General features: G+C 46.0%; 1 long non-coding RNA gene across 1 annotated transcript; it reads right to left on the bottom strand.

Annotated features, from left to right (window-relative positions):
* Window positions 1-20,877: 20,877 nt before the first annotated feature.
* On the bottom strand, window positions 20,878-42,484 carry LOC144827134 (uncharacterized). The gene is made up of 3 exons (XR_013610039.1): window positions 42,407-42,484; window positions 33,662-33,734; window positions 20,878-20,935 (listed from the first exon to the last, which is right to left on the bottom strand). It is a non-coding gene; the product is annotated as an uncharacterized LOC144827134 (long non-coding RNA).
* Between the last annotated feature and the right edge of the window lie 29,605 nt (window positions 42,485-72,089).

Genomic DNA, 72,089 nt, shown 5'->3' with positions numbered 1-72,089 from the left:
AACATTTTTTGATTTGTAGTTTGTGAAGCTTTCATGCTTCCAGAAAACTCCTTTGTGATTAAACAAATCTCCTTCTATTGTTGAATTGCAACATAGGCAAGTTCCGCATTTGTGGTGGCCTTTTAACGGGGGCAAATTTACATAGTCGCGTAATGTTGTGATCCGTTCTTTGGGGAGCGCAGCTCGTATCACTTGGTTTGCAATGCTTTTGTCTCTTTTAAAGGCAAAGAGAGGGGCATCATTCAATTTTTTGTCCAAATCGAACTAGATGCCAGTTGTTTTTATCTGCTTTTTAAGCCAATTTGACGAGGGACAGTAGGTGGAGACACACACGTTCCGGTTCATGGGCTTCTTTTGTTTGGATTCTAAAAGTGCCTCTCGGGGAGTCCACCAGGCTCTTTTGATTGCTCTTTTCAGCATTTTTTTGGGGTAGCCTCTGGCTAGCAGGTTGTCTTGTAACTTGCTGGCATGAAAGAAAAATTCATCTTTGAATGAGCAGTTGAGTCTGATTCTTAAAAATTGTCCTACCGGTAAATTGTCTTTTAGGCTGCGCGGATGGTTGCTGGTGTAGTGGAGCGATTTGTTTCTATCCGTTTTCTTTTTGTATAGTGTTATCTTTAAACTTCCTCCTGAGGGGTATATTTCAACATCCAAAAATGCCAATTTGGCTTTTGAGAAATTGATGCTGAATTTTATATCTTCTGTTTTATTATTCAGCCATTCATGGAAACCAAGTAGCTGGACTTCAGAGCCTTTCCAAATCAGGAAAACGTCATCAATATATCGGATCCAGCATCCGATATATTGATGAAAAGGGTTATTTTGATAAACAAATTTTTCTTCATATTGGGACATGAACAGCACAGCTAGTTCCGGGGCGAATGGACACCCCATTGCTACTCCCTTTATCTGGTAGTAGAAATCATCTTTGAACTTGAAGTAAGTTCTTTTTAAAGCCATGCCGGCTAATTCCAAAATGAAACTCGTGGGTATTTTCATTGGTCTTGATCGTTTATCTAGGTAAAATTCTAATACTGCCAGTCCTTCCTCCTGGGGGATCTGGGTGTAGAGATGTTATGTCCATACTGACCATAAGGTCGTTCTGTTCATCGTATTCCAACAGTTCTAGTTTATTAATGAAATCGGTTGTGTCTTTTATGTATGATTTCACTTCGGTCATCCAGGGTTTTAAGAAAAAGTCCACAAATTTCAAGATTGGCTCAAATAGGGATTCACACCCTGAGACGATTGGTCGTCCAGGTGGGTTGTGCTCGTCTTTGTGGACCTTTGGCAAGACGTAAAAAATTGGCATTCTTGGGTGTTTATTTTGTAAATAAGCATATTCCTGCTTTCCGAGAAAACCATTTTCAAAACCAATTTGTAAGATTTGAAAAAGTTCACCTTGTAATTCCCAGGTGGGGTCTTTTGAGATTTTCTTATAACATTGTACATCTGAAAGCTGGCGGGTTACTTCTGTGATGTATTCCGTAGTGCCCCAAATCACTATTGATCCGCCTTTGTCGGCTTGTTTTATGACTATTGAATTGTCATTTTTTAAATTCAAAAGGGCCTCTTTTTGCGGTTTTGTTATGTTATACTTGATGAAGCCTTGTCTTTTCTTCTCTTGTGCAGTTATTGCCGATAGAATTGTCTTTTCAAAGGTGACTACCTCCTTTGGTATTTTGCTAGTTGGTGGACAAAAATTGGACGGTCTTTTAAGACCGGTGGTTTCCATGCTTTCTAATGGTTGTTGGCCCGAGAAGAAGGTGGTTAGTCTGATCTTGCGACAAAAATCGATGAATTCTGTTTTCAATAGTACAAAATTGGTTAATCTTGTAGGCACAAAAGAAAGTCCTTTCTCTAGTGCACTCAATTCTATAGTTGTTAGAATTTTTGATGATAGATTGTGTATTGATGTTTCTTTTAGTTTCTGTATGTCCGTGTTCGGGTTGATATCTCCCATGGTGGATCGTTGAATCTTGCCTTCCCGCGTGTTTTTTTTGGCCTCTTCCTAAAAAAGGCTGTTGTTGGGCTTGGGGATTTGACTGAAAGTTTTGTTGAAAATTGCCTCTTGTATTAAATCCAGTCCTGTTATTACTACTGTCCGTTTCACTGCCACTTGATGATGGTTGGCTCGGAAGCCGGACTGTGAAGGGTCGAGGGAACCGTTAAGACTCAAGGAAGGCGGTGAGCTGCTTGTTGACGGTCTTCTCTATGACTTTGGCGGGGAATGGGAGGAGCGAGATGGGGCGGTAGTTCTTAAGTTCGGTGGGGTCTGCTGAAGGTTTCTTCAGAAGGGCGCTGAGTTCGGCATGCTTCCAGCTCTCCTGGAAGGTCGCGGTGTTGAAGGAGCAGTTGATGATGTCCCAGAGTTGGGGTGCGATGGCGGAGTCGGCCTTGTTGAAGATGTGATGGGGTATTGGTTGGTAGGCGATCCGGAGTGGATGGAGTTCATCATGCGGATGGGGTCTTCGGTGCTGATCGGGGTCCAGGCGCAGAGGGTGGCGGTGGGGGGGGGGGGGTTCGGTTCAGTAGTAGCTGCAGTGGTCTGGTCGCCGAAGCTGTTGTGTATGTCTGCGATCTTGCTGTGAAAGAACGAGGCAAGAGAGTCGCAGAGGTCTTGAGAGGGAGTGATGTCGTTGCCGGCGCTGGGATTGGTGAGCTCTTTGACGATGCTGAAGAGTTCCTTGCTGTTGTGGGCGTTGTTGTCTAGTCGATCCTTAAATGCTGACTTCTTGGTGGTGCGGATCAGCTGGTGGTGTTTGCGGGTGGCGTTCTTGAGGGCGGTCATGTTGTCTGTGGTTGGGTTTCTTCGCCAGGCTCTCTCGAGGGTGAGGCAGTTCTTTTTGGAGTTCTTGAGGTCGTCGTTGAACCAGGAGGCTTTTTTGCTTCCTGGCTTGTTGGGATAGTTTTTCAGGGGTGCTAGGTCATCAGCACAGTGGGTGATCCACTGTGCGAGATTGACGGCTGCTTCATTTGGGTCCGTTGATCTGGCGGGAGCGTTTTGATTCAGTGAAGTGGTGAGCTGGTCGGCGGTAATTTTGTTCCAGTTTCTGCGGGGGACCTGTTGCGGAAAGTGGCGAGTTGTGTTTTTCTGAAGCTGAAGTGGACGCATCTGTGGTCTGTCCAGTGGAGTCCGGTGGAGTGGCTGAAGGAGATGTGCTTGCTGGAGGAGAAGATTGGGTCGAGCGTGTGTCCGGCATAGTGGGTGGGGGTGTTCACCAGTTGTTTGAGTCCGAGATTGGCGAGGTTGTCCAGCAGGGTGGTGGTGTTGTTGTCGTAATTCTCTAGGTGGAAGTTTAGGTCCCCTAGGAGAATGTAGTCAACGGAGGGGAGGGTGTGTGGGCTGACAAAGTCAGTGATGTCTTCGCTGAATTGTGTGCGGGGTCCTAGGGGTCTGTAAATGAGGGTGCCTCTCAGTGTGGTCTTCGGGTCGGTGTGTATCTGGAAGTGAAGGTGTTCGGTGGCTGTGAGGGTGTCGTCGGAACTGGTCGAGATGCGGATGGTGTTCTTCTGGACGATTGCGATGCCTCCTCCTGTTTGGTTGATGCGGTCCCTTCGGATGATCTTGTATCCGTCCGGGATGGCTATGGCGATGTCGGGCACTGATGAGGTGTTCATCCAGGTTTCCGTGAGAAAGCGACGTCCGGAGTTATGGTGTCGAGTAGGTTCCATAGTTCAATGGCGTGTCTGTGGACCGAACGGGTGTTGAGCAGGATGCACTTCAGGTGGTTGTTGTTGGAGCTCTGTTTGGCGTGTGCAGTTGTAGTGTGGGTCCTGATGCAGCAGAACTTGCAGGCTTGGCAGGTGAAGGGTCCATGGGTGCGTCCTTGAGCGGCTCGGTGGCAATCGGGGAGTCGGCCGGTGTTGAGTGCAGTGAGGGTTGCGGCGTCGTATGTTTTGCGGGAGGGATGGCCTCTATGGGTGCCAAGGGGTCTAGTGCTGGGTGCAGTCCAGGCGCGGACGGGCGCAGACGGGCTTACATTTGGCGCGACTTCGGCGCACATAGGGTGCGCCCGCTGCGCGTGAACGCTGCGAGTTTGCCACTCTGTCATAAGTGGAGAGTGGAGGGGGGAGAGCGAGGGAGGAGCAGCTAAGAGGCGGGAGCGGGGTGGCGAGGTCCGGGGATGCGGGAGGGAACGGGGGTGGGGCCGCGGGGGAGAAGCGGCAGGGAGCGGGGAGGGTTAAGAAGCACAACAAATGGCACCAAAACAATGCAGGCGAGATCGGGGGCACAATCTGGCACAAATACTGGGTAATAAACAATATTGATACGATACCAGGCACAATTGCAGGCGAGATCGGGGGCACAAGTAATGCACACCAAGGAGCGAGTGGAGCGACCGGTTCTGACCAGGTCAGGACGGTCACAGCTCTTCACCTCGCGGGCCATTCTTTCAGCATGAATGGTCAAGAATGGGGGCTTTGAGCTAAGAGCTTGAAGCTCACTTACCCTCCTTGCCGAGGTAATTGCCACCAGAAAAATAGTCTTAAAAGACAAAAGTCTCAAGGGACGTGTGTAAAGGTTCAAAAGGCGAACCCATCAAGAACGTAAGAACAAGGTTCAAGTCCTATTGAGGTACAATAAAAGGTGTAGGAGGAAATTTACTGGTAAGGCCCTTAATGAAACGTAATACAATAGGAGATTTAAACAAAGAGGGCTAGTCTGGCAAACAAAGGAAAGCCGATAAGGCCGACAAATAACCTTTGATAGTTGCCACCGCAAAACCCTGCTGGGCCAAGGAAAGTGCAAATTGAAGTATATTGGACAAACGAGCCCTTTAAGGGTCAACGGACTTCTCCCCGCACCAAGCAACAAATTTAGACCACCCATAAGAATAGATGGACTTGGTGGAATCACGCCTGGCTGATAAGATTACATTCACCACATCGTGCGGGGGAGAAAAAGAACTCAGGTTGCCCCGTTCAATCTCCAGGCATGAAGGTGTAAGGTCTGGAGATGGGGGTGTAGAACCTGCCCCTCCATCTGGGAGAGGAGGTCTGCCCTGTGAGGGAGACGGAGCGGCGAGCACGAGGAGAGGTGGAAAAGATCTGTGTACCACACCCTTCTTGGCCAATCCGGGGCGATCAATATAACTTGGGCCCGGTCTTGGCGAATCTTCCTCAGAACCCGAGGAATCAAGGGTATGGGAGGAAACGCGTAAAGGAGTTGCGAGTCCCAACTCAACTGAAACGCATCTCCCAGAGCTCCTTGCATTGGAAACTGGAGACTGCAGAATGACGGGCAGTGAGCATTCTCTTGAGTGGCAAACAGGTCCACCTGAGGAGTTCCCCACGTCCGGAAGACGTGACGAACCACCTCCGGGTGAAGCCTCCACTCGTGGTCGGCCGAGAACTGCCAACTGAGACTGTCTGCACGTACGTTCAGAACCCCGGCCAGATTTGCCATTAGACAAATCTGATGGTCCTGAACCCAGGACCAGAGACGCAGAGCCTCTCTGCAGAGACACCGCGACCCCACTCCTCCCTGCTTGTCGACATACCACATCGCGGTGGTGTTGTCCGTCAGGCCATGAACCGACCGACCGCGAAGGGAAGGGAGGAAGGCCTCGAGTGCCAAACGTATGGCCCGCAATGCCAGAAGGTTGATGTGAAGCAACCTTTCCTCTGGAGACCAAAGACCCTTGACCTCCAGGTCCCCCAGATGAGCACCCCACCCTAGAGTGGATGCATCCATTATCACTGTGGCCACCGATGGAGGCAGCTGAAAAGGCTTTCCTTGAGACAGATTGCCTTCCACGCCCCACCAAGACAGATCCGCCGCAGTTTCTCTGGAGATCCTCACTGACTCCCTGAGATCTCCGTTGTGCTGATACCACTGCCCGCGGAGGCACCACTGGAGTGCCCTTATGTGCCAGCGTGCATGGTTGACCAACAGAATGCAAGAAGCCATCAGACCGAGCAGACGAAGGACCTTCAGGACTGGAACAACCGCTCCATTGTGAAATAAAGGTATCATTTCCTGTATGTCGGAATCCTTGGAGGAGGAGGGAATGCACGACACACAGTAGTGTCCAGTACCGCACCTAAGAACAGGTTGCGCTGGGAGGGCACCAGGTGAGACTTAGGTACATTTATCGAAAAACCCAACCTGTGCAACAATTGAGTCGTCTCTTGCAAATGATGGAGCACCTTCTCCGGCGACTCTGCTTTGAGCAGCCAGTCGTCCAGATAGGGGAACACTGGAATCCCCGACCTTCTGAGATGCGCTGCCACCACAGCCATCACCTTGGTGAAGACTCGAGGCACAGTAGTAAGTCCAAACAGAAGCACTGCAAACTGGTAGTGTTGCAAACCCACCGTAAAACGGAGATACTTCCTGTGCGACTTCAGGATCGGAATTTGAAAATACGCATCCTGCAAGTCATTCGACACCATGCAGTCTTCTTCCATCAGCGCCTGAAGAACCTGCGCAAGAGTGAGCATCTTGAACTTCTGCTTGAGATAGAGGTTCAAAACCCTGAGGTCCAGGATTGGACAAAGTCTGCCATCCTTCTTGGGGATCAGGAAATACCGGGAGTAGCATCCCTGACCCCTTTCCTGCTCCGGAACCACCTCTATCGCACCCTTTTTGAAAAGTGTCAGGACTTCTTCCTGCAAGAGAAGCAGGCGGTCCTACGAACAAAAACCTTGGCAAGGAGGGTAATTGGGGGGAAATTCCCGAAAGGGAAGAGCATACCCATTCTCCACGAGATTGAGAACCCAAAGATCCGATGTAACCTATTCATCTTCTCGTAGAAAATAAGTAAGCCGACCCCCTACAGGACCCGGATGAACCAGAATTGTGGATCTAGGGCTGCTTTGCGGTTGTAGGTGGGGGGTGGGTATTAGAGGAAGTTGAGGAGGAGGAAGCTTGACGACCACGGGCACGACCCCTTTGTCTACCTCTATAGGACTTGTACAAAGGATTCTGCTGTTGCTGCTGCTGTTGGTTCTGCTTATAGGTACGAAAAGTAGACCTTCCAAAAACCCTGAATTTCCTGGTGGAAGACCTCTAGTCTGTAAGCCCAAAGACCTTGCAGTCGCCCTGCTATCTTTGAACCTTTCTAAGGCCGCGTCAGCCTTCTTCCCAAAAGGCCAGTGCCATCAAAAGGCAAACCCAACAGAGCAGCCTGGACATCAGTCGAAAATTCGGACGATTTTAACCAAGCGGCCCTTCTAGTGGCGACTGAAGATCCCATTATTCTAGCCACAGAGTCTGCCGTGTCCATGCCACTCTGATTCACCTGGCGAGCCGCAGCCTGCGTGTCAGACACTACCTCATTGAAGTTCTTCCTATCCTCCTCCGGAAGCTTAGATGATAACTGCTTAACCGTGTCCATCAAAGCATGTACATATCTGCCCAGCAAACAAGTAGCATTTGTCGATTTCAGGGCCATGCTACTTGACGAAAATACCTTCTTAGCATTCTGATCCAACCTTTTTGAGTCATTATCCCCTGGAACCTGAGGAAAAGCACCTGCCGACCTCTTAACAAGCCGCCTGAACAACCAGACTTTCTGGCGAAGGATGGGAAGTTAAGAACTCAGGGTCACCAGGTGCCACCCTATAGCGTCTCGCCACTTTTCTAGACACCGCAGGGGCAATCAGAGGCTTTTTCCAGACTTCCAATATCGATTCAGTAAGAGCCTCAGTGAACGGGAGAGTCGGCTCAACAACAGAAGGTGAATGTAGAACCTCAGTAAGGATGTTAGATTTAAACTCTACAGAAGGCAAAGTTAAGTTCTGCAGCCTTTTTAATAACAACATGGTATGGAGCCACATCCTTAGAGGGTGCATCAGAAACTGCAGGCAACCCCCATTCAGGCGAAAATTCCAAACCACTTGCACTATGCAGCTCCTCAAAATAATCTTCCTGATCCTGAAGTTCACCTTCCTCTACTTCAGGATCCTCCTATTCCTTCTCTTCCATGAGACGCGGAGCTTTACGCCTCGACCACTCCAACCGAACCGAAGTCGTCGGATCCGGTAACGACACCGACTGAGTCGGGGCCGGCATCAAGTGAGGAGCTGGAACAGCCTGAGAATGGGAAGCTGGAACCGGCGTCGAATCTCGAATCCGATCCCGAGGTCGCTCCGACCCTTGCAGCACCGAACCAAGCCAAGGTGGATATGGCGTCGGCAAAAACGTCAGAAAAGGCGCCGGAGCGTAAGCTGGAGGAACACCCAAGTTGTACCACAATGGACCCATGGGACCAGCCGGTGCACCAGTGGGGTACATTGCTCTTGCATACACGCCATACATAGCATTACGGAAATACGAGGGGTCCTGTCCAGGACCAGGTAACTGAGGGTACGAACCCACTGGCTGCTCCAAAGGAGGCTGCACTGGAATCGTTTCTTCTTGACCCTCCTGTTCCTCTGGATGATGCACTGGAGTCGCCGAAGCCAGAGGATCCTCAACGTCTTCTTCCTCATGCGCAGAAGACTGACACGGATCCAGAGACGGATCCGGTCCCGGAAATGGCCCTCGGGACTGAAAAGGCGAGGCTTCACCTTCAGGCTCACGAGATGGTGACGGAGACAAAAAGTCCTTAAGATGCTTACGAGATGAAGACCTCTTCTTCGAATCAGACTCCCTGCCGAATGGTGCCTCGAGCTATGCTTCTTCCTCTTATGTTTTTTCTTCGAGGAACTCGAAGCATGTCCCGAAGCAGACTTCGCCGCCGACTCCGATCGGGACCTCGACCTTGTCTTCGACCTCGACCGACCGTCTGGATCTTGACCTCGAAGACCTCTTGGCATCCTTTCCTTTTACCTTGGCCAGAAGGAGTTTAGCCTCTCTTTCACGCAGAGCCTTCGGGTTCATTTTAGAACAGGATCGACAGCCTCCGACATCGTGGTCCGAACCCAGACACCACAAGCAATCACTATGAGGATCAGTTATGGACATCATCCTGGCACACGATGCGCACTGCTTAAACCCCGTCTTCTTCGATTACATCTTCGGCGAAAGACAACAGCTCGTAAAAGATACAGAAACACACAAATAGCAACAAAGTTACTATCCGCAACACAAGAGATCCCAAGAAACCGTTAGCGTCGACGACGCGGAAAAAAGGGAACCGATATCACGCCGACGTAGGCCTAATAAGGAGTCGGTGACGTCAGCCGGAGTCGCACGGGATGCCGTGCTCCTGTGACGTCGTCCCCGCGTGCTACAAAAGAGTTTTCCGAATGTTGCTGACGCAGGGGGATATTCACAAGGTGAGGAATCCACTGGCAGATGTATCTATCAGAAAAATACTTTTCCCTGGATTTCACTTTTAATCATTATATGAGTGTCTATAACCTCTCCCGAGTCCCGGCAGTAAGGCCTAAGCCTTTATATGATATTTCAGCCAGGGACGTTTTTTTGTGGCATCCTGGTGCAGAATTAAGCAACTGTGAGGTTGATACAACTAGACTGGATCGGAAAAAACCCAAGGAAAGCGAAGTCAACAAGTAAAGGCGAGAGAAGGGTGGATAGAGCCGTGAAAGGTGTGCCTAAGGTCCTGGGAAAACTGCTGCCAGTGCGGACCCATCCCAGAGTAAGCACAATCTTGGCAGCCCTCCAAGAACCCAGCTGAGAATTCAGACACTGTGGCAGCGGAGTCCCCTCTGACTGTGTACATTATGTATGCGCATCACACACGGACACGCTACCGGGTCCCTGCTCGGGGATGCAGCCTGCAGACCTTCCAGAGAGGGCTACTAACCCCCCCCGCCCCCTGAGATGTGGGGTCCCAGATGCCGGGCTGGTACCGTCCCCCCACTCCTGTACTCCAGTCCAGTGACACTAGTTTGCATATTGCAGCCGGGAGATTGGGCTCTGGCTGCAGGAGGAAAGTAGGACTCGCACCCCCGTGTCCCTCCCTGGCACCCCGGTTCCGCTCCGGGAGCGCGGATCTGGCGAGCCCTCCGCGGAGCCACCTCCTGCCCTGTTCACCTTCTCGGGCTTTCAGCAGCACCGTGTTGGCCACAATGTTTTCAATCTCCATGATCAAGGGCGGCTGGGCGGGGACCGCATCGCTCAGGCTGTGGCAGGGCTGGCGGGGGCCCGGCGCGCGCAGTGCCGTCTCCTGGCGGACTGGCCCTTCATGGGGGTGCCTCTGAGGGTAACAGCGGCTGGTGCCAGCGCAGAGTCTTGCAGCGGAGCGGGGCTCGCTCCCGGCCCCCGCCCACCTCTGATCGCTGTGGGCCCGCCCTACTCTGGGCGTTCTCTCTGCCCTCTAGTGATTAAGGACAGAGGGCCGAGCTGCCGTCACCGCCACAGAGGCCGGTCCCTTCAGAAAGCATCCCTGAGTGCCATGTCACAGAAACCTCAGATAAATGTACTTACTTCACTGCTTTTCGAAAGCACCGCAAAAGGAAAACAAGAAAAAAATAAGAACTTACCTGGAATGGCAGCGGGGCTGTTCCTGACAACAACAACAAAAAATAGCTGCCGCAAAGGTCCGAAATTTTCGGAATCGGGGGCGTGTTTTTTACAGAGTGACGGATGACGTCACAGATAGAAAGAACGGAAAAACACACCCCCGATTCCGAAAAAGACGGGGCTTGAAAAGAGTGACGCCCCTCTCCTCCAATGGCTGGCCTCCGTTTAGGAAGCCACCCAATGGAGAAGAGGGGCGGGTTCCAACCCCCTCTAAGAAACATAAAATCTTCAGCTCCACCCACTGCTACGCAGTGCGACGGTCCTTGACCTAAAAAGAGTCGGGTGGTAGGGTGTATACATGAGGAAGTGCACAAGGTGCTAGCATGAGGGGTCAAGTACCAGTCAACAATACTTTAAATAAAAAAGCAAATATGGGGAGTCTTACAAGAGTGAGGAAAGCAAAGCTCCTATAGAGTTCCCAAACAAACTAGAAAATCTATATTTCTCATGTCAGTAGCAGAAGATTACAACTCATCAAATCAAAAAGTGGTGCAATAGAAATGCTGAAATAAGAATAGGGAGAACAATGATCGAATCAGGAGCAGCGTACTGAGATAGACAAGAAAGTCATTGAATCATGAGCAAAGGGTCAGCCCAAAGCCCATTCTAGATTAAATACGAAAGGCATCTTTGCCAACAAACAGAAAAATCTGTCTTTACGCAACACCTAAAAATATTCAAAAGAAAATCTACCAAATTTGCAAGACACATTTCGCACATTGGTCCAGTCTTACTTAAGAAAGAGTAAAAAATGCTGATTTTCTATACACATCCCAGAGTTATAAATATATTACTCTTTTTTGAGAGCCTGTTCTTAAAGTTCTGAAAAAGAACTTAAGCTAATTGACTGGAATTCTGGTAAAAAAAAACACACATTGTAGAGGACAGTAATCTGGCTTCTCTCGCAATTGAACAAAAACTTTAAGGTATTTGAGATGTTCACAGCTCAAACGAGGAGAACAGAAATGGGTTGTAAAACCCTACAAAAGTGACGCATCTGTCAAACATTCTATACAATCTATTGCATTGGGATCTATTTGCATATGTTTATTTTGATTATCCCTATGTAATGAGTTGTTATATGCACTTATGTTCAATAAAGCTTTCTTTGAAGAAAAGAAAATGTACAAGTTGTATTTTTTATGAGAAAAAAAAAAAAATCACCCGATTTGAAAACTAAACCTCCCAATGTACTCAAACATCAGAAAATAAATAAAAAAGCAGGAGGGAGGCTACTGAAAAATGCATAAGTGGGTCGCCCTTGGGCCCTCCCACTAATTCACGTCTCCCTGGCTTGCTATAAAGGCGAGAGAGAGATGAAAAGGCTTTCAACCAGATTTCCATTGTTGGATGGATCTAATTATCCTTTCGTAGGACTTTTTCTCGATTATTAAAAATAATATTATAGCAAATTCAGCTTTTATGCATGGCCTCCCAAGATATTTCAACTTTTTATGACTGTCCGATATTTAATGCTCGAAAGGAATTGGGAAAAGTTAAAGATTTCATACACAATATAATTCTGAAGAAAAATGTTAATCCAGTAAAACACAAAATTAGACAGGACTTATGAGCTCCAGGTCGCATCTGCCCTATACAGATGTGGATGTTAAATGTTCCATATTGGTTTCATTGTTTATTTATCCTGCCAACCTGTTTGATTAAAGTGTATGGTTCCACAAAGCACCCTTGTGCCCTGGCTAGGCTGCAGGATTAAAAATCACTACTGTAGCACATAGCAGAGAAAAATGCATTAAACAAACTTTTTCAATAAGAAAGTCACTCCTAAATATGCTCTCTAAACCAAGAGGATTTGGTGCTTAATGTATAGAATACTAAATAATAAAAGTATGTCCCCACAATTAAAACTAGCCGGAACTGTTTGTCACTATACAAACCTAGTTACATATTTTCCTCACAGCAGGGCTTGATGTGAATATAAGTCTATCTTTACAATTCCCCTAAGACATATATCAGAAACATGTCTGAATGTTTTTTCACGTTTTGTTTAATCAGAAATCTAATTCAAAAGTTAAAGTAGAGGTTTAGTATCTTAGTGGAAAAAAAACTTTAAGCATATTTTGTGTTGCCTATAAGCTCATCAGATCTGAACCGGTCCTGCTGGCTACTATTCCACCAGTAACTCTAGTGCTGACCTGGTATGAACAATACACTTATTTATAAAGCCAGTTGTGACAGCACTATGAAGAAATTAAAGTCTTAATTTCTGCCAGCCAACTTAACTAAAATGTAATATTTTGTAATGTGAAGAATGTGTTATACCTGATCCACTTTTCTATTTTCACTTCTGTTGTCCCTGACTTTAACGGATGTTGGAAGACTGCTTTACATGAGCCTTCAACAATCAGTGAAAGTTCTGGTCTTGCTGGGGTCTCTTCCAGCAGCACTCCACAGCCCTTCAGGTGGATACCTAGAGCTTCCTGGGTGAATCACAGACATAATAATGAATACAAAAATATCTACCTACACAAATTTCGATGCAAAAATATCGATAGTCAAAATATCAACATCCTATCTTTATAATATAAATTACTAAAAATGGCGAAAGAATAGATGTAGAAAATATCGTTTTTTATATACAATTTTTTACAAGGTAATTAAATATTAAAATTAACTTTAAAGAATTTATTTAGATGTAATGTACATTTAAAAATATATTAAACAAAGTTAATTAAAAAACATTAAACATACATAAAAAGTGATAACTAAATGTATATTTACTTTAATAATCTAATAATTTTAATAATTAAATTATATAAAATTTTATATATATATATATATATATATATATATATATATATATATATATATATACATACATACATACACACACATATACATACACACACACCTATAAACACAAAATCTAATAAAAACAAAATAAATTGGTAAAATATTTATACATTTTTGAGCTTACATTTTGCACTCCATTGAGTGCAACAGTAGGGAAAGTGTTGGATAGCGAAGGATAAAAAGGACTATTCCCACTCCAGAGAGTGCAACAGTAGGGAAAGTGTTGGATAGCATAAGGGAAAAATTTACTATTCCCACTCCAGTGAGTGCAACAGTAGGGAAAGTGTTGGATAGCATAAGGGAAAAATTTACTATTCCCACTCCAGTGAGTGCAACAATAGGGAAAGTGTTGGATAGCAAAGGGTAAAAATTACTATATGCTACCGGAGTACGAGGACAGTCCAACAGGTACAAGGCAGGCTCTGACCAGAAAAGCTGGTCAACCCCTTACCGCTTCACTCCTGGAAGCATTGGCTGCAAAATCTAAGCGCATATATGAGGAGGGAATCCCCCTCTCACACTTAGAGAAACACCGTAGTGAGTGTAACACATAGCCTGGATTACACTCCTTTTTAACCTGCACTACACTCCATTTTAAAAAGGTCCTGAGGAAAGCCAGATTTAGTTTAAGGCACTGGCTGAAACATGTCGACCAACTGATGGATGTAGGAGGTAGTAACTCGCCTCCCTTAAACATCCCCAAGCCTTATTTTAACTGCTGACTGGGGCCCAGTTATTAAAATGTAATTTACCCATGGGTACTGGGACCCTCGCCAAGCCGTTTTAACTCACACTTCAGTTTACACCCAACACTGCACTCTCAGTAAAATACCAGCTCCGCTGTAATCAGGCGTCGCAGCACGCCCGGGACACATTAGTGGGTCGATTCCGATCCGGTAAAATGCGCTCCGAATCGTCGTACGGAGAGTTTTTTCCCCATACGAATCGTACCCGTAGACGTCCCGTACGTACGACGAAGTACGATCCGTACCAGGTGCCAAACTCCGTACGAGTCGTACAAGACTCCGTACGACTCAGATCTCCGTACGAGTTTCACTCGGAACCGGCTGTACGCGACATCACTACGGTTCGCGGCTGGTTTTTACGACCCAGCAAGTACGATCCGTGTCGGGTACGCGCCGTACGACCCTTATCCTACGGGAGCCGAAAACAGTCGTAAACGCAGAGTTCGCGCCGAAACAGGTACGAAACGCCCCCCCCCCCGGGTACGTCACGTACCCCCCATGATCGCAGGGGTACGCGCCGTACCCCTGTGATCATGCGGGGTACGTGCCGTACACCCAGCGTACATGGGGTACGCACCGTACCCCATGTACGGTGGGTGTACGGCACGTACCCCATGTACGCTGGGTGTACGGCACGTACCCCGCATGATCACAGGGGTACGGCGCGTACCCCTGCGATCATGGGGGGTACGCGCCGTACGGTGTGTAGGTGATCGTGCGCTTTTCCGTACGAATCGACGTGTACCGTACAAATCGCGCCCGGGTCGGCCGATCGGGAATCGTCCGGTCGTACGGCGTCCGTACGAGTCGTACGGAAACGGCTCCGGATACGAATCGTACGGACGGGGATTTTACCGGATCGGAATCGACCCCCAGGTGTCATTGGGTGGGCCAGATGATGAAGCATGCCACCAACCAGGTTGGTGGGTGAGGGCTTCATGAACTCATCAACGAGGTGCCCATGACAAATCTAATCAGAGTCCTAACAATATTGGTCATATTTAAGCTAGTCTCTTTCGATAATACATAAAAATTACTATTCCCACTCCAGAGAGTACAACAGTAGTTAAAGTGTTGGATAGCGTAATGAAAAAAATTACTATTCCCACTTCAGAGAGTGAAACAGTAGGAAAAGTGTTGGATGGCAGAGGGGTAAAAATTACTATTCCCACTCCAGGGAGTGCAACACTAGGGAAAGTAATGGATAGCGAAGGGAAACAATTACTATTCCCACTTCAGAGAGTGAAACAGTAGGGAAAGTGTTGGATAGCAGAGGGCTAAAATTAATATTTCCCCAAAAATTCATTCTAAATTAAAAACAAAATATCAACTACAGTACAAACATTGTCAATAACACAAAAATATACAAAATTACAAAAATATACAAAATTACAAAAAATAGTAACATTATAATGTTAAAAATACTACATATTAACAATATACATTAATTTATAAAAATGTAAAACACATTTTACAAACAAATAACTATATTTATTATGAATTATAATCAAAACCTTAATTACACATACACAATACCTTTTATATCCTACCCTATAACACCACACATTTCACAACACATCTTAATTTCTATAGAAGTGTACCTCCATAATTAATCAAATAAACAATTAAAAATCTATTTAAAACATCTAAAAATTAATTTACTCAAATACCCCTATTTAAAATCCCAACACAAAATAAAAGTAAACATTTACCAGAAAAAGTTATCAATAAATCAATAATAATTAGAAAATATGTATTAATTTTTAAAACTTTACATAATTTCCACCCTCTACAACACCCAAAAATAATTACACAATTTCCATAAATAATTTACAGTATTAAATCATCAATTAAAAACGAATTGAAATTAATTTACTTCCTACCTTTTACCACTAAACCCCAAAACTCACATCTCTAATTACACAATTTCCATATTTAATTTGTAATTAATTACCATTAATCAGCAATTAATTATTAATGTTAAATTAATTACTTCACACCCTATTACCCTATAAACTCAAACCACTCCTACATATTTTACACAATTAACATAATTACCAATTAATTAATAATCAATAATTAATAAATGAATTACCACAAACACTATAAAATAGAAATACATACTAATAAATATAAAATTACTTTATAATTAAATTAATTAAAAAAAGAATCAATTAATAAACCATAAGCATTATAAATACCAATAAAAATATGAATTACTTTATTATAATCAAGTTAGTTCCCACCCTATTCGCCTATAAACCCACAACCCGCTCCTAAAAAAACACAATCATCAATTAATTAATGGATAAAAAAATTATACCAATCAATAATTAATTAATAAGAAATGTATGAATACTAACAACAATGATTATTTCCCTATTATAATTAAATTGCTTCCCACCCTACTCCCCTATAAACCCACAACTCACTACAGAACTAAAAAACACAAAATGTTAACAAAATTAATCACTTCTAATTTTTTGTATAAGTCTTTTTTTTTTTAAATATATGTGTTAAATTTTTAGAACACATACTTTCAAAATACATCACACTAATATAAAAATTGATATTCTAAACTATATTTTTACAAATGATATTACTGACTTCGATTGAATATTTCCTAACTTAAGCTCTATGTTCTGGACCACAATATTCTTGCAGTCGATATTCTTGTATCACGATATTTGCAACTCAATATTATGGTATTTCGATAATCGCAACTCAATATTCGGTCTGTGCACCTCCTGGGCATTTGCAGGGCACTTGTGTGTCAACAGGATGTCAGTGGGTCACCTTTTGATGGAAGATATCCACCTATAAGTCCAGTCCCACAAACATTCCAGGGAAACCCTTCTCCTCAAGAGTCACCTCAACAGGTCCAAACTCTACTTCCCCCAGAAGAGTTAGGGGCCTGCACCACTGGTCCTGGAGAGATAGGTATGGCATAGAGGAGACGAGCTTAACAAAGAAGCAATGTGTAAAGTATGCATGTAGTACTAAAATAGTAATAGAGTCAAAATGTAAAACAATAATAATACCAAAATGAGTTAAAAAGTAAGAGTATAACCTATGAAGCTTTTCATCTCCTCTTCTACGTTACACTTTTATTGCCTTGGTTTTTTGTATATTAATAGCATTCTCAAGTATTCTTTCATGCCTTTATGCATTGATAAATAACTGTTTGTACGAAGTATTGTTTTCACAACAATTTTAATTCTTCAATAAACCTTCACTTGAACTTAAAAAAAAAAAGTATGTGTAAAATTTAATAAACAAAATGACAAAAACATAGTAGGGGTTACTGGTGATATGAATTTTTAAAGATTTGAATAAAAATAGTCCCAAGAAGTTCAAACTCCAATTCATAGTTACTGGTCACAGTAAAACAGGACCTAGGCACAATTTAACAATGGCTGCGCTGGAGCATGGGTCAGATACACAAGCCAGGTTCACCCTGGTCAAATATTTTACTTTACGACTTTAGTCCTTTACGTACCAAACCACCATTGTAGTACACTTCTAAAGCACCCTTGGACCTCAAGGAGGGAGAGCCCAACAGGAGGGTTCTGTCCAGTTTCGACTGGTCAGCTGGGTAATTGCAGAAAATGTCCTCTTTTAGCTTGCTGTGAACCTGTAGCTTTAACAGGGGGTCTGCCTTATGGAGTCCACTTTGTTGTCCTGGGTAGCAGAGAGAGCAGGTGCAGTTTTCCAAGCTCTTCAGACAACAAATTGGTTCCTCTTCTTATCTTGCACAGATCCAGGCGTGTTCTGAAGTGGATGCTCGGAGATTACACATTTATGCGAACCCACCCTTGTAGGAGGGAAAGATCCCTGGGGATTATTGAAAAGGCCATAATTATCCTTGAAGCATGTTTATGGCTGGGAAGGACCCCTGGGGACACCCTCAATATATAATATTAAAATCCTGATTTAAACGGTCCCTGTACTACCAACAAACCCAGAGACAGCAAAAGACAGAAAAGACAGAAAAATCAGAATGTTCAGCAATCAGACAGTGCATATACACCAATAGTTTTGGCATTCTGTTTCTCTCCTTTGAAGTGTGCCCCAAATGTTGTATGTAAAGCAAGCAGACCTGCCAAACAAGCTGTCACACTGTAGTGCCATGGTGATCTGGGCCTGGCTAGCAAAAGGGACAAGGAAGGGCCGTACCCAAGTGTCAACTTACATTTACCCTCGAAAGGGGTGTTGTATATGAAGTTAGGACCCTAGTGTAATTTTCCCGATTCATGCCCATATATAGGTATAAATCACCCTATCCTTATATGGGCATAGAAATCATAACCATATTTAGACTTAGCCTATGCAGTCCAAATACGGCATGGCTACTTCCACTAGTTCTGAAAATCCACAACGATTTCTTGGAAAACCAGGCTTCAGCAGTCAGGCACTTCCCCTTGCTTGAGTATTGATTTGTCCAAGAACTCATGGAGTTTTCAAAGAACTGAGTCTTTGATGACGTTATTATGTTCAACCTTACGTCAAACTCTGCACCTTCAAGGTATAAATATGCCCACACTTGCCCAGGCAAACACACGGTGGTTTGGAGCAGTTAGACTATCTACCTACACGACAGCTCGCCGAAGCAAGTGCCAAAGGAAGCTGACCCTCCAGCAGATGCTGTCTTTTCTCTTGCCGAGAAATCCAGCTCCAGTGTTTCCAAGCCACCCTTGCTGGATGCTGGGAAATCGAGTCCTGAGAGAGAGAGATACCAGACCTCCTTCATTCTAAAACCAAGGTACGGAGCTGATTAGACCCTTAGAGAATTCTTGGATAGATTCTTGGCAAAGAATACTGAAACTAAGCTACACCTCACTTAATTCTTCCCTTGTACTAGACTTAGGTTAGGTACATCGGGGTAGGCGTACTTTAGAAGAACCAGTTGAGTACTTTTAGTCTTTATTTATTAATGTATGTATTCTATGTATTTTATGGCTTAGAAACCATATCATGCTTTTACAGTATTATTTTAGAATACTCTTCTTACTGTACGCATTATACTTTGCAACCAGTATTTCGATTGTAGCAGTTCATTTCTTCTGCATGAGAAAGAAGACTGTTCAATAAATACCTTTTTATTGAAAACGCCTGTCTCTATTTCTCTGCACCTCTGGTGAAACGAAGCATGCACGATTGACAGAGTGAAATAACTATCTATTGTTTAAGCGACTCTAGAGATACATTTCTTATTCTGGGGAAACAAAGTTGTCATGTTTATGCAGTTGTCAGACACAAATCCCTTCTTGTTTATTCGAGAAAGTGTCTAGTGACCTCTGAGCTAGCTGGCACTCACAATTAAGTCTAATAATTTGATAGAGACCTAGTCGATCTCAGTCCTACGTCTAATCTATAGTATATGTTATTCCAATGCGCAGAGCCTATTGGGAATATAGGAACTACACTACAGGGGGGCCTCTATGAAGTGTGCCCCCAGTGTCATATGAAAACCCCAGCAGACCTTTAAAGAAAGATGTGACATTCAAGCATCACTTGACACTTGGATGTCAAAGAGGATCCTCCCAGCTTCTTCTACATATTCCATCAGCTTCATAAGGGTCATCTCTGCCTATTCAGGACAACCTTTTGTTTGTTCCTGGCAACAAATTACCAGCTCATTCAGACCTATTTAAATGCTAATTCTTTGACGGCCAAAGTGAGGGAGCAAAATTAAGATTAAGCTTCCAGGGAATTCATGCATACCAAAGGTAAGTTTCTAGAAGTTTATTTTCAATGATATGTAGAAGAAATCTGACTTCACCATTGAATTCGACTTTTTTTAACAATTCAAAATTGTTGTTCAATTGTTTTACTAGCTAGCCCCATTCCTGAAATACAATATTAATATTTAATATTGCATCCCAATGCTTTCCTGTGTAACGGCCAACCCTACTACAGTAAAAAATAGTTTTCAAGGCATTTTCACTGTAAAGACATGTTAACATTAAACATTTACATGTCCTATTTTTAAATACCATGTACACTGCCTTATGGGCAGCAAGCATTTCTTAGAGGTAACATAGCAATATTTAAAAGACAGGATAAGGCCTATCAAAAAGGGGTTATTTTGGTAGGTCGAATTTGCAGTTTAAACCTGCACAGTTGTGCTACACATAGTGCCAGGAAGTCACTAGTCTGAATAAAGATAAACCAGAAACAGACGGAAAAGACTGTATTCCGTCTTAGGTTTCCCCCATCCTTTATTTACAGCCCATATGGAGTGGAGCAACAGACATACCTTTCAGCAGTGCGAGAGGATTGAACGAAGAATACGGGCCCTTTAAGAGCAACACTGCCGCCACCCACGTGGGAGGTCACGTGGGGAAGGAGGAAGCATTTTTTCCAGAAGAGAGAAGGGAAGAACAAGGCGTGGAGCAAAAGACGCCGGCGACTCGAGGGAACGACAGAGGGGCGGTATTTGCAGGAGGCGTGTTTCCGACGGAGAGAGAGGAAGGCGAGAGGAGGAGAACGAACCAAGTACCGACTGAAGTGAATGCAGTCCAGCCGTCGCAGAGCCAAGCCGAAGAGTCCTGCCACGGCCCCGGAGGGTCGTGGCTCAAACAGGTGCGTGGGCACCTACGAGGGTACTGGAGGAGAGGGGGAGAGATCGGGAGAGACAGGGAGGGCAACGGGGAAGCGCGCTGAGAGAAGTGCTTAAGCTGTGTATGAGCGTGAACATATACACCTTCCTCGTTTGGATCCTATCATGATTCCTTCCCTCCTCACTGTTTGTTTCTTTTGGGGTCAACTTTCCTTATAACAAAAATTGTTATTTGATTTTGGCATTGGTGGTCCCACACACCCTTTCCCACATTAGTATAAGTAAACAACCAACACACTTACCTGAGCCTCTCTTCTCTCTGAGGGACACTGCTGGCCAGGAAGATATAATCCGGGAAACTCACCGTAGAAGACCCTGTAAAGAGGAGACAAAAAGAAGGACAAACTTTTCAAAAACTCATTACTTTTCTTCTGTGCACAAATAATTTTGAATAAAAGAATAATACATTCAAACCACAGCCTGAATAAGTCTTTTGTTGGCTCTACGAATTTACAAATTATCACATACGGTGGAGAATGCGGGCAGCCTCCATTAGACTGGCATAATGGAAAACCTTATACAACAGCTGATCCCTGGACAGGAGAAGTTAGAATGGGCCATCGAGAGATAAATTACGTCTGCCCAAGCCAATAGAGATGTTCAAGGCTTCCCTATCCCAACAAGTGGACTGTATTCAGAAGGTGGCCGAACGACAGACCTTGTCATCTCAAAACCGACAGGGTGCTCAGGCAGGCTACCCTACTATTTCACTCCAAACGTATCAGTCTGGTGAAGATCCAAATGCGTTCCTTTTAAATTTCGAAAGGTACACTCAGGCTTTTGGGTGGCCAGAAGCAAAGTGCCCATTCTTTCTTGCACCGCTACTAACTGGGGAGGCACAGGCATATCAAGTGGCAAACCCTACGGGGACCACAAGCTATAAAGAGAATGAGAAAGTCATATTGGATACCCTAGGGGTGGATCCAGAAGCATTCCGGATGCGCTTTAGGAGGGAACGGGGTCATCCGGGAGACACCCCAAAGATGGTATTCTTCAGATGAAAAGCGGCTGCGGATAAATGGCTTAGGCCTCAAGAGAATAGCAAGGAAGATATAATGGCGTTGATCTATTTAGAACAGTTCTTAGAAGCAATGCCACCACCTACTCAAAGGTGGCTTAAACAACAGACTAACTTATCTATTGAACAAGCCGTGGAAATGGATACATCATTCGCCCAAGCACAACCGAAGACCTTGGTATATGAATCTGAAAAAGCCACGTGCCTCAGCTCGGGACGCGGACATATTGAGAAGAAAAACAGGCCTTTTTTCGGAACCTTCTAAAGAACACACTCCCAAAAATGACACTAATCTAATTTAAGGCCCCCAGTGCTATGAATGCGGAGAGTGGGGCCATATAGCCAGGTTCTGCCCCCAGAAGAAGAACCAATGGATGTTAGCTGTGTACCACGCAGCATTCTATATACAGAGGAATGCGGTTCCTGTTTGTTTGTAAATCTTATTGTAAACGGATATACGGTCAAGGACCTTTTAGCCTCAGGCTGTAGTCTGTTGTGCGCAAAACATTGGTAAAAGAATCCCAACTTTGTCCAAATGAACAGGTACAGATACGTTGTGTACATGGGGACGTCCATGTCTATCCCATTGCGAATATCCCTATTACACTACCCAATGAAGTTACTGTACAGACAAAGGTGGGGGTAGTGGACACCCTCCCAGAACATCTACTCCTAGGAACAGATAATCCTGTGTTTACTATCTTGCTTAAGAACTCCTTGAGGAAAGCTCCAGTGCCTTCTTCTGTTCTTCATTCGCAAGCCCCATAGTTATCAGACAGGACCTTCCGATTTGGGCAAATGCTTGGCAACAGGCCAAAGACATCACGTCATCACCACGAATACCCATTCTTTTTCTAATTAAGAATGGGTATTATACCATAGGGGTATTCCTGAGGAACCTTTCTTGGTAGTCCCCCAGAGATTCCGGGAACAAATTATGTTCTTCACTCATGCCCATCTCTTGGCTGGTCATAGTGGGGCAGCAAAAACAACCCAAACAGTATTAAGATACTTTCACTGGCCTGGCATATTCGCCAACGTAGATCGATATTGTAAAGAATGCGAAATGTGCCAGAAAAGGAATTTATACACACCACCACCTGTTCCCTTACAACACCTTCCTATTGTCGAAAAACCTTTCGAGAGAATCGGCGTGGACTTGGTAGGACCCCTTCCTAAATCAAAAAAAGGGTACCTACATATACTAGTTATAATAGACTATGCCACACGATATCCAGAAGCTTTCCCATTATGAACACCCAACACCAAGAATATCAGTGAAAAATTATTAGAACTATTTTCCAGGGTAGGGTTTCCTAGAGAAATATTAACAGACCAGGGAACTCCCTTTGTGACTTGCCTTATGAGACAAGTGTTTAAGACATTGAACATCTCCCAGAAAGGAACATCAGTGTATCACCCACAAAAAGATTGTTTGTGTGAACGATGCAATGCCACACTAAAGCTTACCCTTAAAAAAATGTTATCCACAAAGGGAAGGGAATGGGACATGCTGTTGCCCCTTGCTCTTTGTCGTCCGTAGTCAGACCCAGAGTAGTCGGGGCTGCTCCCCATTCGAGCTTCTTTATGGAAGACAGACTAGAACACTATTGGGAATGACAAAGGAGGCATGGGAACAGGAGACACAGGAGGACACCCAAAACCTTCGAGTACACCCAAGCTCTCAAATCATGTCTACAAAAATGACGAGAATTTGTTTATGCCAATCTGAAATGAGCCCAAAGACAACAGACATACTATAACAGAAGTAAGAAATGGAGATAGCTTAACCTCCATGATTGGGCTCTTGTACGCATACCATCCACCCTACATCATAAACAGGCAGAGTGGAAAGGACCCTATGAGGTGATTGACAAAATAGGTCTTACGCCCATCGGATACGGTTGTCGCCAAAAAGGACCCAAATCTATCATTTAAACATAGATTTTAAAAAACTGGTTAGGATCTCTCCCCAAAAATATCCAAATGGGTTACTCTGAGAATGCATATTTCCTCTCCTCTGTGAACCAGATAAACATAAATGAAAATCTGAGCTCTGATCAAAAATAATCCCTCCATCTTTTAGATACCCATTCTTCCCTTTTTTCTGACCTCCCTGGTAGAACCACCTTAGTTGAACAAGCCATCACTATTCCCCGGGGAAAGTGGTGAAACAGAGTCCCTATAGAATTCCAGCAGCCCGGAGGCACGATGTTACCAATGAAATAGAAACTATGTTAAAGCTAGTTGTCATAAAGCCATCCCATAGTAACTGGTCTTCCCCTATTGTCATAGTTCCAAAACCAGACGGCTCTATCTGTTTCTGCATAGATTTCAGAGCGGTTAATACATATCAAAAATTCGACTCTTGTCCATTACCCAGGGTCGATGAGTTAATTGAGAAACTAGGGGAAGTTCAGTACATAACTACACTCGACCTCACCAAGGGATATTGGCAGGTCCCGCTGAGGCAGGAAAGCCAAGAGAAAACAGCTTTCAGTACCCCCACTGGTCTGTAGGAGTTCACAGTGTTACCTTTCGGATTACACAGGGCGCCCGCGACTTTTCAACGCCTTATGAATAAGGTACTCCATCAACACCAAGCTTATTCATCAGCATACATTGATGACATCACCATATTCGGTCCCAATTGGGGACATCTTTCCCATTGTGAAGAGGTATTTCAAGCACTCTAGATGGCTGGTTTGCATGTTAATTCTATAAAGTTCAAAGCAGGCTTAACCAAAGTAAAGTATTTGGGATATCTCCTAGGGGACAGAGTCATTGCACCCCAACAGGAAAAGATTAAGTTAGATCTTTTCTGGGTTTAATCGGCTATTACCGTTCGTTCATACCCAATTACTCCAAGATAAAGAAAGAAGTAAAGAATAAGGATCTGGTACACCCCCCCCCCCCCCAAACCGTCAGAAGAGCATTTGATGACCTCAAAGAAGCCCTAACTAGCAGTCCTATTCTGGTCTCACCTAACTTCAAAAAAACGTTCTTATTACAGACTGATGCATCGGAAGCAGGCTTAGGGGCTGTCCATTCCCAGTGTACCGAGGACAATATAGAACGCTCTGTGCGGTTTAGTCGCAAGTTATTTCCAAGGGAAAAGAAATACTCGACGATTGAAAAGGAATGCTTGGCCATCAAATGGCAGTGGACAAGTTGCACTATTACTTAGAAGGAACACACTTTACCCTGTGTACAGATCACGCGCCCGTGTTGTGGATGAATAGCAATAAAGGTAACAATCCACAAATTCTGAGATGGTTCTTGTCCCTACAACCCTATTCCTTTGATATACAAGACATCGGAAGGGAGCTGAAAATGGAAATGCTGACTTCCTTTCACGCAATCCATGTTTCCCTGAACGGGAAAAAACTGGGAGTGGGGTGTGTCAGGAAGTCACTAGTCTGAATAAAGATAAACCCGAAACAGACGGAAAAGACTGTATTCCGTCTTATGTTTCCCCCTCCTTTATTTACAGCCCATATGGAGTGGAGCAACGGACATACCTTACAGCAGTGAGAGAGATGACTGAACGAAGAATACGGGCCCTTTAAGAGTAACACTGCCGCCACCCACGTGGTCACGTGGGGAAGGAGGAAGCATTTTTTCTTGGAGAGATGGGAAGAACAAGGCGCTGAGCAAAAGACACCAGGCCCTGATGGAACTGCCAAAAGGATTCTACAATAAGGACATCAGTGGTTTGTTCAACTGCCTGACGGTCTCTAATGGATTGTATGGCCGTCAACTGAGCTTGTGCCCGCAATCTATGCGCCAGCATCCTCCCCCCTTTGTCCCCGCTGAGGTAAAATTTGTGTCGCAAGTGCAGTAGGGCGTGTGCTGCTCTATCTGCGTCGTTTTGTCTCTAACTCCCTCCTAACTCTCGGGGGCCCGTCCTCTTATGTATCGCTTCCAAGGCACCCACTTCCTTCGTCCAACTCCGCGCGCTTCTCTTTGCGTAGTCGTGTATAGGTTGCCGCAAGCGCGATAAACTCCACCCGTGCAACTAGTTTCAATGCCTCCAGTACCGACGCTAAAGATGTACCTTCCAGGTCATTATCTGCAAGATAATAGGTGATAGTATCCCGTATTCGTGTGACCACTGATTCTGAATGGAGCAGGGAATCCCGAAGGCGCCAGCCGGGCGGCAGCGGACGTTGGCAATGGGAGGTGAGAAGAACTGAGATGAGGGCATGATCCGAGAGCGAGCGTGGTGCAATAGCCTCTGCTGATAAATGAGGAAGGAGAGAGGATGTTGCCAAGAAGTGATCTAAGCATGCGTACGTCTTGTGCGCTGCAGAATAGTAGGTGTAATTGCGCTCTAGGGGGTGCTGGACACACCATACATCATGCAACTCTCCCTCAAGAAGCCACTGTCTGCCCCCCTGCGACATTGCTTCTGACTGATAGGACCTCTGCTCGGACCTATCCATCCCCGGGTCCATTACAATATTCAAAACCCCACCCACTAGGACCGATGCATCTGGAGACGCTAAAACCTCAGCAAGGGCCACCCTCAAAAAGGGCTCGTCGTTCAATCGGGCATACAGTGAACCTATTGTTAGCTGCGTCTCCCCCCATTGGACGCGGACAGCTAAAAACCTACCCTTAATGTCAGCAACCTGAGAAAGGACTTTGCAGTGTGCAAGTGCACTAAAAAGGATCGCCACCCCATGTTTCTTCACCGGGCCTGAGGACCATAGTTGTAGGGGGAAACGCTTATCCATCATCCGCCTAGTATCCTTAGAGAGAAGATGCGTCTCCTGGAGCAGGCAGACATCGCCCTCCGCATTCTCCAATAGGGAAAGGATGGCCGAGCGCTTAACAGGGCTGTTTAAGGCCCCAACATTCAGGCTCACAATCTTTAAGTCCCTACGCATAACACCTAAAGGAGAGGGAATAGCTAATGTGGTATTTCATGCCAACAGTTCTAAGTGGGCAAAGATGCATTAACTGCGGTCCGGGTCCTCGTCTGGCCTTCCGGAGAGCTGATGCAGAGCCCTAAAAACAACCCCAAAACCCTAACAAAACCCCAAACCCCAATACAAGAAAAAACAAAAAGGAAGGAGACTCAGAAGTTGCCCAGCCCTAGCAGGGGAACATGGCGCCATCGTGTAACACTTCTCGTTCCTGATACAGGACACTATCTTACAAGGATGGAGATAATCAACAAATCCTCATCTGAGAGCAACCTGCCTCCGGCGCCGGATAAAGACCCAACTAATGCCAGTCTTGTGGACCTCAAGAGACCCCAGAGTTGTCGGTCACCAGCGCAACAGAAGTAACAGCAGTCTCCCTCTCCAGCAGGCTTGCAGACACATCTGGTTTCACATGCGGAGGGGACTTCTCAACGCGATGCCATTCAGTGGAGCGCCTACGCCGTCTAGCAGGAGGTCCGACGCCCTCAGGTGGAGGGGCGGACCGCTCCATCCCCAAGATCTTAAAGGCTGTATCCAATGAACTAACCTGTATAAGCTTGCCATTATGTTTGAAGATAAGCCGAAATGGGTGGCCCCACGAGTAGGGGATGCCTTGCTCACGAAGGGGATTAGTGATGGGTTTAAAGTCCCTACGCTGGACAAGGGTGGAGGCCGCCAAGTCCTGGAAAAGAGCCGGTTGATGGCCTCGAAATTGTATGGAGTTAAGTTCACGGGCCTTCCGGAGAATCTTCTCTTTGATCTGGAAGTCGTGGACACACCAATATGTCCGGGGGAGGGGCCCTAGCACTGCGCGGTAAGCCAACACGGTCTGGATTCATTGATCCTCCTCATCACCGAGGATCTGTCGGAAAAGCACACCAACGTACTCACGCAGGCTATCTCCCTCCCCCTTCCACGGAACCACCCGAATTCTAATATTGTTCTGCCGGGACCGGTTCTCCAAATCCTCAGTGTGGGCCTGGAGATCTAGGTTTTGTTCCGTGAGGCGTAGGACATTATACTGGAGTTGGTGGATTTCATCCGCAGCTCCCAGTTCATGCTCCTCCAATGTCGCCACCCGCTCCCCCATGGCATCTACATTTGGGCGCATCTCGCGCGAAGCTCCAAAATGTCCTCCTTTATGGCAGAAAACAGCTCTATCATGAAAGCTTTGGTTGCCGGGAGCTCATTGTCCTCAGGTAGCAGGGATTGGTCATCTGGCAGAGAGGCAGCTTGACCCGTTGTCTTCTAAAGCAGGTCTTTTAGGGGGTTTATCCCTCCAGTTCCTGGCGGACGACATCGTACCTCAGGCAAGGACTTGTGCATAGCAGCGCGCAGACAGGGCAAAGGTGCAAACAGTCCCTTGGGGACACAGCTGGAGCCCCCTCACGTCAGATCACGAACGCCAGCCCAGACAGTAGTTCCTCGCGCCACAACACTATGCAGACCTTGTGGCCGTTGGAAGAAAGAAAGCCACAGCGTGGTCGGGCCCCCACCCAGTCCTTTAGAGGCTGTGCATATTCCAGGACAGTGGTGCCAGCTCATCAAGTAGGGGAGGGCGCAGCTGGGAATCCTGACAGCAGGCAGAGCAGAATGCCAGGAGGGAGGGGACGGGGGGGCACTCCACACCACGCGCAGCGGAGCCCCCCCCACGACAACGCCGTCTCCCGCTGCTGGGCTGCACAACACCGCCGTCCGCCGATGTACGTATCAAGCAGGCGGACGAGGCTCTCCACACGCTGCCCCCACCATGTCCGAACAGAGGCAGAACTCCAGGCCCCACTCAGGGCAGCTGTCCATCTCCGCACTCCGCCCGTAGCTCTCATCCAAAGCGGGGCTCAAACCCTGATGCAGAGGCACCGCCCGCCAACCCACAGGCCGATGGTAGGCCTCCCACTCCCCACAGGCTCTCACCCTAGAAGAGGGGCGCCCGCCCCCGCCGCCGGCCTGAAGGCCTCGCTGCTACAGTCTCTCAGGGCGGATGCACCACTTTGCTCCAAAACACACAGAGCGGGGCCCCTCTCTCAGGCAGTCGAGAAGGGCCCACAGGGCCTCCCAGTCACCAGCGCAGCGCTAGAGCCGCATTGAAGGGAGCGAGGCTCCGCTCACCCACGGTCCGCTAGGCCTCCCACCGTCCGCCGACCCACGGACCAAGATCACGGCCCCACACCAGCCGTCCCTCCGCTCCTCACCTCGTGGTTCACTGGTCCCTGCTCCTCGGCTCGCACTGCAGCATACCAGGAGTATTTAGACGGTCACCAGGGGGTGCAACAGCCGCCGTTGCATAACTGGGACCGCCGGGCTGCACTGCACTAGGTCACGGCTGCTCCCCGGCCCCCCTCACCTCCTCACGCAGCCCAGGGCCTCGGAGCGGCAAAACGGCGGCCACTGCCTGGGCCAGTCACCGCTCCCACCGTGCCACTGCTCTACTACCGGGCCCGCCGCTCAATCTGGTACACCGCAGCTCTTGTCGTGTCGGCAGGCGCCCCACCAAGCAACCGGGGCACCACAGGGCAGTAGGCAGCCCCCGCAGCCCGAGTCATACAGATCCGCCGGGCCTCCGCCGAATCAGTGCCGTGCCATCAAGAAAGGACGGAGAGCCGCCCCAGAGCGCAAAAATAGGGACCCCGTCAGAGTCCGAAGTGTGAGGGGGGGACAGCAGACCCCCGAGGCCAGCGCAGATGGGCATCCGAAGGGGCGATAGAAAAAGCTTTGTTCAGGCGGCGCCGGAGCGACAGAAAAGCATGTCCTACTCCGTCGCCATTTGGCAACGCCCCCCCCACTGAGGCCCGCAGTGCTATGAATGCGGAGAGTGGGGTCATATAGCCAGGTTCTGCCCCCAGAAGAAGAACCATGAAGAACCAATGGACGTTAGCTGTGTACCTACCAGCATTCTATATATACAGAGGAATGCGGTTACTGTTTCTTTGTAAGTCTTATTGTAAACGGATATACAGTCAGGGGCCTTTTAGACTGAGGCTGTAGACAATCTGTTGTGTGCAAAACATTGGTAAAAGATTCCCAACTTTGTCCAAATGAACAGGTACGGATACATTGTGTACATGGGGACGTCCAGGTCGATCCCATAGCGAAAATCCCGATTACACTACCCAATGAAGTTACTGTACAGACAAAGGTGAGGGTAGTGGACACCCTCCCAGAACATGTACTCCTAGGGACAGATAATTCTGTGTTTACTATCTTGCTTAAGAACTCTTTGAGGAAAGCTCCAGTGCGATCTTCTGTTCTTCTTACACAAGCCCCATGATAATCAGACAGGACCTTCCGATTTGCGCAGAGTCAAGATCCCACTCTTCAAAATGCTTGGCAACAGGCCAAAGACATCACGGCATCACCATCTTATCTCCTTTTTCAAATTAAGACTGAGTTATTATACCGTAGGGGTACTCCTGAGGAACCTTTAGAGTTGGTAGGCCCCCAGAGATTCTGGCAACAAATTATGTTCTTCGCTCATGCCCATCTCTTCTTGGCTGGTCATAGTGGAGCAGCAAAAACAACCCAAACAGTAATAAGATACTTTCACTGGCCTGGCATATTCGCCAACTTAGATCGATATTGTAAAGAATGCCAAATATGCCAGAAAGGAATTTATACACACCACCGCCTGTTCCCTTACAACCCCTTCCTATTGTCAAAAAACCTTTCGAGAGAATCGGCATGGACTTGGTAGGACCCCTTCCTACAACAAAAAAAAGGTATTGTTGCAAAGTAAGAACTTCAGGAAGGCAGGTTGTAGGTTCCAAGTAGATCTTTATTCGTAGTTAAGTTACAGGAAGCTTAGATAGAGTCAAGATGGTAAATAGGCTATGAAGTGTGCCCCACCAGGAGCAGTATATCCTTACTGCTCAGCCTGCTGACACCAACTGCCTAACCCCATGCACCCAACATTCTATGCAGTCATCATATTCCACACATCACTAGGCTGAACAGCAGGGAAGGGGTGAAGAAAGAGAAACGTGAAATAACCTCACAATATATCCTCTTCCTTTACACCTAAAACGAATGAATAAAGAACAGAACAAAACGCCAAATAAACGGTGGCGTAAGGAGGGAAAATGTGAAGCATATAATAAGCAATGGCATTAAAAAGAAGGTGCGGAATAACACCTAAAATAACAAAAATGCAACAAAAGAAAGCACACGCACACCCCCCTCTTCCTCACAAAGAGAAATAAGAAACATGATGGAACTCTGAAGAATAAGAAACTTCAGAAAATGAACAACATGTACAAAACATGAACGCCAGACGTCTCCGGCAGACCTATGAAGAGTGAGAAAAATCCACCGTAAAACAGACAGTGGACCAGCACGGTAAGCATGGCAGGACATCAACACACAACAATAGGAAAGCATGAATGACCGTGATAAATGAATGTCTAGAAAGAGCGTAGCGGGATACACTCACCCGTCGGAGAAAATCAAACATGCGATACACTCACCCACAAGCAAAATGGAGGGATACACTCATCCTTCACAAATATAAAGGAATACACTCACCCTTCACGAATATAAAGGGATACACTCACCCTTAAGCAAAACAACTGATAAATACCAGAATTACACTGTGCGCTTGCTAATCCATTGTGCTTTGCACGCGTGGGTTCGTATCCCATCCTCGTTGCCAATGTTGCAAAGTAAGAATCTTCAGGAAGGCAGGTTGTAGGTTCCAAGTATATCTTTAATTGTAGTTCAGTTACAGGAAGCTTAGATAGAGCCAAGATGGTAAATAGGCTATGAAGTATGCCCCACCAGGAGCAGTGTATCCTTACTGCTCAGCCTGCTGACACCAACTGCCTAACCCCATGCTCCCAACATTCTATGCAGTCAACACATTCCACACATTACAAGGCTGAACAGCAGGAAAGGGGGAAGAAAGAAGAGAAGCGTGAAATAACCTCACAACAGGTACCTATATATACTAGTTATAATAGACTAAGCCACACGATATCCAGAAGCTTTCCCATTACGAACACCCAACACCAAGAATATCAGTGAAAAATGTGAACTATTTTCCAGGGTAGGGTTTCCTAGAGAAATATTAACAGACCAGGGAACTCCCTTTGTGTCTCGCCTTATGAGACAAGTGTGTAAGACATTGAACATATCAAAGATAAGAAAATCAGCATATCACCCGCAAACAGATGGTTTGTGTGAACGATACAAAGCCACACTAAAGCTTACCCTTAAAAAAATTATCCACAGAGGGAAGGGAATGGGACATGCTGTTGCCCCTTGCTCTCTTTGTCGTCCGTAGTCAGACCCAGAGTAGTCTGGGCTGCTCCCGATTCGAACTTCTTTATGGAAGACAGCCCAGAACACTATTGGAAATGACAAAGGAGGCACTGGAACACAAGAGGACACCCAAAACCTTTGAGTACACCAAAGTTCTCAAATCACGTCTACGAAAACTACGAGAATTTGCTTATGCCAATCTGAAATGAGCCCAAAGACAACAACAGACATACTATAACAGAAGGAAGAAATGGAGACAGCTTAACCTCCATGATTGGGCTATTGTACGCATACCATCCACCCTACCTCATAAACAGGCTGAGTGTAAAGGACCCTATGAAGTTATTGACAAAATCGGTCTTATGACCTATCGGTTACAGTTGTCTCCAAAAAGGACCCAAATCTATCATATAAAGAGATTTTTTTAAATGGTTAGGACCTCTCCCTAAAAATATCCAAATGGGTGCATCTTTCCTCTCCTCTGTGAATCAGATAAACATAAATGAAAATCTGAGCTCTGATTAAAAAATAATCCATCCATCTTTTAGAAACCTATTCTTCCATTTTTTTCTGACCTCCCTGGTAGAACCACCTTAGTTGAGCATGCCATCACTACTCCCCCGGGGAAAGTGGTGAAACAGCGTCCCTATAGAATTCCAGCAGCCCGGAGGGACGATGTTACCAATGAAATAGAAACTATGTGCCTCCGAGTAACCATGCGCTTTATAAAACTGGTTACATTACACATTACATTATGTTAAAGCTAGGTGTCAAAGCCATCCCATAGTAACTGGTAATCCCCTATCGTCATAGTCCCAAAACTGGACGCCTCTATGTCCCTACAACCCTATTCCTTTGATATAAGATATCGAAAGGGAGCTGAAAATGGAAATGCTGACTTCCTTTCACGCAAGCCATGTTTCTCCGAACGAGAAAAATTGGGGGTGGGGTGTGTCAGGAAGTCACTAGTCTGAATAAAGATAAACCCGAAACAGACTGAAAAGACTGTATTTCGTCTTAGGTTTCCCCCCTCCTTTATTTACAGCCCATATGGAGTGGAGGAATGGACATACCTTTCAACAGTGCGAGAGGATTGAACGAAGAATACGGGACCTTTAAGAGCAATACTGCCGCCACCCACGTGGGAGGTCACGTGGGGAAGGAGGAAGCATTTTTTCCGAAGAGAAAAGGGAAGGACAAGGCGCGGAGCAAAAGACGCCGGCGAGTCGAGGGAACGACGGAGAGGCGGTATTTGTAGGAGGCGTGTTTCCGACAGAGAGAGGGGACGGCGAGAGGAGGAGAACGAACAACGTACCAACTGAAGTGAATACAGTCCAGCCGTCGCAGAGCCAAGCCGAAGAGTCCTGCCACGGTCCCGGAGGGTCGTGGCTCTCATAGGTGCGTGGGCGCCTACGAGGGTACTGGAGGAGAGGGGGAGAGATCGGGAGAGACAGGGAGGGCAACGGGGAAGCGCGCTGAGAGAAGTGCTTAAGCTGTGTATGAGCGTGAATATACACACCTTCCTCGTTTGGCTCCTATCACAATTCCCTCCCTCCTCATGGAACTCCCTCCCCGCACACCTACGACTGATCCAGGACCATCTCACCTTCAGGAGACACCTCAAGACCTGGTTATTCTAGCAGTAACGGCACCCCCTCCCCCCTTCAGTGCCTTGATACCCTCACGGGCGAGTAGCGCGCTCTACAAATGTATTGATTGATTGTTTAGGTTTCTTTTGGGGTCACTCTCCCTATAACAAAAATTGTTATTTGATTTTGGCATTGGTGGTCCTACACACCCTTTCCCACATTAGTATAAGTAAATAACCAAAACACTTACCTGTGCCTCTCTTCTCTCTGAGGGACACTGCTGGCCAGGAAGATATAATCCGGGAAACTCACCATAGAAGACCCTGTTAAAGAGGAGACAAAAAGAAGGACACACTTTTCAAGAACTCATTACTTTTCGTCTGTGCACAAATAATTTTAAATAAAAGAATAGTACATTCAAACCACAGCCTAAATAAGTCTTTTGAGGGCTCCACGAATTTACAAATGATCACATATGGTGGAGAAAGTGGGCAGCCTCCATTAAACTGGCATAATGGAAAACCTTATACAACAGCTGATCCGCGGACAGGAGAAGTTAGGATGGGCCATCGAGAGACAAATTACGTCTGCCCAAGCAGATAGAGATATGTTGAAGGCTTCCCTATCCCAACAAGTGGACTGTATTCAGAAGGTGGCCGAAGGACAGACCTTGTCATCTCCAAACAGACAGGGTGCTCAAGCAGGCGACCCTACTATTTCACTCCAAAAGTATCAGTCTGGTGAAGATCCAGATACGTTCTTTTTACATTTCGAAAGGGCTCATGCTTGTGGGTGGCCAGAAGCGAAGTGGCCATTCGTTCTCGCACCGCTACTAACTGGGGAGGCACAGGCGGCGTATCAAGTGGCAAACCTTCCAGGGAACACAAGCTATAAAGAGATTAAGAAGGTCATAATGGATCACTTGGGGGTGGATCCAGAAGCATTCCGGGTGCGCTTTAGGAAGGAACGGGGTCATCCGCGAGACACCCCAAAGACGGTATTCTTCAGATTAAAAGCAGCTGTGGATAAATGGCTGAGGCCTCAAGAGAATAGCAAGGAAGATATGACGTTGATCTATTTACAGATCCTCCAGTATTTCGGGTTTGCCGCGAAACCGGCACTTTTGTAAAAATGCCGCAATTTTTACAAAAGTGAATGCGAAACCTCCTAAGACACAGAAGATGCCCAAATCTTATTGCCTCTGTTCATCATGTTCTCTCATAACCACACCATGACTTTCTACCTTAAATTGTTTCCTTAAGTTGCCTGCTTCCGTATTTGACTCCACCTCTGCTATCCTTTGTTAGTTCCATGCTTATTTGTTCCCACCATAACAGCTGATTAACAAAATCCAAACTTCAATTCAACTTTGACACCTCTACCCAAATAAAATCATTCTGACATCACCCATCTAGTTTTCGTCTTCTTTTACACACTGCTTCTTCGTATACCTACATTTACTCCATTTTCATTGGGATCAGTTCCTACTCCCTCTCTCGATAACTAAGGGACCCGCCCATCATTAGAATTCATATGTAACTGTTCCAAAACTGAAATACCTAATTTTACCCACATTCTGTCGGGAAGTTTGTTGGAACTATTAGCTTCTTGGCAGATTTCAAATTTTTAGCAGGTAATTTACACTTTGTACTTGTACTTTGACAGAACCGTCTTATCCATTTGAGACGACCAGCATTACTCTTGCAACCTTTTTTTTGCAATGCAATAAATAATTAAATCCCACTTATATGCAATATCAATTAAATTGTTCCTGACTTTTACAGACAGTACAAGTTACCTTAAATACTCAACTCAGATGTCACCTATGCAAAATCTGTAAATCCCGAGATGGTTTCCTTGGACCATCTATGCTTAACATGCTGTAACACCATCATCATAACCTAATCTCCTCCATAATACTTTTATACACTTATTCACTCACATGAACACCTAGCCATACCAAAGCTATCTACATCATTCTCCATATTCCCAAGTTCCCGCAAGATGCTGGACTTAGAAATCCTACTCTAGGAATTTACAGTAAGAAATACAGAGTTTGTAACTATAAAATTAATTTTGTAATGTATCAATCAGACCCTTCAGGATTTCGCGGTTTCCCGCGAAATCAGCACTTTTGTAAAAATGCAGTTATTTTTACAAAAGTGCCAGCAAAATCGGAACTTTTGTAAAAATGCTGCAATGTTACCTTTCGGATTACACGGAGCCCTCGTGACTTTCTAACGCTTATCAATAAGGTACTCCATCAACACCAAGCTTATTCATCAGCATACATTGATGACGACATCATATTCAGTCCCAAATGGGAACAACATCTTGCCCATTGTAAAGAGTTATTTCAAGCACTCAAGATGGTAGGTTTGCATGTTAATTCTAAAAAGTCCAGGGCAGGCTTCACCAAAGTAAAGTATTTGGGATATCTCCTAGGGGATGGAGTCATTGCACCCCAACAGGCAAATATTAATGCAATCATGAATATTCCTTTCCCCACTACTAAAAAGGGAGTTAGATCTTTTCTGAGTTTAATCGGCTATTACCGTTGGTTCATACCTAATTACCCCGAGATGGTGCCACCCTTAACTGACATGCTAAAGAAAGAAGTAAAGAATAAGTATCTAATACACCCCCCCCCTAAACCGTCGGAAGAGCGTTTTATGACCTCAAAGAAGCCCTACTAGCAGTCCTATTCTTGTCTCACCCAACTTCAAAAAAACGTTCTTAATGCAGAATGATGCATCGGAAGCAGGCTTAGGGGCTGTCCTTCCCCAGTGTACCAAGGACAATATAGCTCTGTGCTGTTTATAAGTCGCAAGCTATTTCCAAGGGAAAAGAAATACTCGACGATTGAAAAGGAATGCTTGTTAAGATGGTGGCGCTTCCTCGCCTGCTATATCAATTACAAAATCACCCGGTGCTGATCCCACGGGTTTGGTTCCGGCGTCTTAACACAGCGTTGAGTGGCTTTCTGTGGGAGGGGGAGCTGTGCGGGTGGCCCTACGGACTTGCTTTCGCTCAACGTTTACGGGTGGGTTGGCCACCTCGGACGTCCTGTCATATTACCAGGCGTCCCACCTTCTGGTTTTGAATGATTGGTGGTACGCGGATAGGAGAGATCCCGCCTACGCGGTGGAGCGGGCCCTGATGGGTACTGCCTCATTGCATGCGCTCTTATATTCGGCACCCCTTAGGAGGTCCCTGCCGTCTATTACGCAGGTGGTCTTCCAGATATGGCGGCAGGCTCTGCGTAGGGTGGGGTGGTGGAATGTCCTAACGTTGGAGACCCCACTGTGGCGGAATGGTAGATTGCCCCAGCTCGCTGCCTTATATATTATATATTTGTGTATTTATAGAGCGCAGTCCTGTCACCCAAAGGGCATCCTGGCGCTTTGATCTCGGAACAGATGCACTTTATCCGCTCAAGCATTTTTTGGAAACAGATGCGTTTTTAACGCTTTCCTGAACGGAAAGTAGTCCCTGTGGCTTCTCAGAGAAAAAGGCAGGGAGTTCCAGAGTTTGGCCGCTGCAACACTAAAGGAGCGGCCACCCATCCTGACTCTCTGGAACCTCGGGACTACAAGTAGATGCGCCGAAGAGGAGCGGAGGGGCCGCGAAGCGGAGTACCACGCAAACATATTTTGCAGAGGAATAGGACCCTGTTGATGCACAGCTTTAAACACCAAACACGCAGCCTTATACTGTACCCGCAGGTGTACCGGGAGCCAGTGTAGGTCTCAAAGCTAGCGTAGAAGAGCTAGACCTAGGGCGGGAAAGAGCCAACTTGGCGGCCATGTTCTGCACCAGTTGTAACTTCCCCATCAGGTTTTTTGGGGCCTCCAGAAGTAGTCCATTACAATAGTCGAGAGGACTTAGTATGGTACCACGAACTACTTCCGGCCTGGCTTGAGCAGGGAGAAGGGGCAGAACTTTGCGCAACATGCGCAGCAGCATCATGCACGTAGAGGTAGTTTTGTTGACGTGCATGTCAAGCTGTAAGTTTGGGCCGAAGATCACCCCCAAGTTACGGGCTGATTCCGCAGCCAACACTGGCTCGAGGAAGGTGCTAGGCCAAAAATTCTCTGGAAGAGCCCGCGGGATCCGGTCTATGGAACAATGGAGCACCTTCGTCTTGGAGCTATTAAATTGTAAGGAGTTAGCTCGTAACCAGTCCGCTGTGGCTGCCATGCAGCGATGGAAAGTCTCCAGCGAAACTGCATTGTTCCCTTCCAGAGAAAAGACCAGCTGGGTGTCATCGGCGTAGTTAAAAGCAGAGACACCAAGAGATTTTATTAGCTGGACTAGGGGGCGAAGGTACAGATTAAAAAGTATAGGGCTGATGGCCGAGCCCTGTGGAACCCCTGTCCTACACTCCTTGGCTCAGAGCGAAATGGGGGGAGTGAAACCCACTGTTTCCGGCCGCCAAGATAGGATATCAGCCAGTCTCTTGCGCCCTCACAATGACCCCGCACTCCTCCAGTCTCCTGACAAGGGTCCGATGGCAAACCGTATCGAACGCGGCCGACATGTCGAGCAGCACTAAAAAGGCTGCTCGACCACTGTCGACACGCGAACGAAGATTGTCCAATACGGTTACCAGCGCGGACTCTGTCCCGTGCCCGGGGCGGAAGCCAAACTGGGCCTCATCGAACCAGCCGATGTTCTCCAGGAAACCTGAGAGTGAGCGAGTCACCCATTTTTCCAGAATCTTGATAGGAAAAGGGAGCAAAGAGATTGGCCTATAGTTGGAAAGACAGGCCGAGCCCAAAGTTGGTTTCTTGAGCAGAGGTGACACTACTGCTAACTTCCAGCACTCTGGCACAGATGCCAACTCCAAGGACTGGAGACAGATCGAGAACAAAGGCTGATAAAGTTCTGCGTGAAAAACCTTCCAAAATTTGGGAGGCAGTGGGTCGAGCGGGGAGCCCGAGGTCACCGTATGTGCCAAACTACAGAATTCCTCAAAAGAAGGAAAGGGGAAAAACCTTAGTTGGGGTCGACTGGAGGGGGTATCCGGAGCTCCCAAGCAGAGGACAGGAGCGCTCGGCTGGGGTCGACTGGGTGAGCTGCCCGGAGCTCCCACACTAGGGCCAAAGGCACCAGTCTGGGGTCGACTGGGCAGGCCAACCGGAGCTCCCACACCAGAAGCTCCCAAGAGGAGAGCAGGGACAGTCGGCCGGGGTCGACTGGGTGACTCGATCGGAGCTCCCAAGCCAAGGCTAGAAGCAGTAGGCTGGGGTCGACTGAGCGGGTCAACCGGAGCTCCCAAGCCGAGAGCGACAGGCAAGGGGTTTGTTAGGCCCTCCAAGATCTTAGCAGTCTTCTCCTCGAAAGCATCCGCCAGCGAGTCGCACAAAGCCTGCGACGCACGGACCGTATTAGCCACGCAGACAGGGTGGGACAAGTCCCTGACAATTTTGAACAGGGCTTGGGATTTATTAGGCGCCTGATTCAAGGAGGATTCCAGGAAGGCCGCCTTGGCCAGCTTAATCTGTGCCTTATAGCTTTGCAGTGCGAGCCTGAACGAGGCTTTTGCCGAGGTGGAGTACTGCTTCCTCCAGGCTCTCTCAGCACGTTTACAGCTCAACTTCAACTGTCGTAGCTCTTCCGTGTACCAGGGAGAGGCCCGGTTCACTCTCCCTCGAGATTTGCGGAGGGGCACCACTTTGTCGAGCGAGTCGATAATGGACCGGCACAAAGTGGAATAGCTTTCCTCCACCGAATTACTCAAGCGAAAGTATCAGGTATTAGAGAGGGCAGTGGAAATGAGCTGAGTAGTCGGGACCAAGGTCTACCCAGTTTCGAAAGTCCTACCCCAGCGCCTTCAGAGGAGTAATCCCCTAAGCAGAGGGAAAAAGCCACAAGCGCATGGTCGGTCCAGCATTGGCATAGGATATCGTTGATCACTACTGATTGAGCGACAGCGAAAATCAGGTCCAGAACATGGCCTCCCCTATGGGTCGCCGAGCGGACCAGTTGCTGCAATTGAATGTCAGCAAGAGCTTGGCAAAGTGACATAAACGCCCCATCTGATGGACCCCCCTGCCATAAGTTGAAGTCACCCAGGACTAACAGCTTAGAGTGGGTGTTGGATAAATCGTACACTAGGTCAAGGAACTCTGATAGAAAGGGAGCCGAGCCCGGTGGCCGATAACACAGCACCCCCGTAATCAATGTTCTCTCCAGATCTTTAATGGAGAACCCCATCAGTTCAAAGCCCGATACCTCGCCGATTTTAAGCTGGAAGAGACCCAGCCTTTCTCGATAGATGATACCGATTCCACCACCACGGTTCTTCGGCCGAGGGGTGTAAATGATTTTAAAACCTGGGGGACAAGCCAATCCCAGTTCAACTAGACAATCCTCCCGAGTCCACGTTTCGGTTAGGAACAGCACGTCCAGCCCTGAAGAATCGATCAGGAAAGCAATCTCTGTATAGTGCTTGCAGAGCGACCGAACGTTAAGCAGCCCACAAGACAGAGATTGGGACGTGGATGGAGCAGTGGCCCTCTGTGTCAGGGGAGCCTGAGACGGTCTAAGGTCCAACAGGTCCATCCGAGAATAAACCAAGCGGGGAGGGTGCGGATAGCCAGAGGTAGCGGCCCTAGGCGCGCCCGTTGCGCAAACGGGCGCAAACGGGCTTACCTCCGGCGCGCCTACGTCGCGCCCACTGCGCGTGACCGCTGAGCGCTTGGTCTTCCATCCTTATAAGGTATTAGACCGAGCGGAAGTCCGCCTCCAGCGTCCCTTGCCTTCAGCAAGATGGCACCCGGAGTGCTCCTAGCCTTCGCCCCAACCCAAGATGGCGGTCGGACCCGCTAAACTACCTGTATCCCGCCAAGAGCGGGTGAAACTCCTATTAAAATGCAGGTGAGCCTAAGCTAGTTCCCCGGCCTAAGAATACGACCCTAGGACAGTAGGAAGAACAGCGCGATTAACTGAGCCCTTCACAGCTCTTAAGGCGCGATGCCAGCGGCGCGAGTAAGCCTTGGTGGGCTTTAGAGAGTGGGACACGATTGGCATCTCCTCCTTGGGCGATGTCATGTCAGGGTGTGTCCTTAAGTCCTTCGACTCTCTACGGGAGGAATTTGAGATGCCCCGTACCCAGTTCTACAAATATCTCCAGTTCCGGCACGCACTTACCCCGTACCTCCAGGGGGTGGAGGAATTACCTGAGTTTAGTCCCATTGAAGCCCAGCTTTTTATGGGGGAGCTGCCTGACAGGAAGATATCCCGTATTTACCAGACCTTAGTGTGACATAGCTCTACAGACATGGCACAGCTGAAAACGACTTGGGAACAGGATGTTGGGGAGCTTGATGAGGAAGATTGGGTTGAGGCACTGGAGGGACCCAGGGGAGCGGCCATTTCCGTGCGCTTGCGACTAGTGCAATTCCGGTACCTCCATCGCATTTATTACACTAGGCAGCGCCTGTGGAGGGCGGGTTTAATAGCCTCCCCGAATTGCCTCAGATGCGAGTCAGACGTAGGTACGTTGCTGCACACTGTGTAGGAGTGTAGGGTCCTACAGAGGTTCTGGGAGGGGGTGTTCCGATGTTTGAACGAGGCCCTGGCCTGGAGACTCCCGAGAACTCCAAAGCTGGCACTCCTCCACGTGATGGCTGATGTTGGGGGTAATCGCTATAAGCGGCATCTTCTCTTGCTGGGACTAACCCTGGCTAAACGGGACATAGCGAGGTCCTGGAAGGCGCCCCGAGCCCCATCACTTATGGCTTGGCAGAATGGGATGGACTTCTGCATGGGTCTGGAGCAGCCAATATAGTGTTTGTGAGGACAGCCCCTGGCCACATATAAGATCTGGAAACGGTGGGCAGACTGCTGGGGTCTGGAACTGGACCCGCCGCCTGAGGAAGATGCATTCCAGCTCCTCTGATGGCCCGATAGCTCAAGGTCTGGGCGGATGTTGTGGCACACTTGGCAAGAGGTTCATGTCCTCAATACCATATGGGTGGATTCTGCAGCGGCGCGCGCGGGGGGAGGGGAGGGTTGGGGGGGCGGAGGTAGGTGGGAGGCAGGGGGGGGGGGGGAATTGGATCCTGGGTTTTTTTTTTTTTGCATATCATTGATTGACCGTTACCGAATAATTGCATGTTTTACTGCTTTGCAATTTGCTACTAGTGATTGTCTCTGGTGTTCAGAGCATTGCTTGTTCTAATTCTCATGCAATTAATAAAATCTGTTTTAAAAAAAGAAAAGAAAAGGAATGCTTGGCCATCAAATGGGCAGTGGACAAGTTGCACTATTACTTAGAAGGAACACCCTTTACCCTGTATACAGATCACGCGCCCCTGTTGTGGATGAGTCGCAATAATAACAATCCACGAATTCTGAGATGGTTCTTGTCCCTACAACCCTATTCCTTTGATATAAGACATCGGAAGGGAGCTGAAAATGGAAATGCTGACTTCCTTTCACGCAATATAGGTTTCCCTGAACAGGAAAAAACTGGGGGTGGGATGTTTCAGGAAGTCACTAGTCTATAAAGATAAACCCGAAACTGACGGAAAAGACTGTATTCCGTCTTATGTTTCCCCCATCCTTTATTTACAGCCCATATGGAGTGGAGCAACGGCTCTCAAAGGTGCGTGGGTGCCTATGAGGGTACTGGAGGAGAGGGGGGAAGAGATCGGGAGAGACAGGGAAGGAACGGGGGGAGAGATCGGGAGAGACAGGGAGGGGACGGGGGGAGAGATCGGGAGAGACAGGGAGGGGACGGGGGGAGAGATCGGGAGAGACAGGGAGGGAACGGGGAAGCGCACTGAGAGAAGTGCTTCAGCTGTGTATGAGAGTTAATATACACACCTTCCTCGTTTGGCTCCTATCACGATTCCCTACCTCCTCACTGTTTATGTTTCTTTTGGGGTCAACTTTCCTTATAACAAAAATGGTTATTTGATTTTGGCATTGGTGGTCCCACACGCCCTTTCCCACATTAGTATAAGTAAATAACCAAAATACTTACCTGAGCCTCTCTTCTCTCTGAGGGAAACTGCTGGCCAGGAATATATCATCCGGGAAAATCACCGTAGAAGACCCTGTAAAGAGGAGACAAAAAGAACGACAAACTTACTCTATTGATGAGATCGCAGAAGTCAAACATTAAAGCCCTAGCTCTAAAGCCCCAAGCCAGGATGGCTCGCCCATCGACTTGGAAATATTGTAATGTAGAACTTTAGCGCCCACTCCTCACTAATGTTTTTAGTATTCTTTTTTTGTGAAAAGTTGCCAAGTTCATAGTTCACGTCAGCAATTTAGCTGATTTTCAAGAAGGGCAACAGGAAACAGCCTAAGTGCTACTGGCCTAGCTCTTTGGCCAATACCCCGTTAAAGATCATTGGAAGAGTAATGTTTGATAGAATGCAAAAATGAGCCCGGGTTCACAGTATTATACATCCAAGTCAGTATGGGTTCAGGGAACTGCTGGGTATAGTGCAGTAAAGCCTGAAAATGCATATAATTTTGGGGAAATATACCATCGTCAGACACTGCTCACTCTACTTGTCTTTTATGGACCTTTCTACTGTTTTTCACTGTGTGAATCGCTGTAAACTCTGGAAACCGTTGTTAGACAAGGGTCTGGCTGTGGCGCAGGCCCACTTTTTTTGCATGACAACCTAGTGGCTAGGTTCCTTTTTTGTTTAAAAGCATGTACTGACTGAACCTTTTGCACTTGGTCAAAGGTTGAACAAGGCTGTGTGAAGGCCCGTTTGCCTTTCATCCTTTAAATTTACAACATGAGCTCATTTTTTTAGATCTCTTTACATTAGAGATCTCAAAGATAGGGCTAAGACATTTACAACTTTTACTGTCTTGTACACAAAATCTGTATTTATCAATGGACCCTCTAGGCCTTCTCCCTTCCTGGGCTACACTGAATTGGGAGCGTCTGTTGACTGGGTGTTGTAGTTCATATGTTGCCGGGACCAACCCACGATAGGAGTTCCAATTGTTCAAATATTTCCCCATTTCCTGGGGCAGCCACTGCCTTCATAAATCACTTTTTCCGCTAGCATACACCAGTCTATGTCCAGTTGCCAGAATTGGAGCGGTTCTATCGCCCAGACTTTTGCAATATTCCTTTTTGCTACAATCAAACACAATGTGGTCCACACCTTCTGATATTTAGGAGCCTCCACCTCCCCCCATACATTCAGCAGGATATACAACTGTACCAACCGAAACCCCGATTTTCCCTGTATGCGCCCCAGAACTCCTCCCACTTCCCCTCCTCAAAGCCTCCCAAATCCACCTCCCGCCATTCCTTTAGCTCAGGTAAAGCATTAGGGGTATGGTTAAGTTTTTTTTTTTTTTTTTTTTTTAATATGTCAAATATGTGTCTGTTTAGGCATGAGGGTCACTCAGCAAACTTCCAGGGGTGAGGATTCCTCCAACTCCGTACCCTTCGCTTTCACGGATAATAAGGCATGCCTCACCTGTAGGTATTGGTAGGTCTCAAAAGTGCCAACTGGCAATCTTTTGTTAAGTCTGGCATGTGTCTCCCTTCTTCCAGAAGTCCCCCACAGTGAATATGCCAATAAAATCCCATTTGGAGCCTTTATAGGCTCCCCAGAGCTGCCAGCACGCGATGGTCACAGAGTGGGATGAGTTTTGTAATTCTGTTCCCCCCCATCCAACTAAGTTATTACCCATTTCAAGATTTCAATAACTGCTTTTGTGGAGAGGTGGGTAGCTCACCCAGTGGCCGCCCACCATATAGTGCTGCTGGATTCCCTCAGTCACCCATCACATGACTGTAATGCTGGCTCAGTCTCTGCAATGAAGGCCCAATCATTGTGATCGTGATTGTGATGCCCAGTAGCACTTTTGAACATCTGGGAGTGCAATTCCCCCATCATACCAGCCTTTTATCAGTTTGGGCAACGAGATCTGGGCTGGGCCACCATCCCATATTAATCGATTAATTTTCAATAATGCATGCCCTGCCTAAAAGGACTGTGGTGGGGTATGCCAGTGTTGCACATCTTCAGTCTATCTAGATACACGGTTCGATTTCGCTCATGAAAGCGCTCAGCATCAGATGTTATGAAATTTCTAGCATTTGTCATCCCGCAATCTGATGGTAGTCTCGGTATTTCGCCCCTTACTTCACACATTGCGGACTTGTGCCATTTGATAACATACCCATAGTATTTAGCAAAGTTCATGAGTATTTGCATTATTCTAGCCACAGTCAACTCAGTGTCTGTAATATAGAGTAACACATCCACGTGTAATAATATTTTGTCCTCCCAAACCCCACGCCAGTCCAGGCCCCTGACCAACTGGTCTTGTCACAACTAGACAGCCAGTGGCTTCAGTGCTAAAGTGACAGTGGGCAGCACTGCCTGTTGTCTCATTGTTTAGGCCCCATTAGCCTTGGCCCTGGAAAATGGGCTGCCATAGAGCAAGTGGACACATTGTATATATTGCAGGCCAAACACCAGTCTGTCCAGTACCACAAAAAATAGTTTCATTCCAGTGTGTCAAAAGCCATCTTGATGTCTAGGGAAAAGTAATTGTGCATTTAAATGTAGATTCTCCCTCAGCCCAAGCACTCCATACAGTCGCCGGAGATTAAGCCTTGTGCTTTGGTTGGGTATAAAACCGGATTGATCCCGGTGGAGGGAATCACCTTTCTCAGTTGTTTTGCCAGTAGTTTAACGAATACATTGACCTCTGTGTTCAACAACAATATCAGCCTACAAGAGAGACAGTCTTCCAGGGGCTTCCCCTTCTTGTGAATAACTACTATGGAAGCAAGTTGTTGGTCTTGTGTCAGGGTACCCTGCATTCTGTCCTCTTAGTAGATGGTTAGTAAGGGAGGGGCAAGTTTAGTAGCCATCGCTTTATATAGCGCCACTGGAAGTCTGTTAGGGCTCAAGGCTTTTCCTGACTGTTGCTCTTGTATTGCCGCCTCAATCTCTTCCACCCCTATGTCAGTTTCTAGGTAGTCTCTAGCGCCCTGTGCCAGTCGGGGGAGGCGGATGAACTTGAGAAGGTTCATCGACTCTTCAGTCGTCTTGGTCACCACTTGGGAAAATATCTGGGTGTAATAGGCGGTGAATGCTTCAGCTACCCGTGAAACCCTCTAACCAATTCCCTTGTCTCATTCTTATTTAACTCCCAATTTCAGTACTGATCCCTACTGTCCGGGCAGGCCAGGAGTTCACCTGCTTTGTTCCTAACGTCCTATATTTGGGGAGTGCTGGCTCTATATGCGGTCAGGGAACACTGTTAGCAAGATCTTTATTCTATTGTTTGAGCATCAGCCTATGGGTACTTCAGGACCCGTCCCGGCCTCCAGGAGGCACTCTAGTTTCATAATGTCCTCCTCCAACTCATCTATTTATGTCCTCTGAACACGCTGGATTCCTGATATCACGGTGTGAGCCGGCCCCCTGATCACGGTTTTGTTTGCTTCCCATAAGGTAAGGCTGAGCCAACTGTTCTCCCCAAGTACCACTGACTATAGGTGTGCCTGTGGATGCCAGAGTACAAGTAAATGCGAGAAGGCAGCCATGTGCACCTGAATGGTAAGGAAATTGTCTGTTGTGAGGGATGTGAACTTTCCACAGATCCACCAGCCCAATTGCAGCCAAGAAATCATGGAGTGGGCTTGTGTTGCCCTATGTCATCCTACTTGTCAACCTGTCCCAGTCCTCCCAACACTATGTTTAAGTCACCCCACAGCAACAATATGCTGTCCTTTAACTGCAGAAAGAACCATGGATGGACAGAATGTTCACCCTAGTACAGAGATCTGGGCCTAATTCCAATGTTTATTTCCTTCCCATGTCATTCAAGTTTGAACCCAGCCTTATGCAAATCAGTCTTGACTCTGCCCCCAATGGAAACAGTTTAGCCTAAACTGCCTGGCCAGGTCCTCCCAGGACTGGGAACAAGCATCATAGGACCGGTTTTGGGGCATCACCCCTCCTCAGCCAGGCTAGCTTGACTCCATTGGCATGGTGACTGCAGGCATAGACAGCTCACGTTTAGCAGTGGTAGTGCATGGGGTTTGGGTGGGATTTATACAGAGCATATATTCACCATTAGTCCCTCTCATTCTTCAGACGGAGTCAAACGTCTGCCCTGCTGGTCTGCCCATGTCCTTTGAGGGGTTATGGTGACCGCTGAAGAATTATAGGACTACTCTCCTCTTTATCATATCACCCATACTATTAACATTCCAGTAATTCCAACAATGTCATGTTGGCCATGTTAGAGTAGTACTCTTTCGAACATGGGACCCACCCAATTCTGCTTCACAGTTGAGGTCTTGACTGCTGGCCTGTTTGGGTTGAGTTAATGCCCTCCTTTTCCATAAATCAACAGTGAACTCCAACAGAAGAAAGAAAATATCATAAATAGGAAACTTTTGCAAATAACTCCCCCATCCCCACTTGCATACCTACATGGTAGGCTTAGAATTACCCCCCCCCCCCCACCACCATTGCAGAGTGCCTGTCGCACAAAGGTCAGTGTGCACCAACTAGGCAACTTGGCCATCATGATCGACTTAACATAACTCCCCCCCTCCGGTTCACTAATCACCTTTCTTTGCCGAGAGCCAGACCATAAGAAAGGGGTACCCTTCAGCTAAAATGTCAATAGTATTGGTTACTGCCAAGGATCTCGATAGGAGACGGTCTCTCTGTCGTTAGGCAATTTCAGTTGGTCTCCCGCTGGCATCCACATCTAGGGATTCGTGAACTTCCTTAAGCATCGTTGTCAGGCTATTGCTCTACCTAGACTATCGATTAAGTCTTCTAGGGTTTCATGCAGTATTGCGTGGCAGTTGGGACGTTCTTGCTGCTTTCGCCTGCCCTAAGTAAAATTAAATCGGTCAAGCCAGTTCCAGGCCTCATCGAGTGACAAAGTACCATGTTCTTCCCTCTGTCGCCACTCTCAATTTTGCTGGGAACATCATCAAGTATTTGAGATCTCTTTGCGCTAATACCTTATAATCTCATCAAAGCTGTGCAGTAGTTTCTGCACACAGAGGGTGAAGTCCAGAAAAATGCTGATGGTGGCATTTCACATTTTATAGTCGGACTTTCCAAGCAGCTTGTAGGATTGCTTTCCGGTCCGGATGATCCGAAAGGCAAGCTATAATAGTTTCTGGTGTCGCACCTCGATACAGCGGGGAGACTTGGGCCCTGTGGGCACCCTCTATCTAGAAGAATTTTGAAGGTCCTCTCTGTTTCAGTGTATTTATGATTAAGTCCACCAAAAAACAGATCCATGCTAAGCGCACACCAAGGCCAACGACCCTGATATTGGTCCTCCTGGATCAGCCTTTAATGCCTTCAAGTTTGGCCCCCGTCCTCTCAGCATCCTCCAGGAGCCGGTCCATCTGTTTCCTGAGGGACCAAGTCCCCACCCAGGGTATAGCAAGCGGTTCATACATTTCTGTAAGACTGTCACCCAATCTGTGCAGATCCGCCCACAGGAGTGTGAATTATGTAATAAATAAGTCAATTTGGTATCCCAGTGAGCTGTGGACACCCCAGATTACCTCCATGATGTCTTTCAAGACAAGTTCCTTTTTGTCCTACGTGTCTTCTGCACTCGCTCCCTGGGAGGACACTGGGGTTGAGGTCTCATTCGCTGCCTTAGGTAAGATATATCTATTGAGTTGTTTGTCGCGCGCCCTTTCTTTCGTTACACCGGTCACTGTGTCCATCTGTTCGCCTTTAAGGCACCATCCGTGTGTAAGTGGTAGTCACTGCTGTCTGCAGAGGCTGTTGCCACTTACTTCCCTGTGCCCCACAGACTCTAGTTTCCCAGGACCTCCTATGGTGTTGCCGTTAATGGACACGCCGACACCGCAAATTGCATTCATCAGCGTATATCCCTCATCTATGTATAGATAGTGGCCTCATAGCTACTCTAGAGTTTTTTGGAGGGATAAGGGGGGATTCTTTGCTTCTCCCAGTATTTTCATCTCAGGATAATGTTTTCCAGTAGTCTGCGGTGCCAATGCCCTCAGCCTCTCTTCCTCACGCCCCTCCCTTTCTGTGCCAAGTTCCCAGCATCCGGGCTTGTAAGGCCCTACTGCGCCCATCCCGCTTCAGGCCAGATTGGGGGCCCAGGCTCACCTCTGACCTCTCATATCGCTGCTGCATTCAGTTCTTCCAGGGTAAGCGGAGCCACGTGGTCAGTGTCTTCCCCCCTTCCTCCTGGCATTGTTGCTCCTGAAATTGAGGCCAGGGACTTCGTCACGGATGGAGGCTGCAGTCCACAGTCAGTCCCAGACTGCTGCCCCTGCGGTCTGAGGCATCACAGCAGTTTCCCCTCTCCATCTCAAGTTTAGCACTTCAGCAGATGGAGCTGGCAATGGATTATTGTACGGATGGTGGGGATATAGGCAATCGGGTGTCGGAGCCAATTCAACAAACGTTCATCTTCCTCAGTGGTTGGCTATGCCGCTCAATAATTTGAGACCCTTTTTAATCACTGCTTCGAAGGATGTTCCTCAAATAGACAATACGGCTGTTCCTGCGCTGTTCAATGCCACGATGCAGTTCTAATGACCTTTACTCCTACTGCATTGTGTACATTTGTGAATCCTTTGTTGAGTTTGTGGCTAGTCTGGATTTATTGATGAATTTTAGAAAATCGCAGATAATGGCTAGTGGCACTAAGAGGTGCAAGGTGAATTCTCTAGCCTGTGCAAGTGAACACTTGGTGGGTGTTAATAATGTTTCATATTGTGTGTAAATATTTGTGAGTCATGTTGGACTCCCCTGGTTCATGGGGCTCACATATTACAATTGGCACTCTAAAATTGCATAAAGCGTTTGCGGAGCTTCGTAACCTTCCTTGGCCATCTGTGCGAAAGGCTTTGATTCCTCTTTTGACAATATAGAAGTCTGTGTGTCCCAATAGCAAACTTAGGCACGGTTTTATGGGGACACTTTAACAATTATCCCCTGCAAGTTGAGGAAAAAGGCCTAATTAGATATTTGTTGCAACTCTCCCCCCTCACTAGCTCCCATTTCATTTGCCATAGAGAGATAGGTCTCTCCTACTTGGGAGATGCAATAAAATTAGCACTAGTTTTACTAACTATAGTTATCTATTGCAACCAATGTAAAGGCATTTTTGAATAGGGCTGTCATATAGGATTGTCTTTCGCAAGAAAAGGGCCCAACTATCCCTTGGATTGCTTAGGTTGATGCAACCTTAAAAGACCTTGGCTACTCAAAACCCTTTCAGTCGGCTTCTCTTATATGTAAGGTAGGTAAAAAAAAAACCAATGAAAGCCTTTTCTTTGAGGAATATGCGTGTTACAAGGGAATGTACTGAATGCTCTACAATCACTGAAGGGCTATCTTAATATAAAAAATTTGATGGCATGGAGTCCTTTCAGTCATGGGCTAATGAAAGGTTGGAAAGGTTGCTCCTTTTTAGGTCGAGCCTGGGCAGTGCATGCGTTGCTCTGCGAGGCATGCTGTACTGGAGTATGTACTTGAAGCCCCAACCACTGTCCGCCCATATTGATCATTGGCTTGTGTCATTGTCCTTAAATGCTGGCTTCTGATTTGTTATTAGGCTTGTTTATCGCTCCTTAGTAACTCCATGTCTTTATTTGTAACTTCCCATGAGGACTGGCCCTTTTACTTCGGTTGTTACACGGTACGTCTTCTTTAGTCTGCAAGCACTATTTTCTTTAATGAGTTTTTCTTACTGCAAGAGGGTAGGAGGGTCTCTTGTGGGTCTCTTGTGCGCAGTTGCGATTACCTGCATGTTTATTTAACTTGTAGCAAATGGGGAGCTCTTCAGGGGCCATGGGAGACAGAAGGGGTAACTCAGCGATGCCTGCGAGCATTTGGAATGCAATAGGCCTCACATTTGTGAGAGTTTATGCTATTGGCATTGTAAATGACAATGCCTTTTATTTAGGTTTTAAAAACCAAAACATAAATAAAAGGCATTGTCATTTACAATGCCAATAGCTCAAACTTGCATAAATGCGAGACCTATTGCATTGGCGATGCTTGCTCATTTTAGGACAGGAACGGCCCATCATCTGTTAAGTTTCCTTTGGGTTTTTGCAATACCTCTTCTCTGGGCGCCTGCCCTTGTGACTACTCCCCTGAGCAAACCCCGCTTCGCTTTTTCATTTTTTGTGGGTTTTATGTCATTTTTATCAAATTGTGTTTAATACCATTACTCAAGCAGCGCAGTTTAACGTAATGTGGGGATCCTACCACCTATTACAATTGTTAAGCGGTGAGGATATCTGCTACAGGTTTGGCTCTTTTTTCAAACTGGCTAGTCATTGAAGGAAAAGCTTGCATAATCGAATTTTCATGTAACATTTGACAGTTTTTTTGTGATCAAAGTATGTTATTGTTATTTGGGACTACAAAGAAGGGGGGAAGGAAGAGTTACAGGGTATTTGACAGTAACAATAGGGTAAATATTTGTGAAACATCATAGCGAAGACCCAAATATAATCATTCCATTGTAGTTCTCTAGACATATCAGAATACAAGGCTATTAATTTAGCTAAGCCCTGAGGGAGCGGAGATGTGAAATGAGGAGGGGGTTTGGAAAAAGGAAGACTGGAGGAGGACACCCCAAAAAGAGAAAGGAATGTGGGGAAAGAGATAAAGAAAGATAGGAAGAGAGATAGGAAGAGAGAGAGAGAAGAGAGTTGTTTATAATGGAACGGTTTTGGTAATTCGACAGGATGTAGTGTATTTTAACTAGGCACTTAGAGCGGGAGGTGGGGTTGTGGTAACCTAAACATAGAGGTTATGTTGATTTTGGTTCAAAGAGGTTTTTTTTTTGCCCGTAAAGGTTTTATCTATTCCAATGTTTGTGATGACTGGCTGGTGTAGGCATGGTCAGCTGGATTACTGACCCAGCTTCTCGTGAAGCAGACCCATGCCCACCATGTGTGGTATGAGAGGTTTTGGAAAGATTTCCATTCGCATTTAATGTTTTTGATTCCTATTGTTAGCAGCAGGTCCAAAAGACTCATGTCTGATTGGTTTAGCTTCAAACTGTTCACCTTGGGTCCATGGGCGTACTCGATCATATGGAAATTTAAGACAAATACAGTATTGAAAACTGCATCAATAGTCTTCTAAATTTCAATCCAAAAGTTTGGGAGTTTGTTGCAATAGAATAGCATATGTGAGAGGGTACCTGGAGAGTTTTGGCAATTACAACATGTGTCCGAATCTAAAGCCCGACTTGAGAGGTTTTCTGGAGTCCAATAAGCTTTATGCGGCAACCAGTATTTGCATTGTAAAAGGTTGGGGGGGTATTTTTAAGAGAGTATGTCCACAAGTTTTTCAGCGGAAGGTCCTTTGAGGTGGAGTTAGAGGAGATGTAGTCTGGCTCTGACCATTTAGATTGAAACTGATGCGATTCTTTTGTTGGTGTTTGAAGCTGCGGCATGAGGTGTTGCAGATAGTTTACGAAGTAATGGGATTTGGCCAGAGTTGTGCGGGGAATATTGTTTTTTATCACAACCTTTATATTGAGGCAGTTGTATTTCAATATTTTCAAGGTTATGGGATTTCTGTAGTTCAGCAAATGTTATAGGGGCATTTGGCGGACATAGGTCTTTGAGGAACAAGATATTATTAGATGACCAAGATAACCAAGAAGCAGGAGAGCCATCTATTTCATTTTAGCATTGTTCCACAGGAAGCACAATATGAGTTTTGGATTTTGTGCAATGACTTGAGGGTTGAGGCTGTGCCCTTGAGAATCGAGTGAGAGTGATGTAGTGATACAGCTTTCATACTGATTAAAGAGTTTAGGGCGTATGGTTTTACCAATGCTTCCTCAATAAGAACCCAAAGCAGGGTTTCAGGTGTTGTAGGAAGTGACCACCAAGTGGCACGTTTGATCAGAAAAGCCAGTTGGTACGTGAAAAAGTTGGGGCTGTTAAGGCCACCAGAGCTTTTATTTAGTTAAAATTTCTTGAGTGCTAATCTTTCTCTTTTCCCTTTCCAAAGGAATTCAGAAATTGCGGGGTCAATATTTTTATAGAAGAAATTTGAAAGTTAAACTGGGAGCATAGAGGTAACAAAGTTTATTTGTGGGGCTATCATCATTTTAATACATTCTACATGACCCCAACAAGTCATGCATTTCAGCGACAACGTTGTCAGAGTATTTTTGATTTTCTGTAGGAGATATTCCTCATTTGTTTTCTTAGTATCTTTGAGATTATTTTTAAAGAGTATTCCTAGGTATTTAATTTGAGAGGACTGCCAGTGTAGTTTGGTGGTTTTCATGACAGATTGTAGAGTTAGATTGTTTAAGGGGAAGACTTTGGTTTTATCCAGATTTAGGGAATAGCCTGAGACTTGGGCGTAGGAGTTGATTTCGGACAGGATTGCTGGGATGGCAGTATCAGTCTCTTGTGAGAATACGAGTACATTGTCAGTGTAGGTGGCGACGTTGTAGGCAAACGTCCCAAAAAAGATACCTTTTATGCAATTGTTTGCTCTAATTGAAACGAGAAGGGTTCAGTAGCTAGAAGATGAAAGGGTCCCGTTTACTCTGATGAGCTGAGCATATGGGGCAAATGTTTGAAGAATGAAGGTGTCTCCGAGGTTGAATTTGCTCATGACAGCTCTCAGGAAATGGCCAGGAGACCTGATCAAAGGCCTTCTCTGTGTCCAGGGCCATGGCTATTGGGAGTGATGTTGTAAGTTTAGCTTTTTTAATATTATGGCAGAAAGGTCTGATGGTATCAGAGCCATACCTTTCTTTAATAAAGCCAGTTTGTGATCTGTGAATAAGGGATGGTAGGATTGTTTCTAGTCTAGGTCGCAATAATTTTTGCGTGGATTTTACGATCCCAAGGGTCTTTCCCTGCTTTGTGAATTACCATGGTATTGGCTTCAGGGGATGTCCCAGTGATTTTCTCTGAGTTTACAAAGTGAGTGAACAGGGATTCCAAATGTGGGATTAGTTCATCTTGGAACGTTTTGTAGAAGCTGGCTGTGAACACATCCGGCCCAGGTGCTTTGCCTAGCTTAAAGGAATGTATTGCTTTCGCAATCCCTGCTCGGGAAAGAGTTTGGTTGAGGGAGGTGTGGTTAGGTTCTGAAAGAGCCAGAAGCTGTATTTTCTCCAAGTATTTCTCACATTCGGCTATTGTTATATAAGTATTGAGGTTGTAAGGTTGCTATAAAAATATCAAAAGACATTGGCTTTTTCTATCGGGTCAGTGATGGTCGACCTGGATTTGTCCTTAATGCATGATATATAATTATGGCTCTTTTTAAGTTTTAGGTAGTTCACTAGCATTTCGCCTGCCTTGTTTGCATCTTTAAAGTGTTTGATTTTGTTGTGTTATGCCCATGTGTGAGCTCTGGGACTTAAGAATCTAAAGTACGAGTATGACAAGATTTTAAGTTGTTTCAGGAGTGCATGCCTTTTGTTAACAGAGACAAGTTGTTTAATAAGGTTTTTTAATTCATGAATTATTTTGTTAGAGCATTTATTTTTGTTGGACATAATGTTAATGAGTTCTCCCCTAATGGTAGCCTTCATTGCATCCTAGATGGTTTCTTTTGAGATATCATTGGAGTCATTTTCTAGGAAGAAGCCAACTAGATTTTTTTTATTTCCTCAATGTGCAACCTCCTCGTTGAATCTCCACTGATTTCTCCTGGGTAGTTTGTTGTCGATTTGTAAATCAAGTGAGATACAAGCATGATAAAAATAATATTAATACTAAGTTTTGTATAGCGCGAACAGCTACCTCACAAAGAGGTGTCCCGGCGCTTAGAAAAGAAAGTAGCAGTTGATGAGATTACTGATTAAAAGGCCACGTCTTTAACTGTTTCCTAAAGCAGGGCTCTGAATTGGCATTGCGAATGGCAAGTGGTAGGGCGTTCCACAGCTTGGCTGTTCTAGCCGAGAAAGCTCCCCCCCCCCCCGTGCCTTCTCAAATCTGGGGACAGAGAGCAAGTGGAGCGTGTTCGAGCGTAGGGACCGCGCTTGCGGATACTGGGGGAGTCTTAATTTAAGATAGTTAGGGCACTTGCCCTGGAGTGCCCTGTAAGCCAGGGTCTAAGCCTTGGATTTGATCCTGCTTACCACTGGAAGCCAGTGAAGATTGCATAGATGCAGAGAGACATGGTGCTTAAACTGGATATGTTTGATAAGTCTTGCAGCTGCATTCTGCACCATCTGTAGCCGTTGGATTGCATACTTCGGCAGACCAAGATGTAGGCCGTTTGCGTAGTCCAGTCTTGAAGTTACAGTAGCATGGACTACTACTTTACTGACTCTGCAACCCCTATGAGAGCAGTCAGTGCTGAAACCAGGCCGAAACCCCGACTGCGTTTCATGCAGGATGGCATTGCTTTCAATGAACTGGTTCAGTTGACGTTGAACCAGTTTCTCCAGCATTTTGCCTGGCGCAGGGAGGAGCGAAATTGTCCTGAGATTGCTGAAATCATCAATGGCCCCATTGTTTTTTTGGTTTTTTTTTCCGAGGAAGCAGTGTGGCATGCTTCCAGGCATCAGGAAAAACACTGGTAGCGAGGGATGTGTTCCAGATGTGGGCGAGTGTCTCTGACATAATCAGAAATATCCTTTTCCATGGTTTGGGTGGACATGGATCATCTGGGCCCCTGATTTGCACTTATCAATCTCCGCCAGAGCCTCGTGCTGCGAGATAGGGGAAAGTTAACAAGGGACGGGACCAACTTAGTGACCAGAGGGAGGTCCGACTTCTCTGTCGCAACAGGGGCAGAGAAAGTGTCATACACCTTAAAATTTTGTTTGAAGAAATTATAGATTTCTTCGCACAAAACTGGTGTAGAGGTCGCTTCCATCTCAATTGCTTAAAAAAAGGATTGAACTACTTTAAAGACTGCTTTACTTGGCTGATCTGCTTGATGAATGCAGGAAGCAATAAAATGGCCTTTCGCCATTTTTATCGATTTTGGTAGATTTTTCAGGGCGTTTTTATAGCACAGCTTTGCTGTGTCGCAATACTTTTGTCTCCACAGACGTTCAAGTCTCTTGCATCTCCTTTTTTCTTCCACTGCCACTGAGAACCAGGGTGCTGTTGTAGATGGTCTACGCGATATCACCAGTTTAGCTGGTGCGACGGTAACCACCGCCGACGCGATCCATTGGTAAAATGTCAGGGCATCATTATTAGGGTCTGAGGTGAGGGCCGGTGGGGCTCTTTCTAAGATAGGGCCTAAAATATCAGCAGTTAGATCATTCCACTTTCTCTTCATAATGGATCGCTTGCCTCTGGCCAAGCTGAAATTGGCCAGTTTAACTGAAAATGGGATCAAATAGTGGTCTGACCAGACCAGTGGTTGCAGCGTCTCTGCTGTGATATCCTGGATATTAGAAAAAATTAGGTCTAAAGTGTGGCCTGCCCTATGAGTAGGTCCTGTGATTATTTGTGCTAAATTAGCAACTTCTAGTGAGGCAATAAACTGAGATGCTTGAGGGCAATTGAAATCGTTAACATGGAAGTTAAAATCCCCCAGAGCCAAAAAATGTGCATGAGCTAATGGATATTGTACAATATGGTTGCAGAGATCAAGAGTGATAGCAGCTGCACAGTCCGGTGGCCTGTAAATAAGCAGACCGGTTAGGGACACCCTCAAATTAATTTGGAGGCAAAAGTAGAGCCCCTCTATTCCCTGTATATCAAGGGGTCTAGAGGAGGTCCGAGCATATAATTCTTTATAAATAACCGCCACTCCGCCTCCTTTTTTGTTGCCTGCCCTGTTTAAGAAGCCCATTTTAAAGCCCGGCGGAATGGCTAGAGTTATCGATGCCATAATATCTTCATTCAGCCAGGTTTCAGTAAGAAACTGCGCGTCCCATGATGATTCCGCCAGCGTCAGCCAGATATCATCAGCATGCCTAGGGAGGGATCTACAGTTCACGAGGCCCGCTCGGAATGGCTCGCAGTGTTCTAGCCGTGAGGTCTTCTTTGGGTGCTCTGTCTCCACAATAGTTTGTAAAGTGGGAGATGTTATATCGAGTGCTGCACCCAGATCCTGTCCGCATAGTGGGCAGTAGGGAGGCAGTCCCCTTCCCCTGAGATCGCTATGATGTAGTGAACAGAGGTTATCTTTATTAAAGGCTATTCGCTCAGCTCTAGACCAGCTAAGCCTCTCCGCTTTTCTCTCCCCACTGGCAGCATGGCTGGCCCTGGCCGCGTTCGAGGTGCGGACGGGCGCAGACTGGCTTGCCGCTGCGCGGTCAGGCCCCCATCTGTTTTTTACCCCCTGCAAGCGAAAGTGATGCAATTGGGGGGAGGAGTTGAGTCCCTCCGTGCAATCGGCACTAATGAACCGTGACGGACCGGGGAGCATGGAGGACAAGGAGAGGACAGTGTGCAAATGCACAATTTAGCAGCAATTTCAACTTCAATATTAAAAAGGTTCGTAAATCAACTTTTCCAATATAAGTCACGAGCGTGAGGGACAGATAGAGAGCAATGTCCAAGAAGCAATTTAACAAAAGCACCAGACACAAATACAAATTTTAAAAGTTCGTAATCAACTTTGAGATTAACCCCTTAGCTGCTAGGTCTGGTCTCCCCCAACCCCTGTGCTAAGTCTTTTTATGGCTCTTTGGGGGATTTCATGCTTAGGCACCTGTCACTTTTTGTCCACATAAAAGGTATCAACGCCAAATTTTCATCCTTTTCTTCCAACACCCTGAGGATTTTAAAAATGCACAGGGTTTGGGAATTTCCTTAGAGGGGACCAACACATTTGCCAAAATTCAGGTGAAATTTGTTTTTTTTGGGGAATAATTGGAAAAAAGTGCTGCAATAGAAAGCAAACGGTATCAACATAAGGTTTGTGGTGCTAAAATCACCATCTTCCCACCTTCGAGGAACAGGCAGACTTGTCAGAAAAACAAACTTTTCTTCACAGTTTTTGCATTTTACTGGGACAGCCTATTTTTCCTATTTCTTGTGCTTTCAACTTCCTTCAAGTTAGTGGTAGAAATGGGTGTGAAATCAATAATGGATCCCAGAAAGCTATACATTTCCAAGAAGTAGACAACATTTTGAATTCAGCAAGGGTCATTTGTGTAGATCCTTCAAGGTTCTTATAGAAACTATCAGTTGAAATAAAAAAAATATGGGAATGGAGTTGAAAATAAACAGCCATTTGTGCCAACATTTTCACCTGTAACTTCTTCTAAGTATGGCAGATTCTTTAAAGCAATATACCGTTACACCTGCTGGACTATTCTGGTTGGATGGATATATAGGACTTGTAGGTTCACTAAGACCCCGAGGTACCCTGAGGCAATAACGGAGCAGTGCCTTGTAATGGCTTTTTTACTGTGTACCGGATATATAGCAATTCATTTGGTAAAATATAGAGAGCGAAAAATAGGTATAAAGGAAATTCTTTCCAAAATGAGAACAAAAAAAAATAGAGTTTAGAAGTAGGGGTTATTTGCATATTTCTGAAACTGTGGGTACCCATATTAGCATGTGAATTAGAGAACAGTTTTCAAAATTACTTTTTTTACACATGGTCTTACATTTTGAAGGCAGAAATGTATAGGAAGTCGATTTGTAATAACACTTGTTCTACTATTCTGTATTTCCCTAAGTATCCCAATAAAAATTGTACCTCACTTGTGTAGGTAGGCCTAGTGCCTGCGACAGGAAATGGTCCAAAACGCAACATGGACACATCACATTTTTCCAGTAAAAACTGACCCTTTTTTCGGACTGTGCCTAATTGTGGATTTTGAACCCTAGCTCAACGGGGACCAAGGGAAACCTAGCATACCTATCCATTTTTTAAACCTAGCCACGCAGGTGAATCCAGGATGGGGTGACTTGTGTGGCACTCACCTGGTTCTGTTACCCAGAATCATTTGCAAATCTCAAACTTTGTAAAAAAAAAAAAAAAAAAAACACATTTATCTTACATTTCTGTAATTGAAAGTTTTGGAATCTGGGGGGGGGGGACCACAAACTTCAACCCATTCAGCATTTCCCCTAGTCTTTCAATAAAAATGGTACCTCACTTCTGTTGGTAGGCCTAGTGCCCGCGACAAGATATGGCCCTAAACGCAACGTGAACACATCACATTTTTCGAGTGAAAATGTACCCTTTTTTCGCAATGTGCCTAGCTGTGGATTTTAGATCCTAGTTCTGTCAGCACTGAAGGAAACCTAGCACACCTGTACATTTTTTTTTAAAACTAGACACCAAAGGGAATCCAGGATGGGGTGACTTGTGTGGCTCTCACCAGGATCTGTTACCCAGAATCCCTTACATAACTCAAAATTTGTAAAAACAAAATACATTTTCCTCACATTTCTGTGATGGAAAGTTCTGTAAACTGCAGGAAGTCACACACTCCCACTCACTCAGCATTCTTCCTAAGTCTCCTGATAAAAATGGTACCTCACTTGTGTGGTAGGCCTAGTGCCTACTACAGGGAACAGCCCAAAACATACTGTGAAGACTTCAAAATTATCGATTACAAAATTACAAATTATTGATTACAAGAAGAGGGAGTCACATGAGTTTTTTATCCCGGGTTCGATGGCCATCTAGGGAAGTGTAGGAGGCTGGCTTAGTATTGCACTAATCCAGACAACCTTTATGGTGATTTTAGTGGTCTTAGACAATCTTAGAAACCTCTATAAGTGGTAGCTGTGGAGAGCAGCCTTCAGGCTTAGTACAGACGGAGCGTAAAGTAGCTTATTTTACAAGAACATAATCTTATTGGTATAGATTAAATGAAAAAGAACCACACAGTGTATTTGTAAAAATAGTTATTTATTATAAAACACTCAATAACACATACAAATATCTCCTACCTGGAGATATTTTTACAATGCACACAGTACTTTGCATATAAAACAGATAAGTAGCACAAATACACAGTAGTCATTAGGGGAAGACTAAACCATATACTAAAATCGTGGTATGCGAACCACGGCTCAAGTCAAAACTATACCCAGAAGACGTAGAAGTACTGGAGACCCACGGAACCACCTGAGGCAAGTAACCAGGAACCCCACTGAGGTCGTGGGCAGAATGGTAACATAACTGGGTGCTCAATTCAAGTCAATGGGTAAGTCGTGGTTGCAAGTTTAAAGGAGAAGGATCCTTCCCAGTGGACCCTGAAGAAACCCCATGGGAGACAGAGGGTTGGAGAGCCCCCGCACCAGTGGAGACCCTGGGAACCAGGATACCTACACCAGGGAAGCCAGGTGAATAGGTGCGAAGTGGCATTGGAAACCGCCGTCAAACTCAATGAAGGACTTCAGAAAGATGCCGCTGGCAACGAAGATGAAAGTGTCCGGCGGAACCCAAAGGTGGATTCAAGATGAGAAGTACCTGCAAACAGAAAGGACAGAGTCTATGCCACTCAGGAGTGAGCAGGAGGTTTAGAAGACGAATGCCCACCACTGTTGGGTGTTGCAGGAGAGTTGACGGGGACGTTGGAGCTGCATCTGTGTGGACAAGGCCATGCTGTGGAAAACCAGGAGCTGTTCGAGCTGCACCATGTCGGATGTCGAGAGATGAGGGGGTCATGGTATGTCAGGAGCACCAACAAGCCTTGGCAACTGAAAACAGCATACAATGTAGCAAGCTAAAAATGTGCAGTGTCGGGACAAGCAAGGTCCAAGTGACTCACCACAAGCAGGGGCGTCAGAGTAGGCCTCGAACAATCAGGGGAGCCCACTAGATTCAAAGAAGACCCTCAGAAGGACCCACAGGCCAGAGGCACTGGAGTCGCAAGAGGACCTCGAGCAGCTCACCAAAGATGCAGGCCCACGGTGCAAAATGTGCGGCGAGGACACAGATCTTGGTCACAGGAGATGCAGGAGGTTGAGGCTACTTGCAGCCCGAAGATTTGAGGGAAAGAGCCAACAAGCCTATGCAACAAAAAGTCAACGCGGTGCACAAGGGTTCAGTTTCTGTGGTTCCAACGAGAGATACTGGCCTCAAACTTGGTGAGAAGACAGTGCAGGCCTTTGAGGGAGTTGAAGAACCAACACATGTGTTTATGGGCTCTTTGGAGTCCGTGGGAGCCCAGGATTTGCAGACCAGTCAGCTCTGTTGCGGTGCCTGCAATTGCCGGGAAGTGACATATGGGTTTTAAAAGCAGTGACCTCAGATATAGGGAAACCTATATCTGTTGTAAGTAGTGCTAGCACTAGCTTACACAGGCTGCAATGGCAGGCCTGTAGTCACAGTTTGAGTGGTCTCCCATAGGTGGCATAATACATGCTTCAGCCCATGGGGACACCGGGCTGACACATTTCCTACCATCCAGTGTTCTCCCGATAAAAATAGTACCTCACTTGTGTGGTTGGGCCAAGTACCCCTAACAGGGAAGGACCCAAAACGTATTGTGGAGACATCAAAATTATCTATCGCACAACGGCCTGGTTTTGCAAGGGGGTAATCTGCATTTTTTGTCCCGGTGTTGGCGGTCATCTAGGGAAACCTATCAAACCCACAAATTTATGAAAAACAGACACAAAAGGTAGTCCAGGGAGGTATGTTTTCCTGTGAGAAATATGAGGAAAATGTGATTTTTTTAAAACTAAATTTGAAGTTTGCAGGGGATTCTGGGTAGGAAAACTTTGGGGGAATCCATGCTAGCCACACCTCCCGGACTACATTGTGTGTCTAGTTTTCTGAAATGTCAGGGTTTGATAGGTGTCCCTAGATGGCTGCCGAGACCAGGATAAAAAATGCAGGTGCCCCCTTACAAAACAAGGTCGTTTTGTGATGGATCCTTTTGAGGTCTCCACAATACATTTTGAGTCCTTCCCTGCCACAGGTACTTGGCCCACCCACACAAGTGAGGAACCAATTTTATCGGGAGACCTGGGGGAATGCCCTGCGATCTCACAATTTTCTCACACAGAATTGTGAAAAAAATGATTTTTTCCAGTTAATTTGAGATTTGCAGCCGATTATGGGTAGGAACGTTGGGGGATCCAGGCAAGCCACACCTCCCTGGACTCCCCAGATGCCTAGTTTCCAGAAATGTCCTGATTTGGTAGGTTTCCCTACATCGCTGCCTAGCCCGGGACCAAAAACGCAGGTGACCCTTTTGCAAAACCAAAATACATTTTGGTCTCTTGCCTGTCACAAGTACTTGGCCCACCCACACAAGTAAGGTACCATTTTTATTGGGAGACTTTGGGGAATGCTGGGTTTTAGGAAAATTGTGTTTTTTTTATTCTGGAAAAATATGGCATAGTAATGCAAGGACTATAGTCACAATTTGAGGTTTGCATGGCATTGTGGGTAGGAAAACGTGTTGGGATCCACGAGAGGCACACCACCCAGTACTCCCCTGGGTTTTTAGTTTACAAAAATATCTAGAGTTGGTAGATTTTTCCTAGAGACAATCTACACCTTGACAGAGAAAGACAGTGAAGACAAATATTACTTCCCATCCATCTCTGCCTCAAGCACACACACACTGGTTGGATTTGGAACGAGGGCGAGTGAAACGTTCAAAATTTTAATTTTATTAACAAGACATTTCACAAAAATGAAATGTACTGTTAATAATTAAGGGGTGGATAACCTGAACCAATGACCGCAGCAAGGGACAAACCTCTTTATAGGCCATTCACACACCTATCATACGTGACACACACAAGACTATTCACACCACCAGCAGGGGGGCCAGCACATTACAACACTCACATCAATGGACCGCGTCATTCAAGGGGCCATCACTTTCATACACCCACATGACTGACACAGCAATCACACCGGCTGTCGGTTGAAAGAGTGTGTGCACTTGCATTAGGCTAGCAGTGCATGTAGTGACCAGCAGAAAGTCACCACTCACACACCACCAGCCAAGCGCCAGTCCACGCACACCGCCAGTCAAGCCCCAGTCCACGCACACCGCCAGTCAAGCCCCAGTCCACGCACACCGCCAGTCAAGCCCCAGTCCACGCACACCGCCAGTCAAGCCCCAGTCAGCGCACACCGCCAGTCAAGCCCCAGTCAGCGCACACCGCCAGTCAAGCCCCAGTCAGCGCACACCGCCAGTCAAGCCCCAGTCAGCGCACACCGCCAGTCAAGCCCCAGTCCACGCACACCGCCAGTCAAGCCCCAGTCCACGCACACCGCCAGCCAAGCCCCAGTCCACGCACACCGCCAGCCAAGCCCCAGTCCACGCACACCGCCAGTCAAGCCCCAGTCCACGCACACCGCCAGTCAAGCCCCAGTCCACGCACACCGCCAGTCAAGCCCCAGTCCACGCACACCGCCAGTCAAGCCCCAGTCAGCGCACACCGCCAGTCAAGCCCCAGTCCACACACACCGCCAGTCAAGCCCCAGTCCACGCACACCGCCAGCCAAGCCCCAGTTCATGCACACCACCAGCCAAGGACCAGACCACGCACACCGCCAGGCAAGGACCGGTCCATGAACGCCACCAGCCAAGCCCCAGTCCACGCACACCTCTAGCCAAACTACAGTACATGCACACCGCCAGCCAAATGCCAGTCCAAGCAGCCGGCCATCACAATTTTTTTTAACAAAAAAAGAAAAACAATTGGAGGTAGATACAAAACCATAACTACAGCTGTAACTAAATACATCACACTAACGCCAACCGTGAAACTGAACAAAGAATATGAAACAATACAGATCAGGGAGTTCACTTTTACACTTATGACTACTCCGAAAAATTCCTATGTGTGTGATTCAATCTAAAACATGTGGGCACACATAGCCTAGGATTAAAAGGACAGCCAGGGCATTGAATACGACTCTCCTTTCCTATACCTCATTGCATACAAACCCTACATCTCTTACAGACATTGGGATTTTTTGGGGGTGGAAGGAATGTAATCAGGAAAGTGTCGATCTTTCAATCTACCCACATCCTCTACCACTCCAACTCTATGAACATTTAGCGGTTCCACTACAACAAGGCTGTTATCACAGACCCCTGAAACTAAACAAAAGTCATCCTTGACTCCGGAGAACAAACCTTTTACACAACAAAGCATTAAAAGTAGCTAAGTTTTGCCTAGATCTCGAGAGCTTTCTGTTAATCTCAACTGTGCTTCCGACACATTCAAATCCTTGGGTATTAGAGTCTTCGACTCACTGGATGATTTGAAGGAGGGCAACCTAAATAGGGCAATCCGAACGCTCCAGTCCAGTGTAGCCTTTTGGGGCTCCCTGCGGCCCCCTATAATGGCCAGAGTCTCCCTGACTAAGATGGTTATGCTACCCCACCTCCTATTTTTATTTGCTAACTTACCAGTGCTAATGCCTACGGCTTGGTTTCGCCCATTAGATGCTTTAGAGCGTGACCTTATCTGGGGAGACGGAGAGTGTCGCTATGAAGCGTACGGTGCCCTATGAGGGAGGGGGGACTGGGGGTGCCGGACTTCAAGTTTTACCAGTTGGCAGCACAGCTGCAATGGGTTGCTCAATGGTTGGAGGGAGTAAACCAGGAGGGGGCCTTCCTCATGGAGCCAAACCAGCACCCACGCCTCTGGTTGTCAAAGCTTCTGAATGGGGCAGCTAGGGTCCCCTACAACATGACGCTGCAGACCACAGTTTTGCAGTGCTGGAAACGTATGACTAAACTACCGGACGCACTGAGATACTCCCAGGAACTACCGCTGGTGGGGTTGCCATACAGGGAGCCACAGTTGATTCTTGCAGCCGAGCAGTTGACAGCCTGGACGAAGGCCAGGATTGAAACAGTAGGGGGCTGTTATCAGGACAAACCCTTACTCACTTTTGCAGAGCTGGTCGACGGGCCCGGACTTCCACTGGCGCAATTCCTCACATAGGAGGTGCTGGTGCGGACGTTTGGGCGGCTGTGGGCTACGACCAGGGAAGAACCAGAAAATCATGCGGTGCTGCTTTCTCTGGCCACACTGGGAAAAGCGGGCCACCAAATCAAATGGTTTTACACACCGCTACTGGAGGCTTCCTTGACCCCACTGTTGCAACTGAGGGACAAATGGGAGAGGCTCCTAGATAGAGAATTCACTGATGTAGAGTGGAGTAGAGTGTTGGAGTCCCCCAAGAAAATCTCATAATACTCTACTAAAATATATTCAAATTAACTTCATACATGACTCATCAGCTTTTCGCTGCCTTTGGAGGGGGGAGCGGAGAGGTTGCCCGAGATGTGGCCAATTAGATGCAGACTTCCTGCATATGACCTGGAGCTGTGAAAAACTACACATCTTTTGGCAGGCAGTACTGTCCAAGATTAATAATGCGCTGGGGCGTACTCTCGATTTAACATCAGAGGTTTCCCTGCTTGGATTATGTCCTCGTCCACCCAAACGTAAGGTGGGAAATAGGTTCATGGTCCTGGCCTCGGCGTTTGCCAGGAGATGAATAGCGGTGACGTGGAAGCTGTCCTTAGGGCCGCAGATCAATACTTGGACTAAATAAGTGACCAAATGGGTTGGGTACAAGGGTAGAGCACTACAAAGAGAAGAATTAAAGGGCCTGCATCAGCAACTAATTGCAGACCTCTGGAACGATGCCTTATTTGTCCATAATAGTATGGATTTAGATAGTGAGTCCCCCAAGAATTGAATTATTGGGAACAACGGGGACAGACTGGGGGCTGCCCTTGATTAAACTAGAGATTGAGTGTGCGTACTTCTGCAATCTAACCCCAAAGAGTCACAGGTGAAATACTTTCATCATGGATGGTGGTCAGCATGTAAACATCCCTACTGTCAACAAATTTCGCAACTAGCAGTTCATCACTATGCAAGGCTCTTCACTGTCCCCTATTAAGCTTTTTGGAAACTACCTCCATTGGGTAACCTTTACAGTTAGAACAGATTGAGCCACAAGCAACAGTGTCCACTTTGAACAGTTCCCTAAACCATTGCACAACAGTGTAGAAGTTATCTAGGTACAAGTGGTGACCTTTGTTAAAAGGTCCTCTACCAAGTTCCCACGTAATTTTCTCACTAACTCCGAAAGTGGACAGACAACCAAGGGGGTTAATAGTGAAATCCCTACCAGTGTACAACCGGAAATTAAAGACATATCCTATACTACTCTCAGACAAAATATACATCTTAATTCCCTAACATGCCGTCTTGCTAGGAATGCACTGCCTAAAACCCAAATGGCCCTTGAACAGAGCCAAAGACTAATCAACAGCTATTTATTTCCCTGGAGCATACATTTCTGAAAATTGATCTACAAAGTTAATAAGGGTAGGCCAAATGTTCAAAAGACAGTCACAATTAGGGTGATCTTGTGGCAATGCTGAAGCATTATTAACAAAACGCAGCATCCGAAGCATGAGTAAATACTCATAATTGCAGGAAATATGGCCAATGCCATCAAGGGACTGGTAGACCAATATGAAGAAAGGGGTGGCTTCCTTATCAAGCCCATCAAAAAAAGTTAAACCCAAAAACGTAATCTCAACCAGATTTGTGGGAATCCACCGGGTAGCTCTAGAGTGGGCCCGCGTCTAGCACTGTTCCTCGAATACTGTTCAGCATACAAATTGGTCTGCTCACCAATCTCAGCCAAAAATACATTGTCCATAAACAAAAATGTATAGGTAAACTTTTTTCACAGTTCACTCTACACCCTGCAACCACTAAAGGGAGACAAAACTGTCTGCACCATGTTTGGATCAACCTAGAGTCCGGCACTTACAATGGGAAGCCTTGCAGCCCCAGGCTGCAATCCAGATACCTCTTGCTGCACTAACAGCACATCAGTGTCCTCCTATAAAAACAGACACTTCAGCCACACTGAGAGTAGTTTCATCATCTGATGATTCCTCGTGGACAGAAAATTCACTGCCAGAATCTAACAGTTCCTTCTCTGTCTCAGATGCACTTTCAGTCTCATAATCATGATCAGACGAAGATTCAAGAAGCATACCAACAGCCTGCTGAGCGATATTCCTGTGGCTAGCCATAATCCTTACTAATGAAGGCAACTTGAAAAACAAGGCAACAACAACAAATGCTTTGTAAAATAAGTATTTTTTTTGTTTTATCACAAAGACCTATATACTCAAAAATGATACCACTCACTTGCCAGACACAGCTAGACTCACAACAACCTACTCTGCGCAGACACAGCAAAGAACAACGATATCCCACAAAAAAAAACAAAAAAAGAAACATAAAACACAATACAGATTGTGCACAAATCCAAAGAGAATTTCACACTCAAAACATAAGCTTAATATATATGCTGCTATTATGACACCACTTACAGATAATTCATTTATGCATGACAATAATACTCATTTGGAGAAAACACAATAAAAATAAATTTCTTACCAAACACATGCAACTACGCAAACTGTAGATCAACCACTGCACAAATCGCAAACAGGAATCACAACAATAGAATCAAAAGTGTTGCAGCCCGGATCCTCACCAAGACTCCGGCCAGAGCCTCGGCCAAACCTGCACTAAAACTCCTTCATTGGCTCCCTATGAGAGAGAGAGTCAAATTTAAGGCCCTGTGCCTAGCCCACAAATTGTTACAAAGTCAAGGCCCCCCTATCCTCAGGAAATTCATCAAACCTTACAAATCTGCTAGATCCCTCCGCTCGGATAAGGAGAACCTTATCATCACCCCCAGATTTAAGAAGGCACGCTCGGGCGGAAGACGTTTCTCAGTTCACACTGCACGCCTTTGGAACGCACTCCCCCGTGACCTGAGAAATGAACCACACTATCTACGCTTTAGGAGGCTGTTGAAAACTCACCTTTTTCCCCAATAAAAGTTTTGCCCGTCTGGAACCCCGAACTCCCCTCCCCCTCCCTTCTTTATTCCCCCCCCCCCCGGCCCACCGACCTGTAAGGATAGGGTTCTTAGCGCTGGGATACCCCCGGGTGACTACGCGCTCTACAAAATCTTTTAATAATAATAATAATAACTGGAATAAAAAGGAGCAATAAAACATTACAATCACATATGCAAATAATGTGGCAGTCTACACATTATCCACCAGACAAAGTGGGGGTGAGGGGGTCAGATGGCCCTAACAATATGGACAAAACATTAATTCCCAGAAGGGGCCACTCCCCAATAACAACAACTTAGTGAAACCAACATCCCTGGTGTCTAGTGGTTTCTGCCCCCCCTTGGGGTCAGGTAGGCCTAAAATCATAAGGCTGCTTTGCCTCTAAGAGGGGCAGAAACGGCCAAAATAATCACCCTCTAAAGGGGAAAGACCCTTGCCCAAGGGGCCGCAGCCCAACAACATATTCAAACTAACATCCCTGGTGTCTATGGTCTTCTGCCCCACTTGAGGGCAGGTGGGCCTAAAAGCATAAGTCTGATCTGCTCCCAAGGAGGGCAGAAATGACCAAAATAATCACCTCCTAAAGTGGAGCGACCCTTGCCCAAGGACCCGCTTCCCAACATCAAAAAATAAAATAATCACTGGTGGCCTTGTGGGGTACACAGGCCGAAACAATATAAGCCGATCTGCCCCCAAGAGGGGCAGAAATGCCCAAAATACTTGCTCACCGAAGAGGAGTGACCCTTACCCAAGGGGCCGCAACCTGACATTTCCGAAATTGATTAAAATGGAAAATCCCTGGTGTCTAGTGGGCATTACCTCTGTACAATTGTGGCCTCTTGCGTGATCGTGCAGCAGGAATGCTCCAAAGAGACATCGTAGAAAACTCTTTCCATTCCCCTGATGCCTTTTTGTTACAACAAAAAAAAAATAACTCCTCCCCAAGGAGGAGCTTACCTTTCTCCTAGACGGACTGGAAGCAAATGGCTTCCAGTGCGTCCGGCAACCTCTAATAACGTCAGCGTGTGGTGCGCGCTGACGTCATTAGATGGAATGGAGGAGGGGCAGTGTAGAGGAAGCGCTTCTGCTGCCATCCCTGGTGGGGGAGTCACCAAGTAGCAGCCCACAGGGGAGTGCCAGTGTTTCCCCCATGCGTGGGTGCCAGGACAACCGGGGGGCATCCAATGCACATGCCCACCGTGGCGTGGGGGGCTCCCGACAGTCCGACACACGCCAAGGGTTAATATTGGTTCAATTGTGGAGGATACGACAGCAGGTGTGAGAATATGGTTTGTTAGGATATAATCAATTCTTGATAGAATATTGTGTGGGTTCCGAGTAAAATATGCCACAGCTTTCAGCCAGATTTTAGAGGCGCCAAATGTCAGTCAATGTGCTTTACACAAGTTCCCCATTTGTTTATGTGATTTGTTTAGCATGTATTTGTAAGTAGAGATCCTGTCAAAACGGTATCCCAAGGGAGGTTAAAATCTCCCGCAAGAAGAACGTTAGCGTCATTTGGTGATTCACACATCGGTTTGTTTAGAGTGATCCAAATTCCAGGGTTGTCGGTGGTAGGGGCATATATATTGAAAAAATAGAGGCAGAAGTAGTTATTTTTAATTTGAGTGATCGGCCACCTGCAGTCATTGTCATGGGTATTATTCACAACATTTAAGTTAGCTTTATTAGTTATCAGAGTAATGACTCTGTTCTTTTTATTAGTCTGAGAAGCAGAGATGTTTTGAATACCTCCGTAATGAAGGGGGTTGCAATCTCTGTGTACTAAGTTTCTTGCAAATAATATTGGATCACCTTTAAGTTTAGTACAATAGTCTAGATCGTTCCTACGTTTTACTAGTTGATGCCTTTAGTATAGAGGGAGATGGATTTTAATGAGAGGCCCCATCTAAGCTCTAGGGACGCTCTTTATGAGTGAATTCCGATCATCTAGAGATGGCATTTGGTGTAAGGGTCGTGGCGGATGGAAGAATGTTGATGTGAAGCTAAGGTAGCATGCGTGCCAGCAGAAAACGTGGCGGTCTATGCTTAGTGACGTTGTGACAACTGAAGAATTAATAGAGAGTTTATATAGAGAAAGAAAGGAGAGTGGAAGGGGAAGCAGAAGATAAATAGCAGAAATGAGAATTGAGAGAGGAAAATCCCAAAACTCACCCATAACCCACCTGCTAACTACCTTCCAGGAGACAAGAGGAGGAGGATGTCCTGGGGATTCTGGCCACTAAGGAGAAGGGGTAAAACATAAATAGCAAGGTGCAAGCACGTAGGTGTTTCGTGTTTTTATACTCTTAGGATGATCACAATAATTGTTGATTTGTACTAGAATATTTATTTTATTTAGTTTTTTATACTCCTTGATTGAGTGTTTTGTATTTTAAGTTTGCTTTTATGCATACCACTGGTTTACGAATAAAGACTTTGGTTGATTGAAGTGTTCTAAAATATTCCTCATTCACACCACAAATAGCCTCATTCGAATTGCATTCATAGCAGCCAAGATTGTCATCCTTTTCAAAATCTCTATCACTTCATTCAACTTGTATATAGATCACCATCACTTGCATTCATCTATTTTTTAATTTCACTATTATCAAGTATATCCAGGCAAGATATTCCCCAAATTACATTTTCTTTAGTAATAGCCCCTTCCCATCCTCGTCGCCAATGTGATGCAGAAAAAAAGACATTGCAAACATGTAGGTTAATCCTTCTTTAACAGAGCCCACACACAGCGTATGCCATGCATGCAGCTGAGTCTCCAACTACCCAGAACACCAACTGAACAATGTAACAACATTGGAACAAAGAACATGGAATGTGGAGAATACATAATACAGCATCATGCGGACACAAAGAGGGTACACATTACCACACTCAAACACCATGACAAATGCACTTTGCTTTAAAGTGGCATTCTGTTACCTAACTCAAATATTAAGCCACCCACTTGCTGTATAGACTCCAGGCTACAACACTATTCTCCAAAGAGAAGACATGGTCACATTAATAGTCCCTAGAAATTGTTGTATAAAATTAATGGAGGATGTTCCATCTCCAAGAAAATGGTTGAAAGTGGGACTATGTGTTTGTATGCCAGAAAGCAAATTTCTCACTACTAGCGATGGTGCACTGTTCCCCCGAGCTGTGTGCTTACCACGTAATAAAATAAAAACAACCAGAGAGAGTTTGTGTGGAAGATAACATGCATGTTTAGGTTTCTTCCCTCACCATGTTGGGTGAGTTGCGTGGATTTGTTATTACGTGTGCACTGTATTGTGGCATTGTGAAGAAGGAAGATGAGGTGTGTCCAATGCATTTCATGGTCTGCCATGTTCATCTAGAATCTATAATTTCATATGGGACGTTGCAGGTGTTAGTGTGAGAGAGCAGGGCCGGACAGCAAAGAAAAGGTGGTTAAGCAGTCCTGTGTACTGATCCCATGGTGCGTCTTTTCCTTTTAATATCCTCCTTATAACAAAGATAAATAGATTATGCATGTGTCTAGATTTTGCCCAGTCCCTGTACCTGGCGGACCATATTTGGTTGCAACATGTTCCTTCTCTCTGTAAAACAAATAAAAAACAGTAGTGTTGAAGCCTCGTCTAAAATGTTTGCTTCCTTCCTTTTGTGCAAGCCAATCTGAGATTTCTAGAGAAGCAGGGAGCCTTGGGTCAGGTGAACCAACCTCCTAACACTCAATGTCTGACCTAAATGTTTATTGAGCAACAGATTAGCATGCACATTTGAGGAGCTTAGCCACTCTCCCTCACTCAACCCCAGTTTAGGGATGGATGCCTAAACCTGTGAAATCCAACACCTTAGAACTTTGCATGATTTTATTTAAAGGGATCTGTGAATGATCTCACAATACTTAATCTAAGGAACATTCTAGAATGCTTATTGTTGGCAATTATCAGTCATGCAGGACTGCGCTAAGATAATGCTCTCTTCACTTGATGAACCCTTTAAAACTTTCCCAGCTTCATAAACTTTGGCGATAATAATGTTTTTTAAAAATTGAGACTGTAAAAGGGCGAGTGGCTTGACAATCGGACTTTATTGTTGCTGCGTGGCAGCTGCTTTCAGTTTTCTCCAAAAATGCTTATTGCTCTATTTTAAATTGCCCAGAGTCCCAGGGTTAAACTCCTGGCAGTGAGGAATACGATGCACACAGATGTAAGTGGCAGCTATTGTACTGATAGGCAGTGAGGTTGTAGTGTAGTTGGTATATTCCCAATAGGCTCTGCGCATTGGAATAACATAAACAGCAGTTTAGACGTAGGACTGAGGTCATCTAGGTCTCTACTGACTATGTTAGACTTAATTAGGTTTGCCAGCTAGCTCAGAGATCACTAGAAACTTTCTCGAATGTTCAGTATGGAGTTAAACTTTCCTGATTAGACAAGAAGGGATTCGTTTCTGACAACCGCATAAACCTGACAACTTTGCTCCCTCAGAATAAAGAGTATATCTCTAGAGTCGTGTGAAAACAATAGACTGCTATTTCACGCAGTCAATCGTGCATGCTTAATTTCACCAGAGTGCAGAGAAATAGAGAGACAGGCGTTTTCAATAAAAGTTGTTATTTATTGAGCAGTCTTCTTTCTCATGCAAGAGAAGGGAGTTGCCACAATTGCAATACCTATCATGAAGTAAAGTGCGTACAGTAAAAGTAGCATTATGAAATAATACTGTAAAAGCATCAATATGGTTTCTGAGCCATATGATACTTTAAAACTGATAAAATATATATACATACATAAAAACATTGACTAAACGTACTCAACTGGTGCTTCTAAGATACGCCTACCCCGGTGTACCGGACCTAAGCCTAATACGTGGGAAGGAGTAAG

Source organism: Lissotriton helveticus, chromosome 4_1 (genome assembly GCF_964261635.1).
Source record: "Lissotriton helveticus chromosome 4_1, aLisHel1.1, whole genome shotgun sequence".
Taxonomy (NCBI): domain Eukaryota; kingdom Metazoa; phylum Chordata; class Amphibia; order Caudata; family Salamandridae; genus Lissotriton; species Lissotriton helveticus.
Note: the sequence above shows the minus strand (reverse complement) of the source record. Positions and strands in the feature narration are given on the sequence as shown.